Source organism: Papaver somniferum, chromosome 7 (assembly GCF_003573695.1).
Source record: "Papaver somniferum cultivar HN1 chromosome 7, ASM357369v1, whole genome shotgun sequence".
NCBI lineage: Eukaryota > Viridiplantae > Streptophyta > Magnoliopsida > Ranunculales > Papaveraceae > Papaver > Papaver somniferum.
Window position 1 is genome coordinate 77950336 of NC_039364.1, and position 72089 is coordinate 78022424.

At 35.6% G+C, this 72089-nt stretch overlaps 2 protein-coding genes across 2 annotated transcripts in view; one reads left to right on the top strand and one right to left on the bottom strand.

Annotated features, from left to right (window-relative positions):
* Positions 1 to 39411: 39411 nt before the first annotated feature.
* On the bottom strand, positions 39412 to 45195 carry LOC113297700 (N6-adenosine-methyltransferase MT-A70-like). Its single transcript, XM_026546261.1, has 8 exons — positions 44325 to 45195; positions 43560 to 43970; positions 42302 to 42400; positions 41810 to 41893; positions 41352 to 41701; positions 40560 to 40776; positions 40244 to 40323; positions 39412 to 39899 (listed from the first exon to the last, which is right to left on the bottom strand). The coding sequence occupies exons 1-8, from the start codon at positions 45105 to 45107 to the stop codon at positions 39683 to 39685; spliced, it is 2241 nt and encodes a 746-aa protein (XP_026402046.1). The 5' UTR covers positions 45108 to 45195; the 3' UTR covers positions 39412 to 39682.
* A 26618-nt stretch (positions 45196 to 71813) lies between these two features.
* LOC113297701 (U-box domain-containing protein 44-like) overlaps positions 71814 to 72089 on the top strand; it is a 4807-nt gene continuing 4531 nt past the window's right edge. The window contains exon 1 of the mRNA XM_026546262.1: positions 71814 to 71975. The gene's annotated coding sequence lies outside the window, so the exon portion shown is untranslated. The remainder of the gene's footprint in view (positions 71976 to 72089) is intronic.

Sequence of the window (72089 nt, forward strand, 5' to 3'; positions counted from 1 at the left end):
CCAAAATGATTAAAGATTTTTTTGTGGGTTGTAGTAATGAAGTGGTAAGGATGGTTCGAACTCTAAGACTTGTGAAGGTGAAGGATTTTTATATTTATAAAAATTATATACAAAAATATTGACAAATTGGTAGAGAGTTACTGGGACTAAGGACTTGGCCAATTCTCATGCATATGGTACATTTTATTTAGCCTTAACAATTATCGCTCAAAACATAAAATGTACGGACTCTTATTTTGCCAATATATATTCTCAGAATATTAGTTATAAATCGTAAGCATGGGACATCAAACATTTAAGCAAGCATGCCGCATCAAATAAAATGATAACTAATTAATCAAAATCATTTTTTCAATTTTAAATCAATGCAAAAGCCATAAAAACAATAAATTAAATTTACCAGAATGACGAAAATCGCCTCCTCCGTTGTCCCAATGTTGGGTTTAGCTCATCATGGTGAAATACCTCTCAAAATATTTTATTAAGCTCAATTGGTATTTACAAGAAGAGAAAACAATGAAACAGGAAATCTGCAACAGCGCATATGCGTTACAGACCGACTGTTTCAAGTCTCAACTGTGATAATCGTTACAAATCTGAAGATAAATGTTGCAAACGAGGATGAAGAAACTGTTACAATGAAGATAAACGTTGCAATACGGTTGAAGAAACTGTTACGACGGATGAATAAACCGTCTCCGTTTCCCTGTTCTTCACGAGCAGCAGGAGCAGCAGCAACAGAGTTCTGAAAAAACTTGATTCACGCCTCCTGAGACCTCCTCTCGACCCCAAACTCTCGACCCCTCTTCCCAATGACCGATACTTGTATTTATAGTGTTTTGGAGCAAGAAATCCGACCATTGATTGCGTATATTTTCTCTTTAATTCGATTATTCTTTGCTGCCCAAAATGAGAATACTTACCATTTATAGAATTTACACACGTTAACTCGCTCCCAAAACGCTCCAAATTAGTTTCTTCATGCCTCAGAAGCTTTCCCGCACCTCCACATCACTCCATGCACAGCAGAAACACACTTGAGCTCGTGTTCAGTGTGTGTTGCTCTGTTTTGAGTTTGGTGAATCGAATCGAGAATTCCAGAATAAATTGATCGATTCTGACACCCATACTGTGTTCCTTAAGCTATATCACATCTTCCTACCAAGTTTGAGCCATTTAATCGCACCACAACACCTTCATTTTGTCGATTGAAATTCTGCCAGTTGATGAACCAATTTTCCCGCCAATTTTATTTTTTCAAATCGTGAAGAAGGTGTCCCCTTAGCAAACAGTGGTGTCCCCTTAGTAATTAGGTTACCCCTTATCCAAAAGCGAAAGTCCGAATAACACTTGTCCTCCGGGGTGCCAAAATCAACTTTTCGAGCCGAATTTTCCAAAAATGTTTATTTCCTAAAAATACATAAAAACACAATATTAGTACAAAAATAGAGTTCCAACAATACGGACATTGAGGACAAATTAGACACAAAAATGTGTCTATCATTATATGAGAAAGGAAAGCATACATATGGATAATCTATCTTTGAAGATGCATTCAGCCAATATTTAAGCTAGCTCTTCGAGAACTATCAAAAGAGTCATTACTTCGGCTCAGGTGGTGAAAGACGCAGCTGAGGAGTTTTCATATAGTTTTCTTGGTAAGATCATATCCAACGATCCACTGAATCATGAAGAAGTCAAGAAGGAAGTCAATCTCAGATGGACAAGCTATCGCAAATACCAAATGATATATAAAGGAACCAACATTTTCATTTTCATATTTGAAAGAAAAAATGCATATAACTCAGTCATCTCTAATGGCATGTGGTATATAAATGGCTATCTGCTTTGTCTGATTCAATATAATTAAGTTATACAACTTGGTGAACACAAGTTTTTGAGCCAAACCTAGTGCGTCAGATTGAAGACTAAAACAAATTGTACTAAATTATAAGTTGGTAAATGATATCTGCAAGGATATAGGGAGAAGGGTGTTTCCAGAAGGGAGGGAAAAAACGGCTAGAGGTCACGTAACTAATACTGTTTATGTGGATGTAAATCTAAAAGATCCTTTGAGAAGGGGAGGGTGGTCATATACTTCAACCGGTGAGAAAATTTGGGTTCGACATCACTTTGATATGCAGCCATATGAGATATACGTAAAGAGTGTTATGTTGTTGATCATGTAGATGCAAATTGTGCAAGACTTGCACAAGAGCATAAGGTCGAAGAAATGGATGAGAAGACTTTTGCTGACTATAGTAACTGAAGAAGGAAATGCTTTTTTAGCTGGATATATCCTAGAAATGGATGAAGATAACAACTCTGAAATGATATCCTCTTCGAGTGATAAGGGAGAAATCAGTATTCCTCAGTCTGAGAAACTAAGTATAGAAGATGGGACAAAGAGTAAAAGATCGAGAGAAGAAGAACTTCAGAATTACCCTAATTCAATTAACTCATCTACTCACAACACCCATAGGAATCCAAATTATCAAGATCATGATATTATTTTGGAAGAAGTTGGAACTGATGGCAATAGAATCTTGATGGAGCTTCAAATGGAATATCAACACAATTATAGTGGTGAGAGAGCAATTGATAACATTGCATCTGTCACTGGATCTGCACAGAATCAATTTGGAGGAACTGCAAACTCTCCGGTAATTTCTAAAACCCTAAAATTGTGCCCTAATTTTCAATCTTCGCTTGTTTTTTCTACGTTATTCATTGATTTTATTTTTCAATTTTACTTTGCTTTTCACATAATGAGGATATTAGCTTGGAATGTCCAAGGTTTAGCCCAAAAATTCACAAAGGATCAACTTTTTACTGCCTGGAATGTTGATACTAGTGGTTCCCCTGCTTTTAAGTTAACTACTAAGAAACAAAACACTAGGAAAAGACTTTCTCATTGGAATAAAATTGAATTTGGAGACATTGATAGAAATATTAATAACCTTCAAAATCAATTGGAAATTCCTCAAAGAGAAACTCCCTCAAATTCTCAGCATGGTAGGATAACTACTATTACTAAAAGCTTGGAGCATTAGTTTAGCATACAGGCTGAATTTTATAAACAGAACTCAGGTGATAAGTTCATAACATATATGGATAATAATACTAAATATTTTCGTAGCCTAGCTAATAAAAGAATGTTTAGGAAAAATATTGACAATCTGTGTGACTCTAATGATACTTAGTATAACTGTAGAAATGATATAGCAAATGTTCTTGTCTCTCGTTTCAGTTCTGTTAATAATACAACTAATCCTTGTATTCCTGAAGATACTTTTGACATTATACTTATCATATTATCTGAGCATGACAATACTAGATTTACAAGAATCCCTACTAGTGATGAGATCCTTAATACTATCAAAAACATGACTGCCTGGGGTTCTCCAGGTCCGGATGGCTTCCAAGATGGTTTTTATCAATCCAATTGGGATATTGTTGGTAATGATGTTGTTATTGTTGTGCAAAAATTTTTGCCTAAGGAGTTTAACAAAACTTACTTATCTTTGATTCCTAAGACTGATAGCCCTACAAATCCTTTTCACTTTAGACCCATTGGTTTGTGTAACACCATATGTAAAGCTATATCCAAAATCATAGTTGATAGAAAAAAAACACATTTGAAACACCTTATATCTCCATATCAGGCTGCTTTTGTGCCAGGGAGAGCCATGCATGACAACATTATTGTTTCTCATGAGATGATTCATACTATGAAGCATAAAGGGGGTTATAGTGGTACTATGGCTCTTAAGTTAGATCTTTCTAAGGCCTTTGATAGGATTGAATAAACTTTTTTATTAGGAATTCTTAAGAAGTTTGGTTTTAATGAGAAATTTTGCAGGTATATTGAATAATGTATCTTAAATACTCAAATCTCAGTTCTTTTGAATAGTACCCCTACATATGGTTTTACTCCTATTAGGGGAATTAGACAAGGGGATACCTTATCCCCTTATCTATTTATTATCTGTATGGAATACCTCTCTAGACTTCTCTTACATGCTAATATTAATCATTTAATTTTAGGTGTAAAGGCAGCTAGGAATGCTCTAGATATTACTCATCTCATGTTTGCTGATGACATTCTCATTTTTGCAAAAGCTGACAAGCATAATATTGCTGGTGTTATGAGTGTTATCAATCAATTTGGGATTGTTTCTGGTCAAATGCTTAATGTTGAGAAATCTAGTGTTTATTTTAGCCATAATATCAGTCCTAGTGCTAAACATACTCTTGCCAAAGAATTTCAAATGACTGAAACGTTTGACAGTGATAAGTATCTTAGAGTTACGCTCTTAATTGATAGAAATAAGACTAAATCCTTTAATCCAATAATCCACTCTTTTGGATCTAGGCTTAAATCTTGGAAAGGGAAAACTGTTGACCAATCAGGTAGATCTACTTTGGTTAAGCATGTCTTGAATGCGCTGCCTACTCACCAGATGGGAAGCTTTAAAATTCCTAAGACTTTAATAGACCAAATGGACACTATACAAAGGAAATTTTGGTGGGGACATCAACACAGTAGAGGTCTATGTTTGATAAGTTGGACTAAACTTAGTATCCCTAAAGCATTGGTGGTTTTGGTTTTAGGAACCTTAAAGTTTTCAACACTGCTTTACTTACTAAAATGGCTTGGAAGGCTTGTAGTGATGAAAACTCTCTGTGTATGCAAATAGTTAGAGCAAAGCATGGTAAGAGTAGAAGTATTTTGCATTTGGATAAACTGAAAGATGACTGTTCTTGGTTATAGAGAAGTATATATTCAGGATTAGAGGTAGTTCAAAAATATTTTATGTGGTATGTTAGATGTGGTACTAAAATTGATATTTGGGTAGATAATTGGATTAGAGGTATGAATAGTCCACCTGTCCCATTTATGAGTCTTTCTAGCATTGTTTCTTATAATCTTGTTTGTGATCTTTTCCTACCAGACACTAGAATTTGGAATACTGATCTTATTATCTCTCTTTTTAATCATGATACTGCTATAACTATCTTGGATATGCATGTTCCTGCTATAGGTGAGGATTGCCTAATCTGGAAACCAGATAGAAATGAAAAATTCTCTGTCAAAAGTGCATACAATACTTTATGCACTAATTTTGTGAACAATGCCATTAGTGGTGATACTATACCTATAGATTTTTGGAAACATCTCTGACACATTAGAGTTCCACATAGAGTCCAACTTTTTATTTGGAAATGCTTAAAAGACATAATTCCTGCTAGAGCTAGAATTTCAAGTTATAAGACTAAGATAGACTTGTTTTTGTAATCATGGTCTGGAAACAATTGACCATCTTTTTGGTGAATGTGAGTATGCTAGAAAATTTTGGTTTGTTGTTGGCGTTAATATCACTGACATTCTACATACTTATAATTCTTTTTCATGATTGGGTTGTAAGTTGATTTTATAATAACTCAAGTCAGAATACTGATGAATATACCACTGAAAGCTATATATGCAGGTTAACGTGTACAGCCTGGTACATTCAGAAGGACAGGTGCAATCTGGTTTTTCAGAATTATAAACCAAATGCTCATGCTTTTGTAGTTAGATTTCACAACTTAGTCACTGAGTGCAACATTTCTAAAGCATCTATCAGATATAACAATATTCCAAATGTAGGAATGACCAATAGGTACTAATATAATGGGCCTAGTTAGTGGCAGGTCCACCCATTAAGAAACCATCATGGGAGGACCAAAGTTTTAAAGAAAGAAAAAATTGGACCAAAATTTTTAGTTCCAGGTCCGTCACACGTGCGGGACCAGTTACGTGTAATTTAAAAATTCCAGAAATGACCTTCCTTCTTTTTACAGATATTTCAAGTTTCCTATATTCGTCTCAATTAGTTTTTCTCAGATCCGAAACTGCTCTCTCTCCTTTTTCTGCTCTGGATTTGTCGACCTAGGGTTTCTCCTGATTCTTTTTGGTTTTCAGGTATGTTATGTGATAATCTTATGTTCTTCGTTCTCCTACTGCTAATATTTTTGTGTTTTTGATTTGTTTTCAACTCAATGTTTATGATTAGATCGATTTAGTGATGTTTTAGGTTTGGTTTTACCTGATTCACAATGATCAGATCATGATATTTTTGTAACTCGATTTCATTTTTTTTAGTACTTTTAAGTTAGATTTTTGTTCGTGTTTTGATTTTGTTGTTCTTTAATGAATCTTTTTTGTAATTATTCGATTTCTTTGTTAGATTATTATGTTTTTAGATTATTTTAACTTCTAATTTGATTATGTTTTTTTTTTGTTTTTTTTTGTCAAAATGATGCTTGTTTGTAGTTACAGATTGTTTGATTCAGCAGTACATATATGGCATACTGATAAAAACTGATTTATTTTAGTGATATTCATAGTTTAATTTACTTTTTTTGCTTGATCCAGAAGTACATATATGTAATACTGAGATACAACTGTTTAGATTCTGTTGTATTCATAAATTTATATGTTTTTTTGACATGCAGTTGATTTTTGGTTATGAATCATAGGTACATATATGGCGTACTGAAAAGAACTGATTTAATTCTGTTATGTTCATAGTTTTATTCAGTTAATTCGTATGACCTAACAGTACGCATATGAAATATTGAATTAAAATCGATTTCGATTCTGTTATATTTATAGATTCATCAGTTATTTTTGTCTTGGAATTGATTTAGATAATGAATTAGCAGTTCATATATTGATTACCAAAAGATAACATGTTTTTTTGTATCTATTAGTTGTTTAACATTTATCTTTTTTTTGTCTGTATATGTTTGTGCTTTTATGTCTCTCAGTTTCACATAGTGCGTTTATTATGTACTCATTTTTTATGTGCTCTTGCATTAAGGATAGACCTTTTCGGAAATCATTTTTTAGAGAAGGAATTGTTCAGAGCTTTGATGCTAATATCTGTCCATTTTATGGGAGTGCGCATTTTATGTACTGTCAGTTTCTTAGAGTGCGTGCTTTATGTACTCATCTTTTGAAGTGCATATTTTGTACTCATGTTTTATGTGCTCTTGCTTTATGGACAGACATGTCAAATGTGTATTGAATGCATTCGGATGTTATTCAATTTATCATCGCATCCTTCTAGGCATCAGATTTAACTCAGAGTTTTCTGCTGACATCCACTACTACAATTTCAATCTAGTGTTTTATTGTTACACATACATGAGATAGGAAGGTGCAACCAAGATATGCCCTACCTCGGATTTCCAGTTATTGCTGAAAATTAGTACGTAAAGATTGCACTCCAGAAAAATCAGTGTATAGAAGGTGCACTTCAGAGAAAACAACTTTAATTGAGTATGGTTTTTATGCATTGCAGATGAATGAGCTAGTATACTTTATATATATATATATATATATATATATATATATATATATATATATATATATATATATATATATATATATAATGATTTTTCTGAAGAAAAAAAAACTTTATTTTGATTCAGAGTCCAAGTATCCAAAATGTAAGGGAGTAATAATGATAAAAATGACCCTAATTTTCTTTGTTCATATACTATGGTTTTTAGGGGTACATATTTCATGTACTGGTTTTACGGAGTTTAAATTTCCATGAATTCTAACTTTGTTTTTGAATAATTTCATTTATTTTAATTCTGGTTATGGATACTACAACTGATTTGACTATTAAGTTTGTGGTTGAGACGGAAGAGTTGAGTATGTATTTGTCATACTACTTATGAGAATTTTGGAATGAAAACATGATGTTATAATAACAAGTTGGATAATCATCTTGGATGGCGGTTTCATCTTGTTCTTCATAAACAGCGGTCACTAAATACTCTTCTATATATTCTAGCATATATATTTCCTTAGTTATCTTAATTGATAGTTATTAACAGACCAAACACATTGCGTGCATATATGCCTGGAAAGTAGACTTCTTTAAGATATATTTTCTTTTACTACGTAGTGACATGAGCATTTTTTTAGATGATAATATAATGTGCTCTAACATAGAATTTGGAACTTCGATGTTAATATATTTTACTTTTTTTAGGAGTGCGCTTTTCATGTACTCTCCGTTTTTCATAACGCCTTTGTAGATGGTGGATTGTCGACAAAGGGTAAAATCGTAAAACCATAATTATACATGCTCCTGATCCAGCAATCAGATGAGTATTGAGGCTCATGTCTCTCATTAAAGCGTGAAAGCTCATGCCACACCTCTGATCGAGCGTATTGCCTCTCATAATATCTTCAAAAGTCTCTGATCGAGTATATTACTTCTCAGAGTATATATATGCAGTCTCTCAGCTGAGACCACAGCATATTCCATTAACTGAGCAATTTCAGTAATCACTTCTGTAAAGAATCGAAATGGTTGGACGGCTCCTAGATGTATTACTCACTAGTATAGAGCATTACGTCTTCAGGATGTTGCAATGTTCCCTGACTTTACAGAATAAATATTCAAATCGAGCGTTCTGCTCCAGCTAGCTCATACCTCGATTTCTGAATAATTATAATGCTCCTAGACAGCATGCCTACTAGTATAGAGCCATCAATTAATTATTTCTAGTCACAAAATTCATCAATTGAATTCCTAGAAAATATTCTACGTTTTGTATAATATTTTGTTACTTCAATTTATGACTTTTCTCAGCATGATTCCATGGGTTAGTAATAAATATTCAACGTACGGGCGTCTGAGCCACCATCGAGTAAGCCCCGAGAAAATGGTGCAAGTGTACTTAGCAATAATGCACTAACGAGCACCTGAATGCACGAACGAACGTTCAAAAACACGAAGGAACGATGAAACCATGGAGAAAAAATAATAATAATAAAATATCTAAAAGAGGCGTCTAAGGGGACCAAGCCCACCGGCCGGCTGATCATGCCGCCGTGGCCGGTCCCACCCCCTTTCTTTATTTTTATCATGTTTTATTATTTTCCTTGATCCCATGAAAATCCTTTCATTTGAGCAAATCTCTTCAATTTATGATATTTCCTTCACATTAAGGAAATTATACAAAAATTACATAAATTAGGAAAGGTGTCACGGGACCGTGGTCACTAGATGGTCGGCCATGCCCTAGCCATGACCGGTCCCGCACCTTGTAATTCCTTATTTTATTAATTGTTTCCATCATCTCATGGAAATTCCTTAATCTTATGAAACTCCTTAGTTTCATGATATTTCCTTCACATCAAGGAAATTATACAAAAATTACATAAAATTAGGAAAGGTGTCACAAGACCGTGGTCACTAGCCGGCCACCCGGTCCCACACCTTGTAATTCCTTATTTTATTAATTATTTCCATCATCTCATGGAAATTCCTTAATCTTATGAAACTCCTTAGTTTCATGATATTTCCTTCACACCAAGGAAATTATACAAAAATTACATAAAATTAGGAAAGGTGTCACGGGACCGTGGTCACTAGCCTTCCGGCCATGCCCTAGCCATGTCCGGTCCCACACCTTGTAATTCCTTATTTTATTAATTATTTCCATCATCTCATGGAAATCCCTCATGATATTTCCTTCAAATCATGAAAATAATATAAAATTAGGGGAGACTCATGGGACCGGGCCCTAGCCGGCAGACCATGCCCAAGTCAGTCCCACACGTCCTTATTTTATTATTATTAATATTATTTGTTTCCTTCATCTCATGGAAACTCCTTCACTTCAAGGAAACTCCTTGATTTCAATAAACTCTTTGATTTCATGATATTTCCCTAAAATCATGAAAATAATAATAAATTAGGAAAAGTGCCATGGGACCGTGCGCATTGGCCGGCCGGCCATGCCTTGGCCATAGCCGGTCCCACACTTCATGATTCCACATTATTATTATTATTATTTCCTTCATCTTATGAAGTTTCCTCAGTTTCAGCGAAATCCTTGATTTCTTCATATTTTCTCGAAATGTTGCTCAAACGCACATCAAAAAATATCAAAGAGTACATATATCACTTACAAAAAAGAGTACATCTGGAGTAAGACCCAATCAAGGTTGATATATGTATCAAAGAGAATAGTTGAGTTGAAGAAAAGTTATCAAAGAGTACATATATCAAAGGTTGTTATAAAAGAGTTCATATATCAAAGGTTGTTACAACCGTTACCTTCAACTTGAAGAACATAAGACCCAGCTGGACAGTCGCAGAAACCGTTACCTTAACTTTCATATCAATTACTTTTGTAAAAATTTCTGTCACATATATCTCGAGTTCACAACAGTTCTGTTAGCGTTTCTCTGTAACAGTTGCTTCGGTAACAATTACTTCTGTTAAAAAACACACTGCTTTATACCTTTTCCTCTTTGTAAACATCTTTTGAGCAATGAAATCAACTTTTGAGCATATTCACAACATGAGGAGCTAAACCCATCCACTGGGGAAACGGAGGAAGCTATTTCGCCAATGAAAAAGTGGTAACATTTATTTTATTAATTTGTGCAATTTATTTTATGATTGTTTGCTTAGAATAAAAAAGGGATTTAATGATTTTCATTAAGTAATTGTAATCTCTATTGATGGTATATGCTTAACCTAGGGTTTTTGATATCCCATACTTTCAATTTACAATTGTTCTTCTAGAAATCTATTTTTGCAATAATTAGAATCAACTTGAATGTGTAGATTGCACAAATACAATTATCGAAATCACTTTGGAAATTTGTGAAATAGTGGAATCTTAGCTCCAGTCTCTCCCACTCTTGAAAACAACTTTAATTTAATTTGTTGTTTTAAGATTAGAATTTGAATCTAAAATCGAACTTTCACAAGTCTTTAACGAACCTTTTTCTACAACTATAAAAAATCTTATCAATTTTTGGCGCCGCCGACACAGACTTGTCTTTAGGTTTAGGTTTTAGATTTTTTTTGTTTTTTTGTTTTTTGTTTTTAGTCTTTGTTTAACTTAATTAGAATTTTTATTTTTTTAATTTCTAGATTTTACTTTGGTATTTTTTGTTTTTGGTGTGCAGGATTGACTTAAAGCTAAAGTTGGAAAGTTAGACTTGCTTGCCATAAAAGTAGAAAGCCGAAGATTTTATCTTTAAGGACTTTTAATTATTCGTTTCTTTATTTCCTTTTGGACTAGTAATTTCTTTTATTTGGTTGTTTGTTATTATTTTATTTATTGAAAAAAAAAATCACGCACACACCAATTGCATTCTCGTCCGACACCGATTTTGGGAAAACAAGTGGTTTAGTAAGGTGAGCCCTCTGGGCGTTATCACCTGAAACACCACAAGCCTCAGCCTCGTACCTTTGGGTATATTTTGTTGTAGGTAACTGTTTATGGGTGAAAACTATTTCTTCGTACGATCGTCTGTCTTCGAAACGAAGGTTTATGCTAATTTTGTGAAAGCTCACGCCTTTAAGATAAATTTTGGTTCTCATGAAAGATCATAAACAAAATTTTATCATTAGACATAGGTCTATTTAAAATAAAATCTCTTCCAAATCAGGGATTATTGCTAGTTTCTTAGACTAACGATCGAACGAACGTACGTTCCTAAAACAAGGGTTTTTTCATAAAACTCACGTCCAAAATCATGTACATACACATATGATTTTAATGATGAACAAATCATGGACAAACAACAAACTTTGAAGAAAAAAAAATTCACGTACCTGTCGGTGCCGGCCGAACGGTGGCAGCGACGGTCGGACGGCGGCGGCTCCGCGAAAACTCTCTGCTCTCTTCCTCTGCTCGGGCGTGAAGAAGATGAAGAGATGAAGGTGGTGGTCGGTCGTGTAGGTGAAATTCAAAAAAAAAAAAAAAAAAAAAAAAAAAAAAAAAAAAAAAAAAAAAAAAAAAAAAGAGGATTAATTCCTTTTATATCAAATTTTATTTCCAAAACCTAATTTCACAAGGATTTCCTTTTGGGCCCGGGCCGTGAATCTTAAACCGACCAAGGTCCCATCACCAAACCAGCGGTTCTACATCAATTTAGGCTCATCAGACGATGCTCTATCATGCCACTTGGATCTTCGTTCAAGCCATGGTTCGTTCATGCAATCGAAAATCCGGTAACATCTTATTTTACGACTAAGTTCAACTACTTATTTTCGTCTGTAACTGTAACAAAAAAATCACCATTCAGTGCTGACTAAGGAACATGACTTTCCCTCACTAAGCAGGGGACTTAATGTAGATGGTGGATTTTCGACAAGGGGTAAAATCGTAAAACCATAATTATACATGCGCCTGATCCAGCAATCAGATGAGTATTGAAGCTCATGTCTCTCATTAAAGCGTGAAAGCTCATGCCACACCTCTGATCGAGCGTATTGCCTCTCTGAAAATCTTCAAAAGTCTCTGATCGAGTATACTACTTATCAGAGTATATATATGCAGTCTCTCAGTTGAGACCACATCATATTCCATTAACTGAGCAATTTCAGTAATCACTTCTATAAAGAATCGAAATGGTTGGACGGCTTCTAGATGTATTACTCACTAGTATAGAGCACTACGTCATCAAGATGTCGCAATGTTCCCTGACTTTACAGAATAAACATTCAAATCGAGCGTTCTGCTCCAGCTAGCTCATACCTCGATTTCTGAATAATTATAATGCTCCTAGACAGCATGCCTGCTAGTATAGAGCCATCAATTAATTATTTCTAGTCACAAAATTCATCAATTGAATTCCTAGAAAATATTATACGTTCTGTATAATATTTCTTTACTTCAATTTATGGCTTTTCCCAGCAGGATTCCATGGGTTAGTAATAAATATTCAACGTACGGGCGTCTGAGCCACCATCGAGTAAGCCCCGAGAAAATTGTGCAAGTGTACTCAGCAATAATGCACTAACGAGCACCTGAATGCACGGACGAACATTCAAAAACACGAAAGAACGATGAAACCATGGAGGAAAAATAATAATAATAAAATATCTAAATGAGGTGTCTAAGGGGACCAAGCCCACCAGCCAGCCGATCATGCCGTCGTAGCCGGCCCCATGCCCCTTTCTTTATTTTTATCATATTTTATTATTTTCCTTGATCCCATGAAAATCCTTTCATTTGAGCAAATCTCTTCAATTTATGATATTTCCTTCACATCAAGGAAATTATACAAAAATTACATAAATTTAGGAAAGGTGTCACATGACCGTGGTCACTAGCCGGCCGACCATGCCCTAGCCATGACGGTCCCACACCTTGTAATTCCTTATTTTATTAATTGTTTCCATCATCTCATGGAAATTTCTTAATCTCATGAAACTCATTAGTTTCATGATATTTCCTTCACATCAAGGAAATTATACAAAAATTACATAAAATTAGGAAAGGTGTCACGGGACCGTGGTCACTAGCCGGACGGCTATGTCCTAGCCATGACCGGTCCCACACCTTGTAATTCCTTATTTTATTAATTATTTCCATCATCTCATGGAAATCCCTTAATTTCATGTTATTTTCTTCAAATCATGAAAATAATATAAAATTAGAGGAGACTCATGGGACTGGGCCCTAGCCGGCAGACCATGCCCAAGTCGGTCCCACACGCCATTATTTTATTATTATTAATATTATTTGTTTCCTTCATCTCATGGAAACTCCTTCACTTAAAGGAAACTCCTTGATTTCAACAAACTCTTTGATTTCATGATATTTCCCTAAAATCATGAAAATAATAATAAATTAGGAAAAGTGTCATGGGACGGTGTTCATTGGTCGGCCGGCCATGACTTGGCCATATCCGGTCCCACACTTCATGATTCCATATTATTATTATTATTTCCTTTATCTTATGAAGTTTCCTCTGCTTCAGCGAAATCCTTGATTTCTTCATATTTTCTCGAAATGTTGCTCAAACGCACATCAGAAAATATCAAAATTCTCAGGACTGAGACGAGAATTCGGTGACATGAGCATATTACCTTGACTGACCAAGGTTGGATCTTTGTCTTGCAAGGAGCTGGTCCCACATACTTTCATCATTTGACCTAATTTGTTCACATTAGGTTCAAACTCTTCCAAACAACTTGGAATTTCATAAAATGATCGTCAGTCGATCCCGTGACCAACCAGGGCCGGTTTCATGACCCCTTGGTCGGTCCTTCATCTCTTCAGATTTTATTAGGTTTTATCACCTAAAGTTCAGACGAACACTATTTGAATGAATGATTAAACCAGCATTTAATCATCCTCTCACCAACTGGTCTTCAAGAGACTTTGGTATTTGCTCACTCGAGCATATGGGCGTTACATGATCGATTCATTATCCCATGTAGCCGGTTCCTCCTTCACTCCGTGGTTGATTTTCAATAAATCATCAATTAATCAGCAATTGATCAAAATTAGGGTTTCGAATCCAAAGCTCTGCAAAACATAATTTTGAGCAGATTCAAACACTAATAATTTTATGTTGATCCCATGATCACATTCTAATTAATTATACTCGGTCCAGTTGCCAGTATTTTAATTAATATTTCATTTGGTTCTGTTACCAATGATTCATCAAACGAGCAACATTTGCTCAGATGAGCAATATTTGCTCAGACTAAGGAATATTGGTTCAACTATCAATGTTCAGCAATTCATCGAATGAGCAATACTTGCTCACCTTAACTATCAATATTTATTCGAGAATTATACTTCTGCCTCAACAGACATGTTCAATTCATAAATCCTAAAACATTTGCAAATCATGTTCGATTAAGCAATACAAAGACTCATCGTCTCATCAAGTCAATAACTGACTAATTAAAACACATCTGCCTTGCAGACTCCACAAACCACGAGACATCAATCGTGTCACATGGGGGAATATTAACTAGGGCTTTGGTATGGCGGTCTACGGCACATGTGTTCATCCACGATGAGAATGTGAGCAAGTCGTCCAATCATTTGAAGGAGTTAGCAAAGTAGTGGGTAGAAAATCAACCAAGTCTCCGCACGATGAGCAACTGGTTTTAACACGATTTCCACTTCCCCACTCTTTGACTCCAGCAACTGTCACACTTCATGGGATCAAGGTGTTTACAATTCTAGCAATATAAATAATTCTCTGAATCATGATTGAAAAAGGGGGAATAAGAAAAATTCTTGCCAACAAGACAACGTTCATACGACAGACAATTCTCGATAGACAATCTTTCGTCTACACGAGCTCATCGTCTTAGCAATTACCCTCAACTGAGCAAACTCAATCATTCAGAAACTATTTTCACGCAGAAAACAAAACACACCTACAATCTTCGATCACCATTGATCTTACACATTTCTCAGCTTCCCTCCTACAGATCGACCCATCCTCTCTTGTGACCGAATTGACTCTGGAACGACCATTGTCTTGGTTTAGGCCGGAGTCCTACAGATTGATCTCTCGAACTTAAAGCACTCCCTTCTTGCAGTGCATTTGTGTGAGGTTAAGCATTTCGCTCGGTTCAAGGAGTCTCCTCCGCACGGTCGTCTCCTCAATTCCGTAAAAAACAGCAAATCGTTTTTCCCCATCTACAGATTGGCGACCACAGTGGGAGATCATTCTCTCAGTTGAAATCTCAATTCTCATAAAGATGGTTGATCTTAGGTCGCGTACAGTTATAAATCCTAACACGAACGATGCTAGCACTAGCATTGACACTATCGATGATATTCCGGAAACCATTCTTGCTTCCAACAATGGTGGTGACATTACTCCTCCTCAGCCCAACGCTGGAAATCATCCTTTATTCGGTCGGCATCCCTAAGAAGTCAGAGAAAATCCGCCTACCATATGCGATCTCATGAAGGTGCAAGAAACTCTTGCCAAAAATCAGACTGACATGGCTGCCACTCAGAAGGAATTATTCAATTATCTCAAAACTCTCACTGACAAGATGTCAGAGAAAACTCAAGAAAAGGGAAAAGGAAAAGAAACATCTTCAGATGTTGATCCTGAAGTCGTTCCAGTTCATACGGTGGATAACAATGAAGTCTGCAAAGCTGCAGACGATCCATTAGCGAAGGAATCATCAAATTCCATTACTCGGGAAGATTTGGAACGCCTCTTGTAGAACCGTGGAAAGGACAAGACACCACATGTACATTGCCACCAGCCTCCGTACCCTGCCGCTATGCAAAAAATTCCTCTTCCAAAAAGTTATACCTCTCCAACCTTCACTTTGTATGATGGAACAGGCAATGCTCGAGAGCATGTCTCTCGGTTTCTGGAGGCGTTGGGCGAACATGAGCACAATCATGTCGTCTGTTTGAAGGAATTTTCAAAATCCTTGAAAGGCAGGGCATATACCTGGTACAACAACATCACGCCAGGGAGTATCACCAGTTGGGGAGAAATGATTAACGCCTTATACAGAAATACTTCTTCGTGTCAGAGCAAATTACTCTCTCTGATTTGGGAACAATGTTTCAGAAAAGCAATGAACACCCCAATGACTATGTGAAAAGATTCAGGGTTCAAGCCTTGGACTGTCATGATCCAAACGTCACAGAGCAACAACTTGTAGACTTGTGCATCAACGACATGATCCCGACCTACAGAGCTTTATTGGAAAATCTTCGTTTCTATACCTTTTCAGAACTTCATGAAGCGGCGAAGAGATCAGCGACTACTTCACCCGCTTTACTGGAAAGAGAAAAAAACTACAAAAGCTGAGGAACCGAGAGAGACTCGAGGTAGCAGGCGTCTGATCAACAAACAATACAACCTCCATACTTCCACAAATGTTGTTACAGAAGGGAGCAAATGGAAATCCGAATCGCAGCGCAAGCCTGCATCTTCAGCTCCTCCAAAAGCACCAAGAAAGGATAATCAAACCCAGGACGCACAAGCTCCAACCCAAAATGCAAATCCAGCGGAACCTGACTTCCCTATCTCCATTGAAGAGGTCATTGAACTGCTGGATGCCTGGATCCAAGACGGTGCAATCAAGTTGCCATACGTCAGAAAAGAACCAACTGAAAAAGACATGGAAAATCCTCGTTACTGTCGTTTTCATAGATTCGTCACTCATCCCACAAAGGACTGCAGAATCTTGAAGCGCATATTCCAAGAAAAGGTCGAATCAGGAGAACTCAACTTGGGGACTGAAGGAGTACACAGAGATCCTCTCCCAGTCAGAACCTTCACTCTTTCTGAACCACCTGTCAAGGAAGCAGTTCAATCCTTAATCGAACATGTCTGCGAATTGCTATACTTATCAAAGGCTCAAAGGGGAGACATGTTTTCTGCACTGAATCACATTGTGTCAGGAAAGCATTTATTGATACAAGATACATTTCCTGAGCCTGCTGCAACAGACAAAGAAATGTATGACTGGGGACTGCTCACCATAGTGCATCTCAAAGGAAATGAATTCAGAAGAGTGTTCGTTGATGTTGGCACAGCCATCAACATCATTCCTTTGAAAACTCTCAGAGCCGCTGGTATTACTCGACAAGAAGCTACACATGTTCCCATGTCAATTAGAGACCATGATGGGACACTCAGAGATGCATACGGCTAAATCACCCTCAAGGTCATAGAAAACTCGGTCTGCACTGAGACCAAGTTTTATATAATTCGGGAAGATCCAGGATACGACATGATTCTTGGACGATCTTGGATTCATGCCGGAAAGGTGACTCTAATGCCTTCGGTTGAAGAAAGCTCTAATTCATAAGAAATAGAAGATACTCAATCATTCGAGCATCTGGAGAAAGTTAAAGCCTTGATAGAATTAGCACAGAAACCTAGAGAAAGTGCACATTTTTTCATCAAAAGGTTCCGTACTCAGGCAAGTCTGATTCCTCTTCATGCGCCTATACTACCAATGTTTAATTATGTTGCCCTGGTTCGAGGACTTCTTCCCACTAACAACTTATCCGTCGCCAAGAGCTATGAGTGGATAGCCTCACCACGACAATATTACACCAAATGGTTGGATATAGAGCTCCTTCAAACTGAGCATTCTATCAAAAGGTTTATTGCTGAGGACATGGCTCAGCATGACAGACAGTACTCTGGATACTGCCCTTTGTATGAGTGTCCATATGTGCCACAGCCATGGAATCCCACTGCACGAGGAATTCTGAACCAACATAAGATATTAAAAGCGCGGACAATCAAACCTAACAAGTTCCAGGAAGGAGATTTAGTTCTCAAAGCAGTTAAGCGTAACTTTCATTCTGCAAGGAACTCCAACTAGGAAGGGCCTTTCATGATCTCTAAGTATGTTGCTAGTGGATACTACAGATTTATTAACATGGATGGCAAGGCGAACGTGGCAGTAATACACGAAAATTGGCCTAAGGCCTTTGACGCCTAAGGTCCCAGACGTTTGAGGTATTAGGTGTTCAAGGCATGAATACCCAATATGCCTGAATTTGGTATTTAGGATTTTCTTTCATTGTATTCCAATTTCTCCAAAACGTTTGCAATACTTGCATTCAGTATTTGAATTCAGCAATTTATCAAAATTCGGTTCACTTTACTTAAAGAAAATCTCTATCAAATCCAAAAGAAAATCCTCAATCATCTACCAGTCCAAAACCAATCAAAAATCAAAACCAAAATAAAACCTCACATCTCTCAGAAGTTCAGAAGTTCAAGAGATTATGAAAAGGAAATCAAACAAAATCAGCAAAGAAACATTTTCGCTCCTCTGCATCCTTCAAGACCTGTAAAGCCGCTTTCTCCATGTTCAGCTCTTCAGTCAGCTTAGCAATCTTGGCTTCCTTCTCCATCACAACATCATTTGGAAAGGGTATGTTATTATCACATGAGTCTTTGATAGCATTTATCTTCTTACGAAGCCACTTCACGTTGAACTTAGATGGAAAATATCAAAGAGTACTCTCTGTTGTAAGTGATATATGTACTCCCATCAGAAAACAGTTACCAAAGGTTGTTATCAAAGAAAAGTTATCAAAGAGTACATATATCATTTATCTTCTTAAGTGATATATGTACTCTTTGATATTTACCATCTTCTTCGCAGCAGCAACAGATGAACTTTTCTGCAACTCGACTATTTCTCTCTATTCAACTCCCTAAACTCTCCCAAAGTGTACTCCTCCTCTCTGGACTTCAACCTCTCTATTTCTTTGCACTCAAGTTTTGGTTATTTCCATCTTCACACGTTCATTACTGGGCTGGATTTCCTTGTTTAGGTGGTTTTATATAGTTTCGAATCCTTCTAAGTCACGAACAATATATTCTTCCCAGAACTCATACGTAACTTCCAATAATAAAAATCCGAGAAACAATGTCTTCCCTGTTTTAACGAAACCACCAAACATACGAAGACTTGTTTCTTGTTTTAGCTCTCGAAACACGTCATTATTTCTTCTAATACGGTCACAACATAATCAGACCCCAAAATCCTTGAAACTCTCCTTGTAATTTCCCGGAAAATCCCGATATCTTTTCTTCTCCCTGTTTAGCTTCATGTCGATGATCCAGCCCAGTTTCTTCTAATCCAACATGCATACCAAATCTGTTTGGATCAAACAATCCAGCCCAAAAGAATTCAGCAATTGAATCTCCTTAAAAATCGTTCAAAATCGCAACCCAAATTATACAGACGCTGCACACATTTTTCCCGCCAAAATAGATTTAAACGGGGAAGAAAGTGGTGTCCCTTGAACCTGCTCCGGTGTGCCAATAGTAGCTGCCAGGGGAATGCCCCTTATCAACAGGGTACCCCTTATCCATTTGAGGGGTTCCGTTAGTAATTTCTCTGGAGTGTTTTCAGCACTTTTCCTGGGTGCGTTTAACACTTCGTCCAGATGCCTTTAGTAATTCTCTGGAGGTCCAAATGCCACTTTCCGAGCAACTTTTTCCACAAAAGCTTATTTCTCCGAAAACACCTACAAAGACATAAAAACCATAATAAGTACAACAATTGAGCACTAACAAAATATAGAATCGAGACAAATCAGACACAAAAATGTGTCTATCAAGAAGCGATAGTGGAACTGAATTCAAGGACACTAAAGTGTTTGAATTTTGTGATAAACTGCAGATTATTGAACAATACTCACCACCCATTACTCCACAAGCCAATGGATTTGCAGAAAGGAAGAACAGGAACATTCAGGAAATGGCAAGGGTAATGCTCCATAATAAAAACTTACCGTTAAAGTTTTTGGGAGAATTTTTTTTACAGCATGTTACTTGGTCAACCGTGTCTATCTACGGTCAAAAACCCTAAATACTTCTTATGAGTTATATATGGTACGGTAAGAATCCCAAATTACATTATCTCAGAGTGTTTGGAAGTAAGTGTTATATTCTAAAAGATCGAGAACAGAAACGGAAACTTGATTCCAAAAGCGATGAAGGTATTTTTCTTGGATATGCATCTGACAATCGTGGTTTTCGAGTATACAATCTCAGAACCCATGTTATGACAGAATCAGCAAATGTTATCATTGACGATCTGAGCGATTTCCGTCATGATGACCTTACTGTTGAATTGCCTCCAACTGAGACAATTGGCAAAGTCAAAGAAATCTCATAATCAGTATAAGTTGTTCCAACGGTTACTGATCATAATGTTTCTAATGACGAGGAGAGAACCCCTAGTCAGGGTATTCCTGTGCAACGAGAACGTGCTCTACCTCGACACCTCTGGGTTTAAAGGAATCATGAAACTAACAGTATTATTGGAGGTAAGGACTCTACAGCTAAGACGAGAGGATAACTTCAAAATATTTGCAATTTTGGATGTTATCTATCGCAAGTGGAACCAAAAAACAGTGATGAAGCTCTTAGCGATCCCTTTTTGGTGAATGCAATGCATGAAGAGTTAAATAAATTCCAAAGACAATATGTATGGGAACTCGTACCTTGTCACTACAATGTAAATATTGTCGGTACTAAATGAATATTCAAGAACAAGTCAGATGAATTTGGCATAATTGTCAGAAACAAAGCTAGACTTGTCGCTCAGGGATACTCACAGATTGAAGGTATCTATTTTGACGAGACCTTTGCTCCTGTAGAACGCCTTGAGTCCATTAGATTGTTTTTATCTCATGCTTGTTTTCTCGAGATTAAGCTATTTCAAATGGACGTAAAATCCGCATTCTTAGATGGATGTCTAAAGGAAGAGGTCTATGTTGCTCAACCCAACGGTTTGAAAGTTCAGAATTTCCAGATCATGTCTTTAGGCTCAGAAAGGTATTATATGGATTAAAACAAGCGCCTCGTGCTTGGTTTGAAAAACTAACCACTTCTCTTCTTAGGAAAGGTTTTCGAGAGGCGGTGCTGATAAAACATTGTTCACCAAATGGAGTGGGAAGGATGTTGTTATTGCTCAAGTATATGTAGATGATATCATCTATGGATCAACCTCTGGGAAACTTGCAAAAGAATTCCAAGTCTCTCTTGGTAGGGAATTTGAGATGAGCAATGTTGGTGAATTAAAATTCTTTTTAGGATTACAAATTCAGCAACACAAGGAAGTAATTTACTTATCTCAATAAAATATGCCAGAGATCTTATAAAAAGGTTCGGTCTTGAGAAGTCAACTCCAAAACTTACTCATATGCCCACTACTAGAAATTTGCATAGAGATGAGAAAGGTGTCAATGTGGATTAGAAACTTTATCGATCAATCATTGGAAGTATTTTATATCTTACAGTTACGAGACCTGATATTGCTTTTAGTGTTGGTTGTTGTGCTAGATTTCAGGCTAATCCAAAGGAATCTCATCTTGCAGCTGCAAAAAAGATCATGTGATACATTTAACACACTATCGGCTATGGTTTATCTTATACTTTTGATATTAACACTGATCTTACTGCTTATTCAGATGTTGACTGGGCAGGTTGTATGTAAGATTGAATCTTGTGGCATGGGATAGCAAGAAACAAAACTCACAATCCCTTTCAACATGCGAAGTAGAATATATCTCTGCAGGTTCGTGTTATACTCAACTTCTATGGATAAAACAAATGCTTACTAATTATGGAATTGACACTGGTGTAGTAAAGATCTTTTATGATAACTCAAGTGTGATTCACATCACTAAGAATCTTGTTGAGCACTCAAGAACTAAGCACGTCGACATCATGTATCATTTTATTATAGATCTCTATGAAAATGGTTTCATTAACATGGAATTTGTGCCTTCTGAGCAACAATCGGCTAATATTCTCACCAAACCTAGAGATACTGCTACGTTTCAACACTTACGGCGGTCTATTGGTGTTGTGTTGGTTCATTAGAATTATAGCTTTTTACTTGCCCCTGAATCTATCTATATCTTTTCGGAAATAAAAGCTTGATGTTACAGTGTAGTGTCGTTTCAATTCCACATTTGTTTCTAGTAGTTGTATTTCTGTTAAGTATCAAAATGCTTTTTTTCTTGTAAAAGTAAGGTCGCTCTTGTTGTTCTTTCGGGAATGACATTTTATGGGGGATAATTCTTAATTGAACTTGTGCTAAATTGCCAAATCTTTGTGGGGAGTGCGGTTGTGGAATATTGTAGGAGTTATCTTGTATCTTTATAAAATCCTTGATGAATACACTAAGTTTCGACTATGTGAAAGCATCGAAACCAAGTTAATATGTTCTCTTTAAGTCATGAATAATCTCTTTGAGAATTTCATTATGATCCCGCCAGTTTTCGTACCTTTGACAATTTATATTGACAAAAAGGGGGAGAATTATTTTGTAGTTCACACTACATACATATGGTTTACGGATCACTATGTAAGGGGGAGTAGTTTTCATTATGAGATGAAGTATTGACTAAGGGGGAGTGACACATATCACCGTAGTGTTGTTTTCAAAGTTGTAATATAATTGAACTTTGATAGTGAGTAACAATACTATGACATTGTATAACAATAATTGAGAACATCTGTTTTCTTATTGTTATGGCTACGGAACTTCAACAACTATGATGCTGAGTTGAACACGTTCAGAATCACTAGAGTACTTGGAGTGACGAAGAATTCAAGGAATGTTGAAGACCCAAGGAAATCAAGCATTTGGCTGAGAAACTACAAAGTTTTTTTATTTTGTACTCCATATATATTGATAGTTTTGTCATTAAAATTGACAAAGGGGGATATTGTTAGAGTACTGCTCGGTTGAAAGTTGATATCTCAAGCTTGTTTGTCAAGTTTAGGTATCAAAACTATAAATCTTGAATTCTAGTCTACTTATAGCTATGTCTCGGATTATGATAAAATGTGTAGTTGAGATTTAGACTTCACGACGTTCATCGATTGAAGACGGAGATCTACTAATGGGAGCTTGGAGGAACTTCATCAACAAAAGGTATGTGGAAACTTAAACTCATCTATCACTCAAAAGTCTATTCTATTATATATCCTATTGAGACTAAGTCGTATAGCTATATATACTTTTATATTATACAAATTTGATATTTTGAGTCGAGTTTATCTCGCGTATCTATTTCTCAAAATACAAGTTGAAAGCTTTTTGCTTTAGCTACGTTCATCATGTTCTTGACGAGTTTAGTTGGAAACAATCTATTTGTTGGAAACTAAATAATAAGTCAAAAGATGATCATGTGAAAATTTCTTTGAAACATCTTACGTGATTTGTGTGAGACAGTCATTTGATGTCGACTCAGAAAGTTTCGTATTGATCATTCAATCACTTGAAAATTACTTGTAATCTAATGATATGTGTGAGACGGCTATTGTCGTCTTCTAAGGATGTTTCAATGATTGAAATGGCAGTTTAAAACAATTAACCTTTGTCTTGATGCAACAGTATGCAAACTGTTTTGGTATGATTCTGGTCCGGAAACTTTGTTTGCATACCAGTATGCGAACAGTTTTAACTGTTAAAGTCCGGGAACCAAGTTTGCATAGTATGCGAACGGTTCTACCTGAGTTAGGTCCGGGACGGCTATTTGTGTATCTGTTTGCAAACGGCTGGACAAGACCAAGTCTGGATACTATGGTTTGTGAATCAGTTGCAAACTTAGTTGGTTAAGTTCTAAAATCGGTTAAGTATGATTCTCATACTCATGAACAGATATATTAATAAATTAAGGAATGCAATCTTTGCAAACCGTGACTTAATGTTCATGAATTGATTTTGGTATAAGTACTTTGTACGATTACGAATCAATCCGATTTTGTTTCAATCGGTTCATATATATTTCTGTGAAATAGTGAACAATTGAACAACTCTATTCGTAACACAATTAAATTCATTTGATTATCTTTCATCATATTTGATCTAGAAGTGCTAGATGAATGTGGTTAAGACAAAAGTGTTCATATGGGTAACTTTGGTTAACTATTGTTGAGCCAACTCAATATACACGTTTAGGTATGGTTACCCATATCTAAATGAAGGTATATTTCATTTGTGTGTAAGAAGCTAAGACCATCTAACGGTGGAGAGATATTGCTTTGGTTTTACAAAACCATTATAGGTTAACAACTTGAGGACTTCATTTGGGATTCGTGAAGCCAGACCCAACTATTTTCTCTATAGTTGCGTGTTCCGATCTTACTTGTTCTATTGTATTGAGTACTATCTTATATAAGATTTGCTCGAGATTTATCTCTAATAGGTAAGATATAAAAAGTAATCACAAAGCTCTTTGTGATTCCACAATAACTTCTTCTACTACCATATAGTTAAATTATTGTGAGGTGATTGACATTTCTAGGCTATTCATCGGGAATATAAGACCGGATTATCAGTTGGTTCTTGTTCACCTTGATTTATCAAAAGACGGAACAAAAAATTTGTAGGTACTTCTGTGGGAGACAGATTTTTCTATCAGAATAGACTTATCTGTAGGAGAAATATTTGTTTATAAGTCTTCGAATTTGGATCGTAGCAACTCATAGTTATGGGTGAGATCAGCTAAGGGAATCAAGTGCGTAGAGATACTGGGATTCAGAGACGTAAGGAACGCAACTGTACCTTAATCGGTGTGAGACTTGGTTATGGTTCAACTACATTCCAGTCTGAAGTTAACTTGTAGTAGGCTAGTGTCATTAATGGATTAATACAGTGTGGTGTTCATAACTGGAATAGGTCCCGGGATTTTTCCGCATTTGCGGTTTCCTCGTTAACAAAACTTCTGGTGTTTGTGTTATTTCTTTTCCGCATTATATTTATTTATATAATTGAAATATCACAGGTTGTGCGTAGTTCAATCAATTGGTAAATGCAACCTTTAGTTGTTGATATAAATTGATTGAAACTTGGGAATTGGTCTTTGGTACCACTAAAGTTATTCTCATACCAATCAGTTCACGGATTTCATCCTGTTGATTTGCTGATTGATTTGAGAAAGAGATATAACTCTTGGATATCTTTCCTTGATTGAGTCTGACTGTCTAGTTGATTCTTTTAGAATTATATTGGAGTTAGTCCATATAGATTTCTGAACAAAATATTGGGTGTGGTTGTTAGAGCCCCGCTTTTTCACTAATACATCTCTCTTTCATAATAAACCAACCCTACAAAAATTTTAGTTACAGATTCGTTACCTGCATTCCACGGATCATAACGTTTTTGAAAAGAGATATTACTAGCATCACTCATAATCCCACATGTGAAAGGAGGTAGCATCCAGATGGATCTTGCAAACCACTATTCACAGAACAGGTGATGTGATTCAGAACTATTATTACAGACAAAAAAAAAATGCAGAGCATTATTTAAATTTTTTTAAAGAAAAACTTTAACCTTTTGAAGTAGTATTGTTTTCCGAAAACGACTTCCGAAACATTTCTTTTTCTTCAACTAATGTTTGGACTTAGTCTACCATACAGAAATTTCACAATAAATATGACATTCATAGTCAGTTTCCATCTAGGTTTATCCTTCTCTATAATCACTATTCGAGTCTATAAACAAATTCATATTAAGAATAATTGTGTTATAACATGAGGAAAGTTTGTAATGATTATGTCTCGGTTCCCTTGATTTATGTCAGAGTTAATCAAGTCTCGTACAAGTGTTATTAGTTCCTACCAGATTATATATGATCTAAAGTAATATCTAGATCAGATATCCATTGGTTAGTCCATATTTTTATGGATTGTCGCATACTTCTTAACACAAATGGTTATTTATTAGCTTCGCAGCACACACTTTCGCATCCAAGAAGAGTCAGTTGCTTAGTTCGTTACTGGTTTTTCATTCTGTTCCAAATGTTCACATATACTTGCAAATGTTAAAAATTCTTGTTACCCCCTCTGGTTCCTATATATCCTAGTTATCATGATATTATTTATGTTTTTAGTTTTGTTTCTCTTTTGGTTCCTATTCACCCAGTTGCACCTTTTTCTATTCAAAAAACTAATCCTCTTTGTTTTGCAGCACTCTTTTCTGTTCCACTGTGTTTTGAATACCAGTTGTAATTCTTCGTTAATAGATTATTTTTGAAGTTTTTGTTGCAATTGTGATCATTCAGCAATGGTGTTATCTCTCACTTCATTGAATATTTTATTTGAGGTTGATTTGATGTTGATATGGTAATCACTCGAGATAGCAATGTACTTATTCCTCCTAAGTTGTTTGAGTGATCCATTTCCAACTCCGTTTTTGATTCACCATGACACGATTTAGTACTGTAACCAGTGCCATAATTCTCAACTATGGTCAAGCATCAATCATGGAATTTAGGAAATCGTTCAATCCCTCTCTTTCAAAAATTTAAATTTCAAAACTCATGTACAAATTCTTTAGGTTAATTTTAGAGAAACTGATTCTTCTAGGAAGCCTTTTAGATACAATAAGTGGTTGTTACTTAATAATGGTTGTAAGAATGTGATTATTAATAACTGGATACTACCTGCTAGTGGATCACATGTGTTTAAGTTCATAATATCCTTGGATTTTTTTTAAAATAACTCCAAGTCATTGTAATCTTTGTTCCTTTGGTAGTATTCGATCAAATCTAATTGAGTTAAAGAATGAATGAATTGGCTAACTGTCAGCAAAATTGAGGTTTATCACCTAGTCTGCAAGGTAGAATATTGGATTTAGAAAACCAACTTAAACACTGACATAAGGTGCAACAAGAGTACTATATGCAGAGAACCAAGGAAAATGTGTTAAACTTTTGATGATACAAAAACGGATTATTTCATTGAAAAGGTGAACTTTAGAAATAAAAGGGAAAAAAAATCTCAAATTGATTATCTTAAAAAAATATATATATAAAAAATGGGTATTTGATTGACTAATGGAGATGGAATTTCTGAGGAGCTTAAAAACCATTTATGCAATATCAGTAAAACTATTAACCATGCAGATCCATCTGAGTTTTCGAATACCATTCAACCTTATATTAGCGGGGAGCACAATAAGATGCTCCTTCATACCCCAACCGTTGAGGAGGTAAAAAAAAATTGTCTTTATGATACCATCTTGGAACTCCCCAAATGGATCTTGAATATGGTTCAGGCTCTTTTACACTTCAAATTTCTTCTTTCGCAAATTAATCATAATTTTGTTTCTTTAATTTCTGAACCTAGTTTTCATGAACATGCTTCTGAATATAAGTGTACAAACCTTCGCAATGTTACTTACAAGCTAATATCTAAATATCTCGTTAAAGTATACTTAAACTGGTTGTGCTAAATTTATAATCCTTTTCAAGCAATTTTTCTTTCATATAGACAAATTACTAACAGTTATGTCTTTATCTTGGCTCATAAGCTTGTAGATATTATGAAAAAACAGATTTCCAAGAAAGGTCTTATTAGCATTAAAGTTGGATATGTCGAAGGCCTTCAACATAATTGAGTGGAAATTCAAGACAAATACTCTAAAGAAAATGGGGTTTCCATGAAGACTGGTGTAGGATGGTTGAACAACGTATCATAAGAATCCCCACATTCATATTGCTTAATGGCTCTCCAAGTTAGATATTCTACCCATCTAGAGGTTTGATACAAGGTGAAAAAGCGGGGGTCTAACAACCACACTCAATATTTCGCTTAGCGATCTGTATGGACAAACTCCAATATACTTTCTAGAGAATCAACTAGACAGTCAGACTCAATCTAGATTAAAAGTATATCAAAGAGTTTATATCTCAATCTCTCGATTTGATCTTTACTCAAGCAAATAGAAATCTGCGAGTCTTTATCAAAGAGAGATAACTTGGATGGTACCAAAGACCAATATCCAAGTGTCAATCAATTTAAATCAAAGGTCGGATATTCTAATTGATTGAACAACGCACAACCTGTGATGTTTCAATTATATCAACAAATATAATGCGGAATAGAAATAACACAGACACCATAATTTTGTTAACGAGGAAACCGCAAATGCAGAAAAACCCCCGGGAACTAGTCCAGATTGAACACACACTGTATTAAGCCGCTACAGATACTAGCCTACTCCAAACTAACTTCGGTCTGGACTGTAGTTGAACCCAATCAATCTCACACGGATCCAAGGTACAGTTATGCTCCTACGCCTCTGATCCAAGAAGGATACTGCGCACTTGATTCCCTTAGATGATCTCACCCACAACTAAGAGTTGCTACGACCCAAAGTCGAAGACTTTAATAAACAATTTTGTATCACACAGAAAAGTCTACGATAATAGATAAATCCGTCTTCCACGAATATACCTACGAGTTTTGTTCCGTCTTTTGATAAATCAAGGTGAACAAGAACCAATCAATAATACCAGACTTATATTCCCGAAGAACAGCTTAGTATTATCAATCACCTCACAATAATCTTAATCAACGCAGCGAAAAAAGATATTGCGGAATCACAAACGATGAGACGAAGTTTGTTTGTGATTACTATTCTATCTTGCCTATCGGAGATATAAAATATCAAGCCAATTATTTCAATTGCACTCGTACGATAGAAGATGCAAGATCAGATCACAAAACTACAAGAAAAGTAGTATCGGTCTGGCTTCACAATCCCAATGAAGTCTTTAAGTCGTTAACCTGGTTTAGAAGAAGAAACCAAAGGTTAAAGGAGAATCAACTCTAACTTAGCACAACTAGTATCACATAATGTGTGGGGATTAGGTTTCCCAGTTGCTAGAGTTCTCCCTTATATACACTTTCAAATTAGGGTTTGCAATCAATGTTAGCTTAGTAACAAAGCATTCAATATTCACCGTTAGATGAAAACCTGATTAGATTCAAGCTAATATTTCTCAACCGTTAGATCGAAAACTTAGCTTGTCACACACAAATGAAATGTCCAATTTTGGGTTTATGAACCGTACCCAAACATTAACATTTGTTGGTTCAACAAGTCAACCAAATGGTTATCCATATGATTACTCTCATATCAACCTTATTCTTCTTCACCATAACTAGTTCAAATGAACTAGTTTGAGAGTTGTTCAATTGCAAGGAAATCTTATGTAACTACACAAGACACAATTGAAGCAAAATCGGTTTGATTCACTTGAATAGGTTCATGAACTTTATAGCCACGGTTTGCAAAAGTATTCCTTAGTTTATTTAAACATTAGTTCAAGAACAACCGACTTTAGATATAACCTGCTCAAGTTCGCGGACTGGGTTCGCGGACTTAAGCTCATGGAAGGAGTACACAAACTACAGCAGAAAATCTCGGGCCGAGAAGTTCCGCAAGTTCGCGGACTGAGTTCGCGGACTTGGCTCACGCCACTTCCAACTTCACTTGATCAATAAAGTTTAGAAAACTTTGGTTCAAAGAATAGGACTTATGCATATATGTGTTTGCACAACAATGCTTATATCCATCAATGGCTATGTAATCTAGACTCTCATTTCAATCATTGAAACATTCTCAGAGAACGTTATATAGCCGTTATTCACAGACCATTTTTCGTCAGAGCAATTTTCAAAATGATTGAAACATAACATGACTTTCATAACTTGGTAAAGATGAATTCGGCTAAAGCGAAAGCTTACCAACACACATTTCGAGAAATAGATAGGCGAGATAAACTCGACTCGAAATAGCAAATGTGTATAATGAAAAGTCTATATATCAAAACGACTTTTGTCTCAAGAGTAGGAGATAGAGTAAATAGACTTTTGAGTGACAGATAAGTTCAAGTCTCCACATACCTTTTAGTCGATGAAGATTCACCAGTTCCTTGAGTAGTCCTTTGTCTTGTATGATGATTGCCATGGAGTCTTGAGCTCAACTACACTTTCTCTCCTAATCCAAGACATTAGCTCTAATAGGCTAGTAATCAAGACTTATAGTTTTGATCACTAATATTGACAAACATGCTTAAGATAGCAACGCATGCGAGTTCGACCGAGCAATGCTCTAACAATCTCCCCTTTTTTTAATTTTAGTGGAAAACCTATTAATACATATGGAATACAAAAATAAATAAATTAACTTTTGTAGCTCCTATTCCACATGCCTAATCTTCAACATTACTCGAAATCTTCGTCACTTCCAAGTACTCCAATGATCCCAAAGGTTGTAAGTTTAGCATCATCGTTGTTGAAAATCCGTAGCTATAACACCAAGAAAACAATAGTTCTCAATCATTGTTATACAGTGCCATAGTATCATTATACAGCGTCAAAGTTCAACTTCAACAACAATACTATGGTGATATGTATGACTCCCCCTTAGTCAGTACTCCATCTCACATGGAAACCACTTTCCCTTACATAATGATCCGAAAACCATATGTATTTGTAGTGTGAACCACATATTAATTCTCCCCCTTTTTGTCAATAAAATTGGCAAAGGTACAAGAACGGGATCCTAATGAAGTTTCCGAAAGAGACATTTCATGACCAAAAGAAAGCAAAAATATCAACTTGTTCTTTAGATGAAATCATAAAGCCGAAGCTAAATGCATTCATCCAGGAGTTTATAAAGATACAAGATAACTCCTATAATATCCCACAGCCGCACTCCCCACAAAGATTTGGCAATTAAGCGCAAGTTCAAAAAAAACTCTCCCCCATAATACGTCATTCCCAAGGGAACAACAAGAGCGACCTTAATTTCGAAGGAAAAAAGAAGGATTTCTTTGGAAATAACAAATCACATACAAGTATAAATTTGAATCCAAAATATTAAATTAACCACAAGAAGTTCATGATTAATTTAACCGAAAATGCTCAACACAAGTAAACTTATTGAGACTTAAGAGCCCTCAATTAGATAAATCACAAGTAAACCCATAATTAATCTAATCGAAATACACAATCAAACTAATCACAAAGTAACCAGTTTAATTGGTCATACTCACATAAGAGAGTCTATGGAGCAATGACTAAGTTAATCATGAAAATAATCAACCCAGTCATGAACGCTCAAACATAAGAAGACTTATGGAGTCATAACTAAATAACCAAACAAGATGATTAACTTAGTTGAAAATGCTCGACATAAAGTACCTCACGGAACAACAACATAGCTAATCAAAAATAATCAACTTGGTTGTTTAATGCTCAACATAAGACACTTTACAGAACCTCACAGTAATACATAAAATATGGATCAGGGAAGATCAATTACTGCGGAATACACAAGGAGTCATTCTATTTTCCATCACTATTTGCATAACGACATTTAATAGACATAATCCTTGCACACAAAAGATTTTAACCTATCTTCCATCAATAATTGACAATATAGGCTTAACTTTTGTATTTGTCAAAAGTCCATTCATTCTTTCATCAATACATGCATATCAATTCATGAACGACTTTACTTTTGACAAAGTATGGGACAATCAAGTTCACGGATGCAAACACACATATCCCATAACAATATTGCAATATATAAAACCATAAAGATTAATCCTGCAAAAATCATCTTCCAAACAAGTTTAGAATTTAAACCAATAAATCTAAAAACTTGAAGATGAAAACGTTGGACATAGCTATGTGTAATCACAATAATGGTTATTCCAACCTCTAGTTATTCTTCTAAACAAAAACAGAAATATAGAAGATTTACTAGATGTTAAGACCTTTGAAGAATTATTTATCGTCCCTGAACTCCTTGTCGTCAACATCCATTGGAACATAAGGTTCATTAAGGTAGGAGTTTATATCAATAAACCTTCTTGGATGATGTTGTCGAACCAGGGCCTTCTGAATCTCATGAGTCTTATACACAAAAGCCTTTATATATTGAATCTCCTTTGACATCTCCTTCAACTCTTCAAGAACACCAGAAAACTTCTGAGAGTTTGAAGCAACGGCTCTTGGATTCCTCACATTCCTTCGTTTTCTTTTCAAGGTAGGAGATAACGGAGATTTTTCTTTTCCCTTCATGATTGATGGCGTAACAATCACATTAACATCTTTTCCATCAGAAGACATCATGCTTGGAGTATCCATAACGTATGGGTTTGTGAGAGGAAATCACAAATTGAACTCAACAAGTAGTCTTGAGATAAAAAGAATTCACAGCGAAGGAAAACAGGAATGTAGGTTTCGAAACCTTTAAACAGGTTCGTACACGTCCAACTCACAACCCTATAAAGAGTGGAATTGTCGATAACAACCCTCCTTTGTAGACAGGAAGAACAAAAGCTAAGAAAAGAAGAAAGAAAACTTTTCCTAAAGCTTGAGAGGTACAAAATCATTGTTTCTTTTGATCAGGCACATGAGACAAGATTTCCAAATCAACAGAATCAAGTTGCGTTGCGGTGAACAACAATTTGTCCACCATTTTCCTCTTGAGAGGAATCCTCAGACTTATGTCTATCAAAACGACTTGACCATATTTTCTTCTCTAATGGTCTTGGTTTATCCTTGGAAACTAACTTCTTAGACAAAGATAAGATCCTACATACCTCAGCGGTCTTCTGAGCAAGTTTAAGCTTCCTTGCTAAATGATTTGCTCTTCGTTGAAGTTTGTTGACGTGCCTCAATTGGTGTTTTTACTTGTAACACCTTGAAAGTTCATGACTCTTAAGAGAACAATACGAACACGTCAAACTAGGATATAAATCAGGCTTCTGAGATGTGCATGCAGCTAGACACATGGTGGAACCTGAAACATTACAAACAGAGTTTCCAAGAAATGGGTCAATTTTTTCTTCCAGATTAGTTGGATTATCTTCTGAAAGAATATTGAGATTGATGTATGTATTGCTACAGTTATCAAAATCAATATTTTCACCAAGAAGTGCAACACTTGATTTCTCGTCTTCATTAGAATCATAGCTGTCAGACATTTCATCAAGAGTTGCAGCAAGACCTTTGTTCCCAGTGTATTTTCTACGATTTGGACACTCGTTTGCAAAATGACCAAATCCTTTACACTTAAAGCACCGAGGCATATCCTCATCATCAGTCTCATCTGTTTCCCTGTTTTTAGGAGGAATACGATTATGAGGTTTAACTGATACTTTAGGTTTATCTCTAGAGAACCGTTTACTTCTCTTCAACAGAAGATCTCTAAACTGTCTTGTGATCATTGAGACTGACTTGTCAAGATCTTCATCTGATGAATCTGTCTCAGAATGATCATCTTCAGAGATATACACTTTTTTACTCTTATCAAGTAATTTAGTGTCCTTTTGTGCTTTGAACGCAACATCCTCAATTTTGGATGAATGTTCGTGATCAAAGATCTTAAGAACCAGCGTATTTCTGGAAAGATTATCAAGGTTATTTCCCTCAACGATGGCATGCTTCTTAGAATCGTATCTAGATGGCAGCGATCTGCGAATTTTCATCACAATGTCCTTTTCAGGAATAGTCTTACCCAATGCAAAAGATGCATTAACAATTTCATACACTTTGTGATTAAACTCATCAAATGTTTCTTCATTTGTCATACGAAAGTTTTCCCAATGGGAATTAAGGTTTTGAAGCCTAGCTTCCTTTTCACTGGAGTTACCTTCGAATACGGTTTCCAAGATATCCCAAGATTCTTGCGACCTAGTGCATTTAGTCACATGGTGCTGAAGATTTGGGGTAATGGCATATATGATCGCATTTAAACCGTCGGAGTTTTGCTTTGCAGCAAGTATCTCAGCAGGGTTGTATTCACCAATAGGTTTGGGAACGTTTACATCTCAAACTGCCACAACGGGAGGATCATAACTATTAACAACATATACCCATGATTGAAAATCACACGCTTGAAGAAAAGCTCGCATAGCAATTTTCCACCATAAGTAATTTGAGCCATCGAATACTGGTGGTACGTTAATTAAGATAGCACATCTGTCCATAGAGTCAGATCGCTACAAACACAGACTTTTAAGGTCTTGAACGTGTTTGCCTGCTCTGATACCAATTGAAAAAGCGGGGGTCTAACAACCACACCCAATATTTTGTTTAGCAATCTGTATGGACAAATTCCAATATACTTTCTAGAGAATCAACTAGACAGTCACACTCAATCTAGATTAAAAGTATATCAAAGAGTTTACATCTCAATCTCTCGATTTGATCTTTACTCAAGCAAATAGAAATCTGCGAGTCTTTATCAAAGAGAGAAAACTTGGATGGTACCAAAGACCAATATCCAAGTGTCAATCAATTTAAATCAACAACCAAAAAGGTCAGATATTCTAATTGATTGAACAACGCACAACCTGTGATATTTCAATTATATAAACAAATATAATGCGGAATAGAAATAACACAAACACCAGAATTTTGTTAACAAGGAAACCGCAAATGCAGAAAAACCGTGGGACCTAGTCCAGATTGAACACACACTGTATTAAGCCGCTACAGACACTAGCCTACTCCAAACAAACTTCGGTCTGGACTGTAGTTGAACCCCAATCAATCTCATACTGATCCAAGGTACAGTTATGCTCCTATGCCTCTAACCCAGCAGGATACTGCACACTTGATTCCCTTAGCTGATCTCACCCACAACTAAGAGTTGCTACGACCCAAAGGCGAAGACTTCAATAAACAAATCTGTATCACACAGAAAAGTCTGCGATAATAGATAAATCCGTTTCTCACGAATATACCTACGAGTTTTGTTCCGTCTTTTGATAAATCAAGGTGAACATGAACCAATCAATAATACCAGACTTATATTCTCGAAGAACGGCTTAGTATTATCAGTCACCTCACAATAATCTTAATCAACGCACCGAAAAAAGATATTACGGAATCACAAACGATGAGACGAAGTTCGTTTGTGATTACTTTTCTATCTTGCCTATCGGAGATATAAAATCTCAAGCCAAGTATTTCAATTGTACTCATACGATAGAAGATGCAAGATCAGATCACACAACTACAAGAAAAGTAGTATCGGTCTGGCTTCACAATCCCAATGAAGCCTTTAAGTCGTTAACCTTGTTTAGAAGAAGAAACCAAAGGTTAAAGGAGAATCGACTCTAGCTTAGCGTAAATAGTATCACACAGAATGTGTGGGGATTAGGTTTCCCAGTTGCTAGAGTTCTCCCTTATATACACTTTCAAATTAGGGTTTGCAGTCAATGTTAGCTTAGTAACAAAGCATTCAATATTCACCGTTAGATGAAAAACTGATTAGATTCAAGATAATATTTCTTAACCGTTAGATCGAAAACTTAGCTTGTCACACACAAATGAAATGTCCAATTTTGGGTTTATGAACCGTACCCAAACATTAACATTTGTTGGTTCAACAAGTCAACCAAATGGTTAGCCATATGATTACTCTCATATCAACCTTATTTTTCTTCACCATAACTAGTTCAAATGACTCAAATGAACTAGTTAGAGAGTTGTTCAATTGCAAGGAAATCTTATGTAACCACACAACACACAATTGAAGCAAAATCGTTTTGGTTCACTCGAATCGATTCATGAACTTTATAGCCACGGTCTACAAAAGCATTCATTAGTTTATTTAAACATTATTTCAAGAACAACCGACTTTAGATATAACCTGCTCAAGTTCGCGGACTGGGTTCACGGACTTAAGCTCATGGAAGGAGTACACAAACTCCAGCAGAAAATCTCGGGTCGAGAAGTTCCGCAAGTTCGCGGACTGAGTTCGCGGACTTGGCTCACGCCACTTCCAACTTCACTTGATCAACAAGTTTAGCAAACTTTGGTTCAAGGAATAGGACTTATGCATATATGTGTTTCCACAACAATGCTTATATCCATCAATGGTTATGTAATCTAAACTCTCATTTCAATCATTGAAACATTCTCAAAGAACGTTATATAGCCGTTATTCACAGACCATTTTTCGTCAGAGCAATTTTCAAAGTGATTGAAACATAACATGATTTTCGTCACTTGGTAAAGATGAATTCGGATAAAGCGAAAGCTTTCCAACACACATTTCGAGAAATAGATAGGCGAGATAAACTCGGCTCGAAATAGCAAATGTGTATAATGAAAGTCTATATATCAAAATGACTTTTGTCTCAAGAGTAGGAGATAGAGTAAATAGACTTTTGAGTGACCGATAAGTTCAAGTCTCCACATACCTTTTAGTCGATGAAGATCCACCAGTACCTTGAGTAGTCCTTCGTCTTGTATGATGATTGACATGGAGTCTTGAGCTCAACTACACTTTCTCTCCTAATCCAAGACCTTAGATCTAATAGGCTAGTAATGAAGACTTATAGTTTTGATCACTAATATTGACAAACATGCTTGAGATAGCAACGCATGCGAGTTCGACCGAGCAATGCTCTAACACAAGGTGATCCCTTATCTCATTATCTTTTTAAACAGGTTTCCAGAAAAGGTCTTATGGGCACTAAAGTTGGATATATCAAAGGCCTTCAACCAAATTGAGTGGAAATTCATGACAAATACTCTAAAGAAAATGGGGTTTCCGTGAAGAATGGTGTAGGATTGTTGAACAATGTATCATAAGAATCCGCACATTCATATTGCTTAATGGCTCCATGTTTGATCTTTTATCCATCTAGAGGTTTGATACAAGGGGATCCATTATCTCATTCTATTTTTATTATATGTATGGAATCCATGTCTAAGTGTTCATTACCTGGTAAAAGGGATATGGTTATTGGCATTAAAAATAACTAAGGATGGTCCAAGAATGCCCCCACCTATTTTCTGATTATGTTAGACAACTAGATACTATTTTCTATAATACAAAATAGGATGGGTTTTTGAGCTTTGGACGGACATGTAACATTTTTAGATACAAAAATTGCATCTGATCATCCCAGTCTCATCCCAATAAAAAATATCTAACGGATGTAAGAGTTGCATCCTCTTTTCATTATAAATACACTTTGAGTGGGTTCCCTCGTAATTAGGATCATAAATAAAAATTAAATTGAATGTGATTTTCTTTAGGACAATTAGCTTTAATCATATCATTATTAATCATTTTTTATATTATATTCTTCATCTACAAACAAATAAATATTTAAATAAAAAAATAAAACACCCAAAATTCTCAAAATCAATAATCACAAAATTTTAATTAAATCCACAAAATTAAATGAAAACTAAGTCATTCTCCAGCCATTGGAAAATTGTGCATCAAAACTGATAGAAAGTGGGCATCCAACTCAAAATCAATTGGCAATGAGTGGAGTGGCACCACACCTTATATTTAAGATGTGAGACTATTTTAGTTAACCTGACAATATTGGACTAATAATCTCAACAAAAACACCAACTATAAAGAAAATTCATAATAACAATCATGCATCAAGAAGCGAATCATATAAAAAAAAATATGCATATCATTTACAATATAGAAAATCCTATAGCATTCCTAGAGGAGAAACAAATCAAACCACAAAATTGTTTGGAATTACCGTAGTGATGCGATGACATTTGGTGCAAAGAATCATAACCACCATTTAAATTCCTATGGATCTACCCTTTCAATTGATAAATATGTGCAATGAACCGTGGTTATATGATGGATTTTGTATGTTTTCACTTTAACCACGCATTACAACTCTGATATATAAAATTGTTGAAACGCTCTCTCCAAAAATTTCAATAGATGTGAGATGGAAAATCAAATAATGAATTCAAAATCCATTCAGTCGATCTGCACTTGAGAATGTGAACGTTTTATTAACTTATGCAGAATGAAAATCAAAGACGTAATATGGATCGATGAAAATTTGAGGTAAATTGTTAGTTTTAAGAAAATCAATAATTTTAGGGGAGTGAAAATAAAGGCTCACGTAAATTTTGGGCTGAAATATCGTCAGAATGTTTATTTTTTTTAATATCTTCTACGTAGGACAAATACCGACCCTTTTTTCTACTCTAATATTTCAAATTTTTATTTTGGAGCGAAAGTGGATGTATGGATAATGGCATACACATGTGATGCCATCTGAATTAATCCCAATTTTTTTTTAAGAACTAATTCGACCTAACCACAAGTACAATCGAGGATAATTATATTGCCATTAGAGCCTTAGAGACAATATTTAAATTAGATGAATGTTGTATTGCCCATTTTGTTTTATTAATTATGAAAACACGATATTATAGGTGATTTTGGTTGGATTCAGGGTTCACCATGTTATTAAATAAATGTTACAAACCGTATTGTTATTTCTAGTACTATAACAAGTTGGGATAGGCATCAACTTCCTAAATGGTTACATGTTTTTGTTAGTAGTCTTTTATTGACTACTAATCACTTGGTCTCTAATTCTCCCAAAGTTATTGCCTATATCCTTCTACAGGACAAATGTGATATGCAGTTGGAAGTTTAAAGGCTCTTAGGTTTTCTTTTCTAGTCTTGGTCAGTCTCTGTAGTTCTCTAGTTCTTGTGTTTTAGCATCTGAGGTTTGGCTTAGCCGTTTATGTTCTGTTGTAAGGGTTGTCAGTAGAGGTCTGGTTGTTTTCAGTTTGTTGGTGTTTCAGCTTTTATTGTACTCTGATGCTTTCAATAAAATTTATGTTTCTTCGAAAAAAGGGAAAAAAAATTGTTAACAAATCCTTTTTTCCTATTAAGAAGAAGAAGACAAAGAAAATCATTATATTATGCTTCAGAAAAGACAAAAAAGAACATTATGAGTTTCTACTTGAGTTATGTAGTCTTGGTCTAGGTTGATTTAATCAACAGGAGTGCAATGAGTAAACAGTAACACCTTGTTTGTTTTTTTCTGACTCATCTAAGTTGTCTGAATTTTAATCATCTGGATCTAACTCAATATGTTTGTTTTGTAAAGCAGATATTACTCATCTGACTCAAAAATATATAAGTCAATGATTTTGTCCCATCAATCAGGAGCGTCTTATTCCCTAACTTACATGGGTCCGAGTCAGGTGTTATGTCTAAGTCAGACCGCAAGTCAAACCTGATTCAAATTAAAAAACAAACAGCCTGACATCTGACTCAAGTCGAGTCAGATTCAGTCGCCGCAAGTCCACAAAAAAACAAACACGCTCTAGACCCTTGAAGTCTTGGTTGATTTACACAACTGTTCCTCTTTTACAGTTATCTCCCATTTTTCGTCAAACACAACTGGATTGCATCATTGATTGGTTCGAACTCTTAAAAGAGCTAGCAATAGAAACGATGTGGCCAAAATAAAAATGAACAATACTTCAAAAATAAATATAAATTAATAATAATAATAAACAATTTACAGAGCCAGCCTGAAAATGGGATTGCACATGTACATGAGACGCAGTACGCACATGTACAAGCATTCCTCCGCATGATGAGAACCTTCTAAAATTACAAAACACTTTCCGGACTTCTAGACCATACAGACCTAACAAAAAAAGAAGTGAAAAGGCCATAGGCTTTCCTAACAAAATTACATGACTAAAACAAAATTGTAGTCATTAATAGTGACAACAGTGGAGAAACTAGCCAACCATTTTAACATCTGTGTTAGACATTAGCTTCTCTTCAGAAGTATAGGGCTCCAATGGGGTCGCCGCCTCTGCGTCGACGTCCATTGCAGAAGTCCTCGGGGGTGATGATGGTTGTACTTCAACTTCTGGGTATGCGGCCTTAAACCTTGCTCGCAACCCTTCATCAACTAAATGAACACCTTGTAATTGATTACCAAGTGACATCCACCTAGTGAATGATAGCAAAGACGAAAAAACAAAGCAAAGCAAGTTAAATTAACTCAAACTAAACTTATATCGACGGTATTGTAACTTGTGTGCAACATAAGCATAATAGGGTGACTTCCAGTTTTTGGAGTCACGAGGATTAATAGAATAAAATGTCTTCAGCAGCTACAAAATGTTTATGGGCATTGTCGTCTAAGGGGTTAAGCTCCCTTTTACTTGATATTATTGATTATTGTTGTCAAAATCCATCAATTATTTAACTCTGATTGTTACACGCATGCAAAGCAACTCGGTAAGTTTTAACCAACTACACTGAATTGAAAGAAGTGGACTAGCTAAGCATACCCTGAATGTGTGTTGTGCATTCGAGCGAACAATTCCAGCTTTCTTGTTCTCGGACTTATCCTTTCCAGCAAAGGGTACATCTGAAAGAATATGATTTTAGCTTATTCACTACCATGCTGAAGATATATATTCCGCTTAAAACCACATGAAGAGAAGAGCAAGACAATGATAACAAGAATCTAGTACACCCACTACCATACTTTAACGATATGGATACCAGTCAAGATTTCAAAAATGGAAGACTAAGATGTTATTTTGGATGGAAGACTAAGATGTTATTTTGGGTATGTAAATAAGAAATGCACATACAAGTTACCTCGTCTGGTTTACGGCTCGTCTCTCTAACTTCAGCAACAATGACGTCAGTGTCAATGTTCCTGTTTACTAGTGGATCCCCCTTTATCCCAACAAGGCAATGTTCCTTGCTGTGATTGAGCCAATGACCTGTTCTCCCTGTTCTGATAATTCTTTGAAGTTGATTAGTCTTCACCCAAATGATCTCTTCAACACGCTTATATCCCCACAGTTCTAAGCTGATTGAAGAAATCCACATTTTAAAGAAAAATAATAATAAACATGAGTTGCAAGTTCTTACTTATGTAACTACACATTGTAAGACAGGAAGTAGAAGCAATCAGTATCAGAATACAAACTGGAGATTTTACAAATTGGTGGAGCACTAACAACCTCGTAAGTAAGAGGGTCATTTGGTTAGTACTTTAAAACCTCAGAACTATACTCTTAACACATCTTAATGGATGAGAACTTCTTAGCAGGACTAGCTCATTTCACTTCTCCATCAAGCACCCCTCTGTGAACCTATCATATGAGTATGCTATCTACTCTCTCTTCTTTTCAGAGTGTATTTCATATCATGAATCTACACAACACTACAATTTTACCTTTCAAAACCCAAAGGGATAAGCAGAAAAAGCACCACTAGTGTCGTTTCACTAGTAAGTTCATTAATTTTTTTCCTTTTTAAATGTCAACCCTTTAGGCTATCACAACCACAAGGTGTTACACACCCTTGATCACTTTTTTTGTTTTAATAAAAATATATCAGATAACCTTTGTTTTGCAACTAATGAGATGACAAAGCACATACCACTCGCGTCCGAGCTCCATGGCACGTCCAGTGACCCAAAGAAAAATAAGACCATCTGTCTGCAATGCAGGAACATTAAGATTTCGCATTTCGTCATCGGCCATAGTTCCATAAGGCAACTCCATATGAATGTCCCAGGGTGGATCTGCCATGATTACTCCAAACTGACCAAGAATATCCATTCTAAAGTTACGTATATCACAGTTAATCCATTGTGATGCACCAAGTTCAGCATCTGAACAATATTCTGGACGTAGGGGCCTTAAACTTTTAGTGGGTTGTGCTGACCCCATCATCATGTCTGGCACATCTTGACTTGAATCGAGCTCATAATGAACATACTTGCATGTCTGTCAATTCAAACAAGATTGAAGAGAATTTCAAAGTACAAACGAAAAACTCCAGCCTAACCATGTTATGAATCACATCATTAACAACTAATTCAAAAACAAAATTACCTTCATGTGTCGACAAGTATCCAGAAAAGAGCAGTCCCCTAAATTGATGTCAGTGTGTGGAGCAATTATGCGCCTAAAATGAACCTGGAATTTTGGAAGCTACTCGATTAGAATACTGATCGTGGCTAAAACTCAAAAGTTAAGTGAAATGCTTTTCATTTACCTACTTATGCAATTCTTTTCTTTTCTGGTGAAATTTGTTCTATTATGAATCAATTAATGTACACTATGGTTGAAAAGAGCATGCGGAATCATCACTATACCCAAAATAAATATATGAATACTGTAGAATAATCGTTGTGATGTTCATGAAAATTATCTATAGGCATTTGATTCCCCTGTTACTTTTTCTCCGGTCAAAGGCCTAACCACAGTTCTGGAGCAATACTCCCAGAACACTAATGTGTATAATATGATGAAAATTAGGACTTTTTGGTACAACACCACCAAAATACAGAGTTCAGCTATTCTTAAATAAGAATGAAGAGCAACCTTTTCACATGCGATATAAGAACCAGCTTGGCGTCGGCAGTCTTCTTTGGTTAAAGCCGTACAATACATCTTCACTTGAGAACCACCTTTGCTTTTGAACTGAAACAAGTTCACAACAATAGATAAAGCAATAGATAAAGACTTGCAGGAAACAGCTGACCATGATATGAAATATAAACTCTTTCAAAAGGATAAAGAACACTTTGACAAAACAAACGTCAACAGTATCAAAGAAATCACATTCCCACATGCAACGGATGAGGTTTCTTTAAAATGTGAAATATTGTTTTTTTTAACTTTTATCGGCAGTGAAGGAATGACAATACGTTACTGATGACTGGTTCAAAATAATGACAAATTACACAGGGTAAAAGAAATTCAATAAAATCCAACAATTTCATGAATATTTGGCCTTATGTGACTGAGAGGGATATCTTTCCTGATGACTAAGAGCAGCAGCAGAGAAGCACTAGAGTCATCTAAGTGTCGCAGTGTCAATAGAACTCTAATAAACAAATGCTTGGTCAAAAAGAGTCAATATTGGAAAACAGGATCCAACTTCCTGGCCAATAAGTGTCTCCTTTATCCATCAACTGCAAATTATGTAATCCACTAGGATATTTTTGTATGTGCAAGTTCAGTGCTGCCAAAAATAGTGCTGGAGGTGTTTATGAGCAGGGGGTAACAAGAACAATACATCGTCTATGCTTTTTGTTGGGCTGCTAGAGATTCACGCATTGAAAGTATTTTGAAGGAACCCAGAGAAGGGTAAGCTTTTGTTACTTCGTAAACCTCTGACAGAACCTAAATAAGAGCATCAGGAATTTGTGACTCAAATTCAATTTCTGAATTTGTTACTCAAATTCAGAACCTCTATATGAATTCTACTTTACACCGGCTATCCTGTGCATAAGATTCTCAAATGTGTTACTCATTCTATTCAAGTATAATCTTCGCATGAACCAAAATGAAGAGCTATTTTTTCTATATGGTGCAGAGATAGCTCAATAAGCAGCGTAATAAAGGTTCTCTTCTCTTGATTGTCAAATCAGATGCATATATTTTCAATTACCAATATTATGTAATCAATGAGCAAAGAGAAGACAACAAAAGCAAAAGCTCTATCACCACGCGAAAATTGGATCAAGATTCAACCGGCCAACACACAAGGTCATAACAGCAATTTTCAGTATAAGGAGCATGTTAGTTCGCGTATCAACAAACAAAAGAAGGCTATACGAGATGGTGCAAACCAAACCTTCGCGGCAACAGCTGTTTCTTTGGCAGTTGGGCGATGAATTAGGTCTAAAAGTTCCTCTCCAGTCTTAGACTTCTGCAATTCCCTGAAAGACTTCTTATTCAACAATGCCTCGAGATCCTTCATATCCTCTTCTTCTGTTCTTGGCTTTAAAGATGTCAAATTTGGACTACCCATTGTCGGATTTTGAATCATTTGTGGTCTATGAAAAGGTGACATATTGTTCATCATTCTCGGCATTCCCATTAACCCCATTCCTCTCGGCCCACCCCTAGGCCCCAACATAGACCCTGGGCCTCCAGGGAAAATTGGTGGCATACCTGATAAACTAGGGTCACCTCCAAGCCACATATCCTGTGGCCTAGGCATCCCTCCTCCCATCCCATAAACTTCAGCTCCACTAGTAATTACCTGTTATATTATTGCTGTCATTAGAAATTCAAACATATGATACCACAACATTCTGAGAACTGTTTATGCTGTTGTTCAAAATTAATAAATTTGACATCTTTTTGGTAGTTAATGATACAGGAAAGTGTGCCATGTGATGTCAAGACATCTATCGATTGAAACTCCACATCCACAAAACTAACATCCAAGAACATTACTGTTTATGCTGTTGTTCAAAATTAATAATTTGACATCTTTTTGGTGCTTAAAACAGATTAGTTAATGATACAGGAAAGTGTGCCATGTGATGTCAAGATATCTATCGATTAAAACTCCACATCCACAAAACTAACATCCAAGAACATTCATACGCACCGGTTGATTTTGATTTTGGCTCCCATTTGTTGAATTGAGTTCCTCAGGTTGCTGAAGTTGAGAGCTTTCCGGCAATTCCTTAACGAGACGAGTTCGATCAATCCCTAAAACCATAACCCTAGATTTCCCACTAATTACAAACTCTTCTAAATCAACTCCCCCATTTTCATCAGCCATTGATCTCAAAGCCATCTCGACAGCTAATATAGCACCAGTTTCACCACCAAGCTCAAGCAAAGCAGATTTCTCAGCTGAAGTAGCAGAAGAATCATTTTCCAGTTTTCTCAAAACAGCCGACGAATCAATCGGCGTAAAAGGTACTCTCTCCAATAAGCAAACAGCAACCATTGCTCTGACGATCGACAATGGGCTTCCACTAGAATCGACAACAGCTGAGAATTTATCAGTCTCATCATCATCAATAGAAGGATGAACTACAGGTGGTGTGGGTTTTGAAGAACTAGGGTTTTGAAGAACTGTTGTTTTTGATTCAATAGAAGGGTTTCTAGAAAGTTGATGACTTGGAAGATTTGAAGGTAAAGTTTTCAAATTAGGGTTAGGGTTAGGTTTCGGGATAGGAGCTGAAGTATAGTCACGACCGTTAAAAGTAGTAACAACTTTAAGAGAAAGATCAATAGAAGAAACAATATCAGGAATTAAGGTTTGTATCGAAGAAATTAGGTCTCTTTGGTTTGATCGTTGATTCTCTATACGAGTTTCAAGTTGTTGTCTTAGATCCTTAATATAAGATATATCATCTTGACCATCTGATCGTACACCCATTGTTACTTCTTCTTCTGGTTCCTGAAGAAACTGTTTCTCTCTCTATCTATTTATACATCTAAAGTGGAGCTTCTGAAGAACTTGGATAGAGAACGAATAAAACCAATGTTGAGTTTGGTTCCGAACGAGGGAAACGATACAACGAAGGGCTGAACATGTCTTCGTTTTTCCGCTGGAACCGGACCGAACCAAACCGAACTATTTACTAATGGATTGGTTACGGTGTAGAAAGTGGAAAACCTATAGTGTTGGTTTTGGTTTGGTTTGACCTCTAAAATCGAACCAAAAACCATTGAAAAACCGATTAATTTTTAAACTTAGTTTCTATCGTCGATTTACAAGTATTAGATTCTACCCATTGATTTATAGGATAAATAGAAACCCTAAATCTAATATTTCATTATGATACTCTCCCTCTTTCTCTTTCTCCTTCTCTCAGTCGTCTCCCTTCTCCACCCCCAACTACAGTTGCTGCTACTCGACTTTTTTCTTCTCATCTTCCTTCTTTTTTATTTGTCAATAACTAAATTAAGATATATTATATATCTTCTTTTGATCTCTAGAATTAGAGTAAGCTTTAACTATTCTTGATATTTTTTTTATTTTTTATTTTTTGTATGTAAATTTGTGTAAATCAATACTATCGGCAACTACGATTTTTTATTTGTAAATTTGTGTATTTTTTTTTGGTTTGACATAATTATTGGTTAACCAAAAACCACTGGACAAACCGAAACCAACTGGAACCATTTGGAAACCGAACCAATGGTTAGTGGATTGGTTTGGTTTAGATTTTTAGCAACCAATAGTATTGGTTTCGGTTTTGGTTTGGCTAGAAACCGAACCAAAACCGACCATGAACAGCCCTAAGTCAACGAGTGCCTTTTAGAACTTTGTTATTTGCAACAGCAAGGCTGCTAAGGTCTATGGGCAGTTTGCCAGTTTTGCACCGACTATGGATCTGGCAAACCAGCAAATTGACCTGGCTTAGTGGCAACTCTATCGGGCAGTGGAGTATCGACCGCTCGCTTGACATTCCACCGAACGGTCAAGTCACGACCGCTAGTGGTGAAGACTCGATCGTCCAGTATATCCCATCCAACGGTCCAAAATTGATCACTCTATAAATACGCAATTCCAATTTCATTTCAACTCACATCTTTACTTCAGTTTTCATTCTTTCACTCCAATTTTCATATTTTCACTATACAAACTCAATATGCCAGTTCGAGGTTGTAGATTTTCCTTAGCTGAAGATGAATACATTTGTAAGAATTATGTTTTTGTTACACTGGATAATATCAATCGTGCACAACAACAACAAATCACTTTTGGGGAAAACCTATTTCAGACATTTCAAGAAGAAACATTGAACCTCAATAATCGAGATGCAAATCAGTTGTGTGGTCACTTCCAACTAATCAATGAGGATGTAAACTTGTTTATTGTGCTGCTTATGCTAAGCAATCGGAACCGGAAAAATAGTGAAAACTACATTCATGTGGAGCAAATGTGTCGGATGGAATGGCGCAACAAAAACGAAAAAAAATTCAATTCGAAAGTTGTTATCAAATCTTAAAAGTGTCGTCCAAATATGAATGCATTTAATTAAGTTACGTTAAATAAGTTGTATTCATTTATTATTAAATAAAGTTAAGTAACTTGTATGCATTTAATTAAGTTAAGTTAAAGTTAAGTATAATTTTAAGATATCATTATGTTAACTGATAAACGGTGAAAATAACATCTAATTTTCCACATCACCTCTTGTTCATAAAACTAATTTTCGAATTAATTTACATTAGTGCTCCTTTCATTAATCTAGATATTAAGATATAAGCTAGACAATTATAACTTAAAATAAAGACTTTAAAAATAAAAATTTGGGACAATGTTCTTCATCTTGTTTATCTTCTTCATTTCCCATAACTTCCAACCAATGCGCTCATAAACAGAGTTTCCTTTGTTTATCTTCTTCTTTGCCTTCAAATTTTCCTTGCCTTGAACTCTTCTTTGTCTTTTCTTAGTTGCATGTTTGATTTGGTTAATATCCAAAACTTTTAGACTTCTTTGCTTTTTACCTATTTCTTTATAATTGTCACATATCTTGCTAACATCGGCTTCAAAAACCACTCCAGAAAAATCAAGTTGGCTTTCAAATCGTGCCATTTGAATTTTTTTAGGAGAAGATGTAAAGAAATTTTTTGGATAAATTTTGTGTTTGAATTTCAAATATTTATAGCGATACAAAAAAATTGTCGTTGAAGATGGAATACCCATAGAAGTTGGAGACTAAAACCGCTAGTGGTTGTAGGGGTGACCAAAAAGTCTGGAACCGCGAATTTCACTTGTATATGTCCGCAAAATTACGGGTGAAACCCAATCCGCAAGATCTACGGGCCAGACACGGGTGGGGATTCTCAAATCCGCACTTTTAGCGGTTTGGTTGCGGTTAGACTTTGAAATCTGCGGATTCACCCGCACCCTAGGGTTTAGGGTTTTTATAAAGGCAAAATTTGTTTATGCTTCCAGTTGTTCAGTTATCCATTGTGATTTCTGTTATTGATTAAAAATGTCTTCTTTGTTGTTCGTTTGGGGTGCTTCCAGACTTTCCCTTTATTACTTTGAGTTTTCACTAAGGTATGTTATTAATCCCCCTTTGCTTTTATTCTTATGTGTAATGTTGAATAATTAGGTTAATTTGATGAAAAGGGCTTCCTTTTTGTTCCATTTGATGAACAACAGTTTCATCATTCTTGAGGTTTTCGGTAGGTTAGGTTAATTAGGTAAGCTTGTTATATGAATCTGATTAGCTCAAACATAGATTTGCTTGAATAGCTTTATTACGATGAAGCTTAAATCTCACTTATGGGTTTTCAAAGAAATATTGTTTCAGAACAGATGAAGGGTAAATCTCATTATATATGCAAGTGAAATATTATCAGGGTTTGGTTGAAATGATAATCGTGTTACTAGTACTTCAAAATGAAACAAAACTTTGTTTTTTTTGTTTTTTTTTTCTTGACTAAATCCGCGGTTAACCCGCATCCGGCCGTATCATTAGGCCGGACACGGTTGGATTTTCCAAATCCGCAACTTTGACGAATTTGATGCGGGTGATCCCTAATCTGCATTCGTTCGGTCGTTGCTCACCCCTAAGTGACCGAGACTTGATTGCCAACGATTTAGTCTCTACCACTTTGTTACCATGATGGCGCGGTCAGTTTTCCATGCCACCTGTCATGGCATATGTTTGGGTTTACTACCCCCCATAAGAACCAGCCTAAATAAGGTATAAATTTGCTTGGGATGATACCGTTATCATTCTAAAGGTGAACGATATATGATATTTAGTACACCCCTTCGTAATTTGGTACGCCTATTAGAAATTTTGTTAGAAAAAAGATGCTTTCACGGGAGGGATTCATTATCTTTGAACCTTGTCAAAGAAAAGAGTATGGCTAAGAAGTGTTATTATGGAAAGAATAAGCATGTAAAACCCTCATAGATATGGTCTCTAGAAAAGGGATACCAAGTACACCACCAAATTTTAATTCGGAAACATGTATGAAAAAACTTGTCACAATCAGTAGCACGGATCAATAGTAAAGATCCAATACCTGATATGAAGACAAGTTTAACTTGGACGATCTCAGAAATCAATATCCAAGTAATAACCTAGTATGTACCCGGACTGTAATATGAATCGAATTCCAACAAGAAAAAATCTTGTAATCTTTCTTTCAAGATATAAATTCTCAAGAATAAATCTTGTAGGTTTTATACAGTCTTTTAGGCTTAAAAGGTTATTTTAACGTACTACTCATGATATTTCTATTATACAATATAAAAATGCGAAAAATAAATAACACAGGATGTACCATAAAAAAAATAACGAGGAAAACTGCAAAGCAGAAAAAAAACCGGGACCTAGTCCAGAACTTGAGCACCACATTGTATTAAGTCGCTACAAACACTAGCCTGCTATCGGAATTCAGACTGTAATGGTTGAGACCGAATCGACCCTACGAGCAATTCAGCTTCAATTGTGCTCCTTTACGTATCATGGATCTCGGAAAATCCTATGGAACACGATTCCCCTAGTTGGCGTCTTTTACAGGCCTAAGAGTTGCTTCAACCTAAGTGTTTATGACTATTCCACCTCTAACAGAAAGCCTATTTGATTTCCTTCAGAAAGATATTCAATCAAGTACGAAAACATATATACCATGAGGAATCTTCAAGAAAACAAGATACCATCAAACTCAATATTAGGTTGAACTTACTCTCTTCAAAATTTATAGAGATGCCTAATCAAATCCACCTCAAACGATCAATCTACAAAAATCAAACCAGAAGCGATTTGGTTATCTATATATCTTGTGGAGTCACAAAGTCTGGGACCAAGAGTACTTTGTGATTTATATTTATCAAGTTCCTCATCTAATAATGTTTCAAAAACTTAGAAGATCAATAATAACAAGATCCGGATAACAATATCTATCAGGTAAAAGATAGTCTGACCGGGCTTCACGAATCCCTTACTGAAGTATTTTAAAGTCGTAACCTAATGCAGTTTCTCCAGAAGAAACCTGAGTTTTTATAGGACGACTCTAGTCTGCAACTAGGCAACAAAAGTATCAGGATTAAGTTTTTTGTTTGCATGGAGTTTTATATTTATATTGATGAATAATGCGAAACAAAGCAGGCTCGTGAACTAGTTTTCGTGTTCACGAATTGCTTTGTATTCAATCAAGCTAAACTTATTCGCATAGATTGTGAAAAAGCGGGGGTCTAACAACCATACCCAATATTTCGCTTAGAAATCTGTATGGACTAACTCCAATATACTTTTAAGAGAATCAACTAGACAGTCAGACTCAATCTTAAGAAAAGTATATCAAAGAGTTATATCTCAATTTCTCAATTCAATCCTCAATCAAACAAATAGAAATTTGCGAGCCCGATTGAATATAAGAAATAACTTGGACGGTATCAAAAACCAATATCCAAGTATCAATCAATTTAATCAACAACCAAAGGTTGGATTCACAATTGATTGAAATTACGCACAACATGTGATATTTCAATTATACAAACAAATATAATGCGGAAAAGAGATAACACAGTCACCAGAAGTTTTGTTAACGAAGAAATCACAAATGCAGAAAAACCCCGAGACCTAGTCCAGATTTGAACACCACACTGTATTAAGCCGCTACAGACACTAGCCTACTCCAAGTTAACTTCAGACTGGAATGTAGTTGATCCCTAACCAATCTCACACTGATCAAGGTACAGTCGCGTTACTTACGCCTCTGAATCCTAGCAGGACTCTGCGCACTTGATTCCCTTAGCTGATCTCACCCACAACTAAGAGTTGCTACGACCCAAAGTCGAAGACTTGATAAACCAATCTGTCTCACACATAAAAGTCTATTGTATAGATAAAGTTGTCTTCCACAGATATACCTATGATTTTTGTTCCGTGTTTTGATAAATCAAGGTGAATAGGAACCAATTGATATACCGTACTTATATTTCCGAATAACATCCTAGAAATATCAATCGCCTCACAATAATCTTAGATATTGTGGAATCGCAAACGATGAGACGAAGATGTTTGTGACTACTTTTTATCTTTCCTATCGGAGATTAAATCTCGAGCATATCTTAGAGAAGATAGTACTCAATCACGATAGAAAACAACAAGATCATAACACACACTACGGATAAAATAGTTGGGTCTGGCTTCACAATCCCAATGAAGCCTTCAAGTCGTTAACCTACGGGGTTTTGGAAAAACCTAAGTTAAGGTTAAAGGAGAATCGACTCTAGTCGCAACTAGTATCACACAGGAGGTGTGGAGATTAGGTTTCCCAGTTGCTAGAGTTCTCCCTTACATAATATTCAAATCAAGGTTTGCAATCAATATTACCTTGGTAACAAAGCATTCAATATTCACCGTTAGATGAAAACCTGATTATACTCAAGCTAATATCTTCCAACCGTTAGATCGAACTTAGCTTGTTACACATAAATGAAAAGTGATTTCATTTAGATATGAGTAAACGTACCTAAACGTGTGCACCTTTGTTGGCTCAACAATAGTTAACCGAAGTTAGCCATATGAATACTTTCATATCAACCTTATTCATCTTAACCATAACTAGTTCAAATGACTCAAATGAAACTAGTTCTAGAGTTGTTCAATTGTTTATATTCTCATAGAAGTATACAAGACACAATTGAAGCAAAATCGATTTTGATTCACTCGAATGAATTCATGAACATTATAGCCACGGTTTGAAAAAGATTGCATTCCTTATTATATAAATGTATTAGTTCATGAACAAACCGATTTTAGAACATAACCCACTCAAGTATCCAAACGGGTACGCATACCTAAGTGGTCGGACTAAGTTTGGGTTCGCCAGTACGCGAACGGGTACGCATACCACCAAACTCAGTAAAGTCCCGGAACTTGAACCTCACGCCAGTACGCGTACCGGTATGCGTGCTTAGTTCCCGGACCTCTACTAAACCAATTAGTACGCATACGGGTATGCATACCATGGTTCCTGGACTTGGAATAACTTGCAACAGTTAGCATACAAGTACGCATATTGTGTTATTTCCAATCATGGTTATTTGTTCTAAACTCCCATTTCAATCATTGAAACATTCTCGAAAGACGACAATAGCTGTCTCACACAAACTATTAGCTTCACAGCAATTTTCAAGTGATCGAATGATCAATACGAACTATTCCGAGACTACATCAAATGACTGCCTCACACAAATCATGTAAGATGTTACCAGGTGATTTTCACATGATCGTCTTTTGATTTTCGTCAAGAATATAAGACGAACTTGGTTAAAGCGAAAGATTACCAACACATATTTCGAGAAATATGTAAGCGAGTAAACTCTGCTCGAAATATCAAATGTGTATAATTGAAGTCTATATAGCTATACGACTTTTATCTCAAATAGAAGATATAGTAGATAGACTTTTGAGTGATAGATGAGTTCAAGTCTCCACATACCTTTTGTTGATGAAATTCTACAAGCTCCCCTTAGTAGTTCTTCGTCTTTGATCGATGAACGCCGTGAAGTCTAAAGCTCAACTACACTTTTTATCCTAATCTGAGACTTAGCTATAAGTAGACTAGAAATGAAGACTTATAGTTTTGACAACTAAACTTGACAACAAGCTTGAGATAGCAACGCTTGCGAGTTCGACCGAGCAGCGCTCTAACAATCTCCCCCTTTGTCAATTTCAGTGACAAAACTATCAATACACAAGGAATACAAAATAAATAAACTTTGTAGATCCCAATCCAAATGCTTGATTTCCTTGGTTCTTCAACATTACTCGAAATTTTTGTCACTTCCAAGTACTCCAGTGATTCTGAATGTGTTCAACTCAACATCATATTTATTGAAGATCCGTAGCTATAACAACGAGAAAACAGTAGCTCTCAATCATTGTTATACAATGTCGTAATATTATTACACATCATCAAATTCCAATTGTATCACAACTTTGACAACAATACTATGGTGATATGTATCACTCCCCCTTAGTCAGTAATTCATCTCACATGAAAACCAGTCCTCCTTACATAATGATTCGTAAACCATATATATTTGTAGTATGAACTACACATTATTCTCCCATTTTTTGTCAATAAAAATTGATAAAGGTACGAAAACTAGTGGGATCCTAATGAAATTTCCATAGAGATACTTCATGACCAAAAGAGAACATATCAACTTTGTTTCGATGATTTCACATAGTCGAAACTAGTGTATTCATCAAGGAGTTTATAAACATACAAGAAAACTCCTACAATATTCCACAGACGCACTCCCCTCAAAGATTTGGCAATTAAGCACAAGTTCAATTAAGAACTCTCCCCCATAAAATGTCATTCCCGAAAGAACAACAAAAGCGACCTTACTTTCATAAGAAAAGAAGGATTTCTTTGGACATTAACAAATCACATGAAACATGAATTTGTATCCAAAATACTCAATTAAACTAACCACAAGAGAACCCATGATTAATTTAATCGTAAATGCTCAACATAAGAGAACTTATGGAGCCACACAGTACTTTCACATAGAAGTGGATCAGGGAAAGACCAATACTGTGGAATATTCAAAGATTCATTCTAGTTTTCATCAATATTTGCATAGAGACATGTAATAGACTTAATCTTTGTAAACAAAAGTTCATCCTATCTTCCATCAACATTTGCATAATGACATAATAGGCTTCACTTTTGTTGTCAAAAGTTCATTCTATCTTTTATCAATATTTCCATAAAGACATATGACAGACTTAACTTTTGAGCATATATGGGACAATCATAGTTCACAGATGTAAACACACGTATCCCATAACAAGTTGTAATATATAAAACCATAAAGATTAATAATGCAAAATCATCTTCCAAATAAACTTTAGAATTTAAATGAATAAATCTAAAAACATTGCAAGATGAAAATCGTTGGAAATAGCTATGTGTACTCACAATAATGGCTATTCCAAACCCTACTTCTCCTTCTTAAAACACCTGAATAAATTCTCATAAGAAGTTTCCTAGACATCGTAGAGATTTCTCAGAGCATCTACTGAGAATTCCTTCTCATTATTGAAAAACCCATTGATTATGGGATCGTTCAATTCCTCCGATCATCAGAAATATCAGTTAACTCACTAAGTTCTCTTTTTAGTCCACACAAGGTGTTATTTGTTAGAGACAACATACGTTCATAGTGAGCTATCTTTTCTAAAGATAAATGATTTGAGATTTTAAATCATTTCTTTTGTTGATGAAATCCTTCACCATACCTCTAAAGTTATTATCAAAATGACAAACATACAAGAGGAAGTTAGAGGAAGAACCTTCTTCATCATCTGTGGATCTCTCCTTCTTCTTCCTTGAGAGAATAATTCCTTCGCAAAGATACACATTAACTGCTTCAACTGCATCCCTTTTTGTGGTACCTCTAGTTACAGGAGCCATGAAACTGTATCTTTTAAAGATAAGAGAAGTGAAGGGCATTTTGATCACAAATGAACATAAATAGACCTATGGACAACCAAACCCTAGAAGAATTTTGAACAAGTCTTTTACGTTTCGTGATCTATTATCTATTTTAACAAAAAGATATTTTCTTAACATAAATAAAATAGGAAATTAATATTAATACAAAACTTGAACAACCTTGATGCAATCCTCATTTTCTCAAGTTAAAGATGAGGATGCAGACATCACTAATATTAGATAATGACGGAGTGAGCTGAATGCTCACATCTTTTATCACATAGTGACATATCAAGGTTTGTTGTATAAACAAATTTATTACCTCGTCTGAATCTGGTTCTTTTGAATTTCTTCTTGTCTTCAGTAGTACCCTACTGATTATCCATGGCCAGATTCATTGTTTGCATGTCATTTTGAAGTTTGGCAATTCTTTTGTTATTCCTCTTGAATTTCCAACACTTATTTTGGACATGATTTACATTTCCACAAAACGAACAAATCAAGGAAGATTTATTGTCTTGCTTATTTGCCTCATGTTTATCACAACATTCGTCATTAATTATTCCAAAACCGGCTGGAACAAATGAGTTGTTTGTGCTTACAGTTTTACTTTTGAAACCTAAACCATTTGTGTTTCCAAAAGACTTCTGACCGAATAACATTGCTGAGATTTTGTCAGAATTTCCAGACAACCTTTGCATGTCATACTTAAAGGTATTAATCTCTTTTTCCTTTAGAGATAGGGTCCCGGTGAATTCATCATTAAGACAATCTATCTCAAGATTTTTCACCCGACTTAATGATTCAAGTTTCTCCAACGACACCTTTAGTTGGAGATTTTCTTGGTGAAATTCTTCACACTTATCCAAGAATTCAAAAATCTCAGTGTCAGACTCAAACTCTAAATCAGAATTTGAGTAGAAAGAAGTTTCTGCTGCGAGAGCTGAAAGTTCATTACACACATCGGAAGTATGCAAGATTTTGACAACCTGGGATGATTTTTCTTGTATTGAATCATCTGAAGCATTAACCAGAGAGACACATTTCTCACATCTTTTGCTTCTTCTTACAATATCTTTGATCTTTTGTGTAATCAGTGATTTATCAAAATCAACATGATAGGAACAACATTCATCAGCCCAAGACAAGTTAGAAGATTCGCTTGTGTTGGTCAAACATTGTACGCAGATGTTCTGACTGTGCTTTGATCAAAATCAAGAATTTTTAACTTTCCAACAAGATTATTTATGGAAAGCGTATCAAGGTTATTTCCTTCAACGATGACATGTTTTTTAGAATCTTATCTAGATGGCAATAATCTGAGAATTTTCATCACAATGTCCTTTTCAGGAATAGTCTTACCCAATACAAAAGATGCATTAACAATTTCAGACACTTTGTGATTAAACTCATCAAATGAATCTTCATCTGTCATACGAAGGTTTTTCCAATCAGAATTTCGGTTTTGAAGCCTAACTTCTTTTTCACAGGTGTTCCCTTCAAATACGTTTTCTAAGATATCCCAAGCATCTTTAGACCGAGTGCACGTAGTCACATGGTGTTGAAGATCTGGGGTAATGGCATGGATGATTGCATTCGATCTGTCAGAATTTCGGTTTGCAGCAAGAATCTCGACAGCATCATAATCACCGATATCCTTTGGAACAGTTACGCCTACTGTAACAACCAGAGGAAAATAGACATTAACAACATAAACCCATGATTGAAAATCACGCGCTTGAAGAAAGGAACGCATAGCAATTTTCCACCATAGGTAATTCGAGCCATCGAAGACTGGCGGTACGTTTATAGAGATATCACTTCTGTCCATAGAGTCAAATCGCTACAAACACAGACTTATAAGGTCTTAAACGTGTTTGCCTGCTCTGATACCAATTGAAAAAGCGGGGGTCTAACAACTGATAGACACATTTTTGTGTCTAATTTGATCTCAATACTATATATTGTTGGCACTCGATTTTGTACTAATATTGTGTTTTTATGTATTTTTGGAAATAAACATTTTTGGAAAAATTGGCTCGAAAAATGGCCCGGGGGACCCTCGGAGGACAATTGCTAAACGGACTCTCATTATGGATAAGGGGCACCCAAATGATAAGGGGTACCCAAAGGATATTTGTACCCAAGCAGCTGACCAGAGGCACCCCTCATGGCATCTACTATTCGCACCCCTACTCTGGAGAGGGGGAAACCTTCTTCTTCTTTTCCAACTCTGAAAATTGGCGGGAATTTTATGTTCATCAATGGCAGAATTAGGGTTTGCATTTTGAGCTTGTTGCAGTGAGACTAAAGGGCTAGAATCAATTGGGTTTACTCCCATGGGATATACAAGGATGGTTGATGTGTGGGTTTCGATCAAGTTGGGCTGGATATTCGTATTCAAAGAAAACAGGGAAGTCAAAACCCGTGAGTTCTGTGAAGAATTATGGGGAGTTTGAGTGAGACTCGATCACTGATTTTTGTTTCTTTGGGCATGTTTGGACCAAACAGGGATGATGTGGTTGATTAGATTAGTTAGAAGTGGCTGAATTTTCGGGATGAAGAAAACAGAGTTTTAAGAGGACACGTGATTCTCTGTGTTGTGCTTTGGAAGTTACGTGGTTATATATGCCTTCGACGATTCGGACTCATTCTTAGAAGTGTTTTCTGCGTGTTTAGAGTGTGTGTTATCAGCAATCAGGCGCATGAGAAGATAAAACAGGGAAGAAAATATTCCCGAGTTATGGTTTGACAGCGAGAAGATTGGAGAGTTATTACGAAGTTATTCTTGCTTCTGTCGAGTATAAAAGGTCATGTGGGATCATATACAAGGACATGGAGAGTTAGGGGACAAAAATAGCGCGAGAAATCAAGTGCAGTGAGCTTGTTCTTCATCAGCAGAGAAGAGAGGAAGAAGACGCACAGACAACACTTGTAGTCTGTCGTTGTTTAATTGTCATCTATTCATCTCTCTGCGACTGTTGTTCTGCAACAGTTGTGCGTTATCGTTATCTTTGTAACAACTCTGTATTTGTAACAAGAGGTTCTGTAACGCCTTTTCACCGTTGCAAATCTCTGTTTTATTATTTTTCATCCTTGTAAGCACCTTTTCGAGCAATGAAATCATACTTTGAGCGTGTTTCCAATATGATGAGCTAGACCCCATTACTGGGATGACGGAGGAGGTTGTTTTTTGTTCATGTGGTAATTAAAATAATTCTTTTATAACTATTTGCATAGAATTTAATTTTTTTATGATTTCTATTAATTATTTGTTATTTTGTTTGATGTCGCATGCTTAGTTTTAATTACTTTTGATGCGTCACGCTCACAACTTACAACTAATGTTTTATGAAATCTACTTTGGCAAAGAATTTGTTTTGAGCTATAAATGTTTAGGATTAATTTATGAACCCATGAACATGAAAAACAGTAAAATCTCGAGTCCCAGTAAATTCTTCATCATGTGACAATATTTTGTATATATTTTTCCTTGTATTTTAGTTTATTAATCCTTAAAATCATTCTCATCAAGTCCGAGTGAACGACAACCTATTTACCACTATATAAAATTCGATTAATTTTTGGCGCCGCCGACGCGGACTTGTGTATAGATTTGTTTTTAGGTTTTATTTTTATTATTTTTGTTCTTTTTTACGCGTTTTGATATTTCTTGTTTGCTTTCAGATTTCGAGCTAAGCTAAGGAAAAAGAGAGAGTGCTGAAAAGAAAAGAGAATCCAAAGAAGGAAACAAAAGACGAATCCAAAAGGAGTGAAGAAGAAGATTTTGTATATAATTTATTAATTTTTTCTTTTTTTCTATTTTATTTTTAGAAACTGTAAATAGGGTTGTTTTTTTTGTAATCTTTTATTTTTTTGGACTTTTTGAATTTTTGGGACTTTTGGACATTATTTTATTTTATTTTATATTTTTAAAACCCTAAGGAAGGGTTGATTTAAATAAAACTGCTGCAGGGAAGGACGACAGTTACAATACTGTCTCGGCCCCTCGGGTTCGTACATGACATAGGAGTCGTGGCCCGAGTCGACTTCAATGGTTCATCCCCCGTCTGGAACGGGAGGTAAGTTTTTCTGAACACCCGCGAATCCCCTGTCAGTGGGTTTATTTTGTGTTGAGAATGTCGAACTGGTATTACAATAGCCAATACAACGAATATCCGACTGATTTTCAAAATGGACATTACTTTGACCATAGTGTGAATAATGGTTGGGAACGCCAAACTTTTCAAGGTTATGGCTTATATCATGGTGAGCCCAATTACTATTCACATGAATACCGGTCATACGAGCAAAATTCCTATAATTCCTCTTCTCTAGATGAGGCACGTAAGATACTTGAGTCAACGCGTAAGTTACTTGAGTCGACAAATAAGTTAGCGGACACAAATGACTTAGTTATGGACGAAAGAACTGTAACATTGAGTGAAACTTCATTAGAAGATACCCTCAGGAAGTTAGCTGAGTCAACATGTAAGTTAACTGAGTCAACACATAGGTTTGAATTAGAGACAGAAGAAAGAATTGCTCGGATTACTCTTGATTGCCAATACATTCTTTCTAATACCACCCGTGAAAATGAGGACAATTTTTATAATCAGGATGACGAGGTTAAAATTGGTAACACTACTTGTTTAGATGAGGTTCCATCATTTTCATGTTATTATAATGATGATTGTGATGAGGATAATATTGATGTAGAATCTGAAATATGTAGGAATAGTGATCAGGAATTTGTTACTCCGATTGAGCTTTATAATGATAATTCTAGTACAAATCCAAATAATTTTAAAAATTATTCACCTATTCAAAAGGACGAGGATTTTACTAGAAACACCCCCGTTTTAGACGATGTGGTATTTCCCTTTTACGAAGCCAATGATGGTTTAGAGGAACGGGTTTATTTTGAGTCTAGAGATTTAGAAACAATAGTCTTAGACAAAGAAAGTGAACTCGTAGAGATGAGTAAGGGTGCACTACCTGATCATAACTTAGAAGAATCAATTGACCATTTTCAGGAATCTGATGATCTAGAAATTAGGGAGATTGTGACTAGTCTATCTAGAGACACTGAAAACTCTAAGTTTGGGGATGATTATCACTTTCCTAGTGCCTTATCTTTAACTCGCAGAATGTCCCCTCACTTAGGACTGGACATCTGTGCCTCAACCATTTTACAAGATTATCTTCATATACTTTTTCCTGAACCTAGTTGTGTCCATAAAGAAGTTCAGTTGTTAGAAACCCATCCTCTGGTTGATGTGGCTATCCCAGGCTATGATGCCAAGATTGACTTTGTTTTCCCACCAAAAACCTTCCTTCCAATTGTGGGAACATATGAGTTTCAGATGTGTCGGTTATTGAGTTTTGAGACTAAACCTAATTACTTTAGGAGATTAGGGTCGACACATTTGTTTAAGGAAGACCACCACGTTCATTGTGGTCAGCTGTGTAAGTCAAATTTGATTGACTTAGAGGATCCCCAGTTATTCAGGTTACTATTATGTGCTTCTAAATTCTTAGTTGAGTATTTCCAGGCTCTACAACCTGACCTTCAGGATCCTGCCTTTGAGGAAGTCCAGCCGATGAAAAGTTTTTATCTAGACCCAGTTATAGAACCTGAACCTGAACCACAACTAGATGTAATTGTCTTAAACAGGAACTAGACAAGGGCGTGCTTTATTTGTTAATTTTCTTGGAATGTTGGAGATTCCTTTTACTTGTGATAACGCTATTTGGTTTTGGTGATCCGCAGTTATTCCGACTATTAAATTATGATTTTATAAGGTGACTAATCCTTTCTTAGTCTGGCTGAAGACTTTAAACTTAGCACTTCTTGGGAGGTAACCCATGCTCATGCAATACGATAATATATTTCCTTAACTCTTTTCTTCAAGTGGTAACAGTTTCTCCTTGTTCATTCTTTTAATTTCATCTTTAGAACATTGAGGACAATGTTAGATTTAAGTTTGGGGGTATGGGAGAAACTTTTTAGTTGCAGTATAAATAAATAAACTCCATATCCTAGAAATTTATGCTTAGTAAGGTTGGAAAACCAATATAAGTGGATGGGAACATCTTGGTTGTAGGAGTTGAGGAACCAATCTGATGAGTAAATTTTTGATGGGGGTATGGGGGACAAATCAGGAGTTGACACGTGTCTTTCATATTTAATGAATCCTGTTTCCAAAAATATAAGAGAAGTGTATTTTTAGAGAAAATATTGGTTATCTTAATTGGTTATATTTTATCCTTGATGTTTTTGGAAACAAAAATAGTTGAATCAATAAATACGAAAGACACATGTCAACTCCTGATTTTTCCCCCATGCCCCCATCAAAAATTTATCCCAATCTTATTAGATGGAAACATCTGTAGAGTCTATTCATAAAAGCACAGAGCTCAGGTGTTAGGAAAAAAAAACATGGCAGTTTCTCCATATCTCGTTGAATCCTTTTCACCTTCTGTTTTTATTTTTTCTTATAAGTGATTTGGTGGGGCACACGATTCAAGTTGTTACCATTGTTAGGGTGAAATAGAGTGATTGAGGTACCCTGGAAAAAAAATTTAAAATTTTTTTTTAAAAAAAAAAGAAAAAAAGAATTGAGACCATACCATCAGACCAACCGGAATAAATTCAATAAAGTCGACCACTGGTGTCGTTGTATATGCCAGTTGTGTTGACCTAGAGTTAGGATTATCACCGTTGGTTCCCTTGTATATGCCAGCTGTGTTGATATTAGTCAGACCGGTATCTCATTCCATTAGGATAGGTCATCCTAGTAGTGGCCTTCAGACAGATATGGGAAACACCGTTCACCTTAGTCAACATCAAAACCATCTACGTTTTTCTCTACATCCCATCTTCTTAATCTTTCCATGTGATTGGTTGACTCCGGTTATGATGTCCAGAAACTATCTGAGTAGAGCTCTGTCACTTATATGAATTTTCGTATGCTTGAGTGCATACTCGTGTACAAAAATTGGAATTTCGCATCAGGGTACTTCCTCCTATAGTCAATGATTGTATGCCAACCAAGGAGATTCTTTAGTGCCTTTCAAGGTTCTGCGTAGATAGCTAGGGTCTGGAGTAAAGGTTTTGTGGGTACACCTCCCGAGACAACAACCACACCCAATATTTAGCTTAGCAATCTGTATGGACTAACTCCAATATACTTTTATGAGAATCAACTAGACAGTCAGACTCAATCTTAAGAAAAGTATATCAAAGAGTTATACCTCAATTTTTCAATTCAATCCGCAATCAAATTGTTAGAGCATAGCTCGGTTGAACCCACCAAGCGTTGGTATGTCAAATTTGGTTGTCATATTTTAGTGAATCAAAACTCATTTTAAGAGTCGCTTGATTATGTACTAGAGTCAACTTCGTATAAGTTAGCTTGAAAGTATTAGGATATGAGACATTACAAGTATTGCGAAGACTTGAAGAAGTGAAGAAGTACGAAGCTACAACGACAACATCATCCTTCCACTTGAGGTTAGTGATATTTGACTTGAACTGTTTCATTCCCTAAGGTATCTTTCAAGTCGTGCATATTGAAAACGAAACTGCGAAGAATGAACACTCTAGATAGACATAGTATTAAGGAACACAATATGAAGTTTATTGCTTAACCATTAAACTTTGTAGATAAGACATAGACATAATCGCTTAAATGCTATTGTGATTATGTATGGGTATGAGGTGAGGATTTCATCCTAGGAAACAATGTTTTACATGTGTTTTAAGGAAGTAAGTTCATAAACTTGTTTATGAATCGAAAAGGAAATCGCCAGGCGTTATTGAGATTGTTATTCATTACATATCTTGTGAACATCCAATATGTGTGATTCAGTATAACCGCTCACGACTTGTTTGTGTTCTTGGTAAAACTATTCACAAAGGTCTGACTTATGTATTGGTATGACTTTTATTAGTGAAACCGATCTTAAGTAATCACGTGAGATGGTATGATCGAGTTTCTGATTTGTTTGACCGAATCTGGGTAAAGGGGAACCGATCCTATGAAGAGGTGCAACACATCACAAAGGGGAATCGATCCTTGTATGAGGTGCAACAAGTTTGTAGCAGAAAGGGGAACCGATCCTATGGACATGTGCAACACGTTTTTAGGCAAAGGGGAACCGATCCTATGGACGTGTGCAACACATATAAGTTAGATACCATATATATGTGGGAAACCGATCCTAATACCTAGTCAACCGAATTTTGGAAAGATAGTGTGACTATGCACAGTACTCACATGGAGGTAGAACCGAAACTTGTTTTGGTAGAACCGTTAAACCCATGATTTGTGATTGAGTGTTTCTTAATCAATCGCATAGTTCTTGAAAGTCAGATGAACCAATTCTAAACTTGTTTGGAAGTGTGGCAAATCGGTTTTAAGGTTGTAAGTATGAAAGAAGACTTACAAAGTAAGCTTATAAAGTAAGGATGTCGGCATACTTTGAACACGTGCAGTAATGTTTATCTTTTATTGTTCAAAGTTATTCCTTAATAGCTACAGGAAGAAAATCCCAGGATCGAAACATAAATAAGTTAAGAATCTTTTATTTAAGGTTGTTAATTTTAGTTTAGGAAAACGAAAATTAGTAATGTGCATTTACTAGTTGAGATTTTCCAAAGAGATTTTCGGTCATTATTTTGGACAGAGCATTTCCAGGAATTATGGAAACCGAATTTGGAATATATTGAATATCTTCGAGAATATTTTCGGTTTTGGAAATTCCTTGGTGTCCAAACTTCCTTGTCTATAAATACTTAAAGTTTTCACTTCTAGCAAACTAATCCTTCGTGACAGCAAACTTCCTCGGTTGCATTGTTACTGGTGTAGCCGCCTATTCGGAGAGAAGAGTAACCTAATTAGGCGAAATCTCTTATGCCGCTCAGTTTAAAGTCTTCTTTGGGATTGAGAAGCTCTACGAGTACCGTTGGTGGGAAACTAGATAATTGTGGTTTATCTTGTGTTTTCGATTGATTTGATTGACTAACGGCGGTTGAACTTTGATTGCACCTAGGTTGTTTATGCTTGAGAATCTTCTCTTCTGATATAAGAATCACTCAAATTAGATCGAAGTTTCGACAGGGATCTTTATACTGTTGTTAGTTCTAAAGATGATCTTGTGATAATCCATTGTTAACAGACTCTGTTCTGTGCGTGATAGATCACAAGAGATTCAAGTTGTTGTGTGCAGGTGTTTATTGAAGATCTAAGAAGATTTGAAGACAAACAAGATATTGAAGATTTCTGATTTGGGGTTCATAATCTTTGGTGTGCACAATACTTGTTTCGGTATAAGAGGATCCAACTATAATCGGTTTATCCTTGTGGTATTTGGATTGATTAGTTGTGTAGATCGGCATCAATACAATTCTTTGTGATTAAAAGTATTGATTGCAAAATCTTAACAATTACTTCGGTAGTTGAGAATAAGATAGATCTAAGAACCTGACGAAGGAGTTTATTTGAGATAAATAGAAGAGCCTTTGTCGAACTCACATAACTTGGTGGAAGAGAGTTGATACCAAACAGATTTGTTGTTCCTTTACTGTTTGGAATACGAACCAAAGGAATTGTTCCAAGTACATGACTTATTCATAAGTTGGAGGCGTGGGAATACAGACGGAACTGGGTGAACTATAGGTTTAGTTTCTTGGTCTCAACTATACAAAGTTAAGTTTAAGTTTATGTATCGGTTTAATCCTGAGAGTATTCAATTCTGGACAAGGTCCAGTGGTTTTTTTGCATTTGCAGTTTCCTCGTTAACAAAATCTTGATGTGTCATTTACTTTTATTTTCCGAAATTATAATTGTCGTTATTTTAATTTAAAGTAAATTACACAAACGTTAATTCATATTTACTTGATAACAATCCTATTGTGTTTGGTTAAGTCCGAACCTTTTATCAAGTAAACATACTTATTGTTGTATTGTCTCGATCTCGTATCCATAGACGATCACATGAAGTGTGAACCGATTAGTTGTATTGTCTCGACTCATTCCATAGACAATCACTTTCGGAGAAAGGACTTATAGGTAGGAAAAGTTTTAGCTTGAGATATATTTGGGTACCCTCGCCTTTTCACAAACAAATTGAAATTTGCGAGCCCGACTGAATATAAGAAATAACTTGGACATAATCAAAAACCAATATCCAATTGTCAATCAATTTAATTAACAACCAAAGGTTGGATTCACAATTGATTGAACTTACGCTCAACCTGTGATATTTCAATTATATAAACAAAGATAATGCGGAAAAGAAATAACACAGACACTAGAAGTTTTGTTAACGAGGAAACCGCAAATGCAGAAAAACCCCGGGACATAGTCCAAATTTGAACACCACGTTGTATTAAGCCGCTACAGACACTAGTCTACTCCAAGTTAACTTCGGACTGGAATATAGTTGATCTCAAACCAATCTCACATTGATCAAGGTACAATTGCGCTTCTTACGTCTCTGAATCCAAGCAGGACTCTACGCACTTGATTTCCTTAGCTGATCTCACACACAATTAAGAGTTGCTACGACCCAAAGTTGAAGACTTGATAAACCAATTTGTCTCACACAAAAAGTTTATTGTATAGATAAATCTGTCTTCCACAGATATACATATGAGTTTTGTTCCGTCTTTTGATAAATCAAGGTGAAAAGTAACCAATTGATATACCAGACTTATATTACTGAAGAACATCCTAGAAATATCAATCACCTCACAATAATCTTAATTGTATGGTAGCGAAACAAGATATTATGGAATCACAGACGATAAGACGAAGATGTTTGTGACTACTTTTTATCTTGCCTATCGGAGATTAAATCTCGAGCGAATCTTAGAGAAGATAGTACTCAATCACGATAGAAAACAGCAAGATCAGAACATACAACTACAGAGAAAATAGTTGGTATGGCTTCACAATCCCAATGAAGCCTTCAAGTCGTTAACCTACATGGTTTTAGAAAAACCTAAGGTTAAAGGAGAATCGACTCTAGTCGCAACTAGTATCACACATGAGGTGTGGGGATTAGGTATACCAGTTGCTAGAGTTCTCCCTTAGTCTTCAAATCAGGGTTTGCAATCAATATTACCTAGGTAACAAAGCATTCAATATTCACCGTTAGATGAAAACCTGATTAGACTCAAGCTAATATCTTTCAACTGTTAGATCGAACTTAACTTGTTACGCACAAATGAAAAGTGACTTCATTTAGATATGAGTAACCGTACCTAAACGTGTGCACCTTTTGTTGGCTCAAAAATAGTTAACCGAAGTTATCCATATGAACACTTTCATATCAACCATATTCATCTTAAGCATAACTAGTTCAAATGACTCAAATGAAACTAGTTCTAGAGTTGTTCAATTGTGTCTTGTATACTCGAATGACTCAAATGACTCAAATGAGAATATAAACAATTGAAGCAAAATCGATTTTGGTTTACTCGAATGAATTCATGAACATTATAGCCACGGTTTGCAAAAGATTGCATTCCTTATTGTATAAATTTATTAGTTCATGAACAAACCGATTTTAGAACATAACCCACTCAAGTATGCAAACGGGTACGCATACCTAAGTGGCCGGACTAAGTTTGGGTTCGCCAGTACGCGAACGGGTACGCATACCACCAAACTCAGTAAATTCCCAGAACTTGAACCTCACGCCAGTACGCGTACCGGTATGCGTGCTTAGTTCCTGGACCTCTACTAAACCAATCAGTACGCATACGGGTATGCATACCATGGTTCCCGGACTTGGAATAACTTGCAACAGTTAGCATACAAGTACGCATACTGTGTTATATCCAATCATGGTTATTTATTCTAAACTCCCATTTCAATCATTGAAACATTCTTGGAAGACGACAATAGCTGTCTCACACAAACTATTAGTGTCAAAGCAATTTTCAAGTGATCGAAGGATCAATACGAAACATTCCGAGTCTACATCAAATGACTGCCTCACACAAATCATGTAAGATGTTACCACGTGATTTTCACATGATCATCTTTTGATTTTCGTCAAGAATATAAGATGAACTTGGTTAAAACGGAAGCTTACCAACACATATTTCGAGAATATGTAAGCGAGTTAAACTCAGCTCGAAATATCAAATGTGTATAATTGAAGTCTATATAGTTATACGACTTTCGTCTCAAATAAGAGATAAAGTAGATAGACTTTTGAGTGATAGATGAGTTCAAGTCTCCAAAAACCTTTTGTTGATGAAGTTCCACAAGCTTCCCTTAGTAGTTCTTCATCTTTGATCGATGAACGCCGTGAATTCTAAAGCTCAACTACACTTTCTATCCTAATCTGAGACTTAGCTATAAGTATACTAGAAATCAAGACTTATAGTTTTGGAAACTAAACTTGACAACAAGCTTGAGATAGCAACGCTTGCGAGTTCGACCGAGCAGTGCTCTAACAGATTGTACATGAAAGCATGTGGGAAGTTTGCTTGAACCACAAGGAGGATATGTGCAACAACAATACACCAAGTGGTTTTCTATAGACTCATATCTAAGTGGTTTCGGAACCGTCAAGCACAGGTAGAGGAATTATCACAAGAATGAATCAGTTCGTTAACTGTTAAAACAATTTTTGAACTCAAAGTCGTCTTATAATTCAGGAACCTTTTGATCTGGGCAAGTTCACGAACTGTCAAAATAGTTTGTATACTTAGAAACAAAAGGTGTACAAGAAAAATTCAAAATCAGCTAGCTCGCCAATTGTCAAAACTGTTCGTGTACCTTTGAATTAAATAATATTGTTAGAGCATTGCTCGGTTGAACCCACCAAGCATTGGTGTATCAAGGTTGGTTGTCATATTTTAGTATCAAAACTTATAAGTCGCTTGATTAGATTACTAGAGTCAACTTTGTTAGGTAGACCAGGAAGTATAGAAATGTTGAAACATACAAGTATTACTCTGAAGACCTAAAGATTCCGAAGACGTATCGACATTGACGATAACATCATCGTTCCACTTAAGTTAGTAATACATGACTTGACTTGTTTCAATTTCTATATCGTAAGCTTTCAAGTCATTTCTGATTGAAAACATAACATGCGAAGTTATATATATGAAACTCTAATATAATATACTTGATCATCATATTATGGTCAAAGTGTCAAGGAACAATATATCAATAGTGATAAGTGTTTCATATTAGTATATTGAATTACGAAGTATGATGCTTATCTTTTAGACTTTGTAATTGCGACGTCAATATGATATTTGTAATTTGTTACTAGATTGTATATTGAACATAGGTTTGATTTCATTTATATAAAACTATGTTTAATTATATGAGTTTAAGGAAGTAGGCGTACAAACTTGTTTCGTAGTTGAAAGGAAATCAAAAGGATTGATGGTATGGTTTTCATTGAAAATCTTAAGGTTAGACCGATCCTAACCTATATAGGGAATCATGGTAGAACCGATCCTAACTTATGTTGCGCGTCAAGGTATAACCGATCCACTCATCAGGATTTTCATCATCCGTATTAAGATCATGATTAGGAAAAATGAGAGGAAGATTACTCACATAACATTCAAGCTCATCATCACTGCCAATAATTTGAATAAAAGATGAGGAGATACAAGGGATGATAAAGGAAGAATTAGTAAGTTTGCATCATGTCTACCAAGAACATGACCAATATCACTGATAACTGCCTTGATGGTCTTCCTTACTTCTCACCTAATGGAAACCCCCATCTTGACAGGGAAATGCACTATCTCGATTATCACTGCTATGGAAAAATCCATTTAGAAGATTTTCCAGGAACCCTAATCTCAGCTAATTTATTTCCATGATTATTCTCTTTTGCTATGTCTATGATTCTTTTTGGTAAAAAAAAACAAACTCTATTTTCAGGTGTTTTTTCTCTTATAAATGATCAATTAAGGGAAAACTGACTTTTTATGGGAAAAATAGAGTTCATCTACCCATCGACATTTTATGAGAGTGTGTATGCTATTTCGAGTTCCAAACCCTTACTTGTTTTTAATATCAAAATTTCTGCATGCAAATATAAAGGTTGCTCGGTGAGAGTGGGTGATGGTCGCACTATCAAATTAATTAAAGGAGGTTGCTCATTTAATTCTAAGAGATGTTATGAGCATTAATAACAGGGTTGAATATATACAGATCCAAACAAAAGCCCATAACAATGACCTAATCAATCAAAGGTGGACTCGATTTGGAGCTAACTTGGTGATTTTAAAAATTCAAATCGAGGAAAACCAATTTACTTAAGGAGAGCAAGCACAATGCACATGTGCAGCCGCATCAACATCCTTTGCATATGACTGTCACAAGTACAAAGGCGATCATCCAATAGAAATTAGGTAAGTATCTGAGAATAAAATGTTTAGGAGAAATCAAAGCAAAAGGTATCATCCAAATCAATTCAAATTCAAAAGTTTCTCCACGTACAATTTTTCGTTCTTCCTCATATATTTACACACAATACTCTCAGTTTGGTTATCAAAATTTACAACAACATCTTTGGAATTTTTTTCATGATGGAGACTGAAGACATTATAAATCAACTTGCAGACTACATGAATGATATAAATTGAAGACACTATAAATTAACTTGCATACCAAATGAAGAAACATGTTACTATAATTGATCATTTTTTCTCAAATTCCAAGAAAAAAAGACTGAAAACTATATTTACTAGTAGATTAGTAAGCCATAAAAAACCTCTGATTATGGATTTCAATGAGTATATCAAAAGAACATGGGATAACTCAAAAGGTTTCAATATTTTAAAATTGAACATCTCAAAAAAAAAAATGCCAACAGGAATGCGGGCTAAAGTAGGAAATACCAAGATAAGAATTGAATATGCTTATGCCATCACACATGATCTATGCCAAAATACAGATTCCCAGATTATACCGGGGCTACTTGGCCTCCAAAGATGCTAACAAATATGCAAATGTCATAGGTATACATAGGGATAAAATGAAAAGCGAGGTTGTATCGGAGAAAAATGACATTAGTGTGAACCATATCGAACATGAGAAAAGTTAACATCTTTTGACTGCCACCTCATATTCATACAAGTTACTCGAAACGATACACAAAATGTTTTTGAAGACAGTAGGTTTTAAAGGGAACAATAGTATAGAATCTACAAAGAATGAAGATTTAAGTGAAATTTTAAACAAAGGTTCTCCAACCGAGGATTTGATGGATAACATAAGCCTAACAAGTCTCACTGCCTATTTTATAAAAAAAACTAATAAAAGGGTGTATGAGAAACAAAAAATATAAAATGGTGTTATCTTTTGGAAGAGATGTTACTCAGGGGAGCAATACTCAGAAAGATAACAAGAAAATAAGTAGAACTCAATCAATCAAGCATGTTGCTAGAATAAATATTTAAGGAATATTCTCCTTTCATCATTCCATCAGGATTCGAAAATGTGGAACCTGAGAGACAAAGGGATGTCAAGGTGTAAAAGGAAAGCACTAGCTAGGCAATAAAAACCTTTCGATTTGTTAAATCCCATAGGGGAATAAATAACATGGAACATAATACGAACAACATTAAAAAGAAAAGAGGTTGTGTATAACCAATTATTCAAACTGATTTTAGTATAGGTGGGTACCAAAGGACAATTGTCTTCACAAGCTAATACATAGTTCTGAAATTTCTCCTGTAATGAATCAAATTCAAATTCTTACCCAAGCTAGCATGAGGAATCAAAAAAGTGTTTACAAGAATGAAGACCTAAAAAGCCACAACAACGAGAGCCAGCTGGAGGAGACAACAAAGCAAAACCAGTAGGAGGAAGAACAACGAAAAACGAGAACATCTAAGATAAGCAGGTAACATAAACTTAACTTTTCATTAAAAAGATGAATAACTTAGATCAACACAAAAGAAAACATGTGCATGATGATGCTCTCTCGTCTTGAGAGGATTATGCATGAAAATAAAGGAAATGAATACCTAATTATTTCATAATTTTGGAAATTAATCGTAGTTCTTACCTACAATTATCAAAGCCTTGGTCATAAAAACAGTCAAGCCACTTTAAAACCTTAACTTTTAAAATCCACATTTTTCTTTTATGTTTAATTGAAAACAAAACATAAAAAACGAGAATCGGTTTCGTGATTTCGCTTTATTTGGCACCTAGATTAAGTTTTGTTTTTTCCATTTTCCCTTTCCCCTTACTGATTTATATCATAGGGTTAGGTTTATCTTTTCATTTCTTTTGATTTCAGAATCAGTTCAAGTTTCAAAATCTATTTTAAGATTTGGATTTTGTGTATTAATTTTAGAAGCTTTGATTGGGTTTTTCATATGGTTTTTAACTTCTGACGAAGTTGATCATGAACAACACCATCATCAAAAGAGCTACAACATAATCAACTACTAGTGTCAAGTTCTCTTAAGACACCAGCATCAATAACAATGGCAACGAATACATCGACAATAAACAGCTCAGAGCCGATATCATTGTAGTACAGTTGTAAAGTTACTGGCGACCTGTGTTCGAAACTCGGCAACACCAAATTCATTACCGATACCAAAAAAAATAAAAAAATTTGGAAAACTGGTTTCTTAGAAAACCCGGACTTATTTTTCGGGCGATACCCTTCCATGATGAAAAAAATTAGGTTATCTTTGTTATTGACATTTTGAAAAAAATCATTACCAAGTGATTGCATATATGAATCCTGTTATATATATATGTAATTTGTTTTATCATGTCTTTTAAACATCCTTAAGAAATGGTTAGATTTTTGGATCATAACATCTCTCTCTACTGCTTGTATATTTGTTGTATGGTTTGGATGTGTTACTTTTAATTCGTACTAGGCCATTTAATTTTTTTTTCCTGTTAATTAGAAATTTGCATGAATTGTTAGGATCCCTCTTCGGATTATGATGTTAAGTGGCTTGAATGTGTTTGTTGTCTTCTCAGAATTTCTGTAAGTGATGGATGTTTAGTCCTGTAACCAATCCTGATCTTGAATCAGAATACCATCGTCAATATATATGAGGCTTGCCACTTTTTCGAAAACAAAAACAGACAATTCAAACCGAAAAGAATGATGTTTTTGATATTGTCACTTGAGGTACAACAAGTCGAGTACGAAACATTTTAACTTTAAATTTAACTATAATTAGTACTGAAATGAGATTCCCCTAAACAGCAGTATGATAACAATTGTCTCTGATGAGCACAAATTGGAGTTCACAAGAAATTACCCCGTGCATTCTCAGTTGCACGAATAGACATGATAAAATAAAAATATAATGTATTTTAATATACAGTAGTAAAATGCACGAATAGACATTCAATTTTTTACTTGTTGGATCATAATTGAATTCAAAAGTTCACTGAATAGCTTTGACTGGTGTGAGTAACAACGTAATACAATACATCTTAGGTCTTATAATTTCCTTCCCACGAGCTTTTATTGAAGTGTCTATTACTTCCAACTTGCACCTAATTAGTTAATTATTGGCCTGTACCGTGTGAGCGTGGGGTCTCTTGGAAAACTTCTTCGACAGAGAAAGAACGAGTGAGAGAGAAGAAGAGTCAATGCAAAAGTCAAGAAGAAGAAAGAAAGAAGGAGATGAAATGAACCAGTTTAACGACTTCTTCAATCTTCTAAATTATAAACAAAGACTGAAGTAGTTCTGTGTATTAGTTTTGGTCTCAACCATTTCCTTGTTCTTGCTGTTTTGCGGTGGATAAGTGTCATTCACCACTACCACCAGGTTAGTTTTTTTTTTTTTTTTACAGTTGTTCAAGAAATCCATGAAAATTATACAGTAGTAAATTGTTCATGTGCAATTAAAACAAAAAAAACATTTTAGTTATTGTTATTTTAT

Excerpts from the sequence above, each read along its gene's own strand:
- LOC113297700 (XM_026546261.1), bottom strand. The coding sequence starts at position 45,107 with ATGGGTGTACGATCAGATGGTCAAGATGATATATCTTATATTAAGGAT. Across the intron at positions 41,894-42,301 it reads CTTATATCGCATGTGAAAAG|GTTCATTTTAGGCGCATAAT; the intron begins GTTGCTCTTCAT and ends CCAAAATTCCAG. Across the intron at positions 41,702-41,809 it reads ATACTTGTCGACACATGAAG|ACATGCAAGTATGTTCATTA; the intron begins GTAATTTTGTTT and ends TTGAATTGACAG.